The 72,089-nt window shown below is 38.5% G+C and overlaps 4 protein-coding genes, 1 long non-coding RNA gene and 1 pseudogene across 8 annotated transcripts in view; 3 read left to right on the top strand and 3 right to left on the bottom strand.

Annotated features, from left to right (window-relative positions):
- Positions 1-11,408: 11,408 nt before the first annotated feature.
- On the bottom strand, positions 11,409-21,833 carry LOC148906320 (L-amino-acid oxidase-like). The gene is given in 7 exon segments (XM_089038002.1): positions 11,409-11,834; positions 13,209-13,403; positions 14,558-15,328; positions 15,482-15,524; positions 16,625-16,798; positions 18,474-18,565; positions 19,304-21,833. Coding segments are annotated over 7 exon segments (1,656 nt in total). The 5' UTR covers positions 19,411-21,833; the 3' UTR covers positions 11,409-11,560.
- A 140-nt stretch (positions 21,834-21,973) lies between these two features.
- Positions 21,974-34,201, bottom strand: LOC116288143 (uncharacterized). The gene is made up of 2 exons (XR_016121256.1): positions 34,126-34,201; positions 21,974-25,188 (listed from the first exon to the last, which is right to left on the bottom strand). It is a non-coding gene; the product is annotated as an uncharacterized LOC116288143 (long non-coding RNA).
- Positions 28,634-30,100, top strand: LOC148906321 (uncharacterized). The gene has a single exon (XM_089037441.1). The coding sequence runs from the start codon at positions 28,702-28,704 to the stop codon at positions 29,941-29,943; it is 1,242 nt and encodes a 413-aa protein (XP_088893567.1). The 5' UTR covers positions 28,634-28,701; the 3' UTR covers positions 29,944-30,100.
- An 11,677-nt stretch (positions 34,202-45,878) lies between the features above and the next one.
- Positions 45,879-48,426, top strand: LOC148906322 (uncharacterized). The gene is made up of 2 exons (XM_089038003.1): positions 45,879-46,040; positions 46,184-48,426. The coding sequence occupies exons 1-2, from the start codon at positions 45,879-45,881 to the stop codon at positions 48,170-48,172; spliced, it is 2,151 nt and encodes a 716-aa protein (XP_088894129.1). The 3' UTR covers positions 48,173-48,426.
- Positions 48,427-52,426: 4,000 nt separating this feature from the next.
- The window catches only part of LOC148906323 (uncharacterized), a 50,022-nt gene continuing 30,359 nt past the window's right edge, over positions 52,427-72,089 (bottom strand). For all 4 annotated transcript variants that reach the window (XM_089037448.1, XM_089037447.1, XM_089037446.1 and 1 more), the window contains 4 exons: positions 65,257-65,316; positions 64,975-65,083; positions 62,184-64,017; positions 52,427-52,605 (listed from right to left, as the gene is read on the bottom strand). In XM_089037448.1, coding sequence (XP_088893574.1) covers positions 63,773-64,017; positions 64,975-65,083; positions 65,257-65,316 — 414 coding nt within the window. In that variant the 3' untranslated portion in view covers positions 52,427-52,605; positions 62,184-63,772. The remainder of the gene's footprint in view (positions 52,606-62,183; positions 64,018-64,974; positions 65,084-65,256; positions 65,317-72,089) is intronic.
- LOC148906324 (uncharacterized protein KIAA1958 homolog) lies at positions 56,904-58,358 on the top strand (annotated as a pseudogene).

Below are 72,089 nucleotides of genomic sequence, written 5' to 3' on the forward strand. Positions count from 1 at the left end.
CTAAAGCACGAAGGACTTTAGACGACGCTCGAGAAGAGTAAGAGGTCGCAAAGAAGATCTTACTAAGCCCCAGCAAGAGGAATTAGCATAGGTCTTTCTTTTTTATTGTTATTTTGTTAAATGCTGCAAAGAGGTCTCAAGCAAGGGTCTATTTTTTATTGTTATTTTGTTAAATCATCACGATCGAAGAATGGTTAACATGATTATCTTTTTGCTGGTTTCAACGATGAGAAAGAATGATACCTCATCTCTTAATGGGGGCTTAACAAAATAACAAGAAATAATAGACCCTATCCTAAAACCCCTTACAGGGTTTAACAATTTAACAATAAAAAATAAGGTATATATAATGAAGTGCGTGCAATGTGATAGAGCTTTTAGTAGCAAGCAGCGGCTGCAATACCACCTTTCCAAGAAAGTCTGTCAAAAGACCATCAGCACTGTTTGTGGCGACTGCGGTAAGGAATTGTCCACCGTACAGGCCCTACGATATCACCGCGAGCATAGAGTCTGCCTTAAAGGCCATTGCCGCCGATGCGATGAACCCCTCTTCGAAGAAAACTGGCATAAATACCGCTGCCGGCGTTACCACCTCGAAGAAGTCGTCTGTGAAACCCACGGCGATTTAGCAGAGCGATGTTGCCCCCTTGAAACCAGCCGGGCGCTCACGCGACGTAAGAAGGAAATAGACCAAGATTTCGTATGCTTTGACGACTACGAAGGAGTAAAATGGGAGAACCGAGAACACTGGGACGGCATCTGCGATAAATGTGGCTGTCAACGCAGCGGTCAACATATTTGGTGCTGCCTGTACGACGGACCACGTCCTTTAGACCATTACCTGGCGGTACGAAAGGCTTGGAAAAATGAGAAAGATATATGATTCCTCAAATCGCAGCGTTCATAGGAGGAGCCTTGATTACCGTATCCGCTTACCAGATAACAGAAAAAATGAGGTCCGCCGAAGCAGACCAATATCTAATCAATCACATAATGGATTAGCTTCCGGGCGACGTTCGATGTCAAACTTCCATCGGCCGTTAACCTTACCATAGGTACGCAGGTGTGTATATTCTTCACCTTGCAGTACGTACCGTACGCAGTCGGGAGCCCATAAACTGTACTCTTGGCTGCCGTCTAAGAGGACCAACCTTAAACGGTTAATGTCCTCGAAGACGACGTAATTTTTTATTTCGTATGAAATGCCATGTAGCAAGTCGCGCCAGTGAGTTTGTTCAAGAATCATTATATCTATGAAATATCTTTTGGTGCGTTCGTAAGTTCTCATGCGATTTGAAAGCCTTAACACACCAAGGGCAAGGTATGCGAATGCCGTCGACGTAACGGTCGATTTCCCTGCAGATCAGATCGTAATCGTTGCTTACCATCGTTAAGTATCCATTCATTTCATATTGCGTCAATACCGCTTTTTGTTTGTCGGACAATACGCCGTTACCCTTTGGCGTCTTCAGTTCCAGACAGAACCCATTGTATTTCTTATGGGAGTTAAGAATTAGGATGTCGGGTTGACCTGCCTGGTAGCCCTTTTGCCAGCACTTTATCCTTTTACTGGTGGTATCTTGCAATTCCCCGAGTCCAGGCGCTAATATCAGCGTAGGGTAAAACCTGCGTATCTTATCGATGACCTTCTTATGTAAGTCGAACTCATCCTCGATCTTGAAGGTCAACTTATTTGGACCATCCAACGAGTATTTCCCCGTCTTCCTTAACGTAGGTAGGACGTCTTCGAAGACCCAATCTTGGAACGACTCTGCCGTTGGCAGTTTGGAGCTGAATATCAATTGATACAAACCAGACTCCGTCACATACAGGGATTGCGGGTGCGAACCAGAAGGGAGGCGATTCACCTCCAACTCGTTAAGTCTCTTCTTATGCTTGTCCCGCACGTGGGCTTTAATAGCATCTTTGGTGTCTGCATAACCTAATGCCTTTGCTACCTCCTTTGCTTTAAAGTACAGCTTATCGCCTTGCACTATGCATTGCAGTTTAGTTTCGTTGTTTTCGAATACGCGGAGCATATTATACGTAAGGAATATTTTTTATCCTTTCGCTTGGCTCAAGGAACGCGAGCCTAGTAGGCAACGCTTTTTAGCTGATTCATTTCTACACTCAGTTGCGCGTCTGAGACTACGAAGATATATGCGTTGATCTTAGTAGCGTCGCTGGCGTCTTTGGTGCGCTTGATCTCCAACGTAATGCCGTCCTGGGTATTTACCAGCCGCAATCCCTGTCCATGTAGGTCTTCGTCGTTCGTCGTGCGCATGTCGATCCACAGCGCGTACTTATCCTTAAAGAATTTCTTTGGGTCAATTTGGTCGCCAAACTTACGTGCGACTTCCCGGTACATATCCGCGGGCTTTATCCCTTGTGAGTAAACCTTATTAGGCACTCCGTTGATGCTAACACCTACGTTGGTAATGTTAGGATTAAAGAACGCCTCGGAGTCACGCAATCCTGCCGTGTATGTCTTTGCGAACAGCAACATTATCCCTGTAAGGCTGCGCCTGGGAAGGTTAATGCTTTGGTTGATGACCTCTTCGACGTTATTTGTAAAGCTGAACGTCTTGTACATCACGACGTGATCGTAAAGGAAAGCCTTCCCGGAGCTGTATTCCATACCGGCGCTACGTGCTAAGTCTTCGCTGTATACCGTTTCATACTGCAGCTCTAAGTTAGTAACGGAGTATGGGTGGACGGCTGAGGAACTTACGTCCTTTCCCTGTAGGATGTTCGTAGTGTCTGCTAGGGTTACTTCGAACTGCAGCTCGCTTAGCTGCCTTGGGTAGTATGCACCGTGGTTCGTGATAACTTCGAAATCTAATGGAACGACATATTTAGTGCCATAAGCCGTCTTTATTTCGTCTTCTCCTGAGGCGCCAGAGGTTGCGCTTCTTACCTTGCGTATGGCATCACTGGCGATTCCCTGCTCTATCCTTTGCGCGCGGTCAAATGCAGTCAACCATAAGTCTTTGTACGTGGTATACAGATCGTACCTATTTAAGTCCAAGAGGGATTCCCCTGCGAACTTCACCCGCATCTTTGAGACAATGTTGCGGCCAAGGTCGTTGACAACGTGACGCGCGTCCGCAGTGCTTGGTTGTATTGCTAGGTCAAACCTTAGCGCCAGGGTGCCAGGAACTAAGACTAGGTTATCCGTTAGGCGGGGCACGCCTACGTACAGCGTTTCTCCAGGTCTAGCGCTGCTGGGGGTAAAGGTGACTCGGTGAAAGGTGCGTTCTGCTTTCAGTCCGCCAACCTGCTTAGGTAATACGTTGGGGTTTAACTTTGAGCTTATCATATATAATGGAAGTAGAAGGAACGGATTTTGACCCCACCACCGAAGAAGGTCAAGTAGACATTAACGACGAAGAATACGACGCATGGACTAAAGGCGCGGAAACCGACCCCCTAATCTACGATATGGCTCTAGAAAACAAGTATGGTAATAGATGGAAAAGCTTCAAGGCCGCCTTGAATCGCATGTGGCAATCAAAAAACCACGGCAGCCCCGTCCCTGAGTACTTGGAGCTTCAAAACATAGAGCAGCCTGGGGCAGCCGCGCGGGAAACTGTAGAGTGGGCAACGCAAGAGCTAACGCAGCGCTATTCCCACTTCGATGCTGACGACGTAAGGCTCACAGAACGCGGAAACAAAGTCCTCATAAGCGTTCAAGACCTGAGATTTCCTGATAAAGACCGCTGGACAAAACCGCAGCCCCTCTTTGACGAAAATGGCGAAGTTAGGGGTGACGTAGCAAGATTAAAAGGCTTCCAGCGTGCCACTAGAAGCATGTTAGAAAGATTGGAAAACATAAATGAAAGGGTTGCGTTAGAAAAACGCGTCGAGGAACTGCAAGAAACGTTGGAAGAAAGGGAGGCAGAATACATGAGGCAAAACCGACTACTTCTCGATGCTCAAAAGAGAGAAGTTGATGACAAAACCCAAAGAATAATAGAAATTAGAGGACAAAGAGACAATGCCCTACGCGATAGAGACCAAGCCCAAAGGGCTTTCGACCTCGCCTTACAGGAGCTAGACCTGACAAAAGAGGAAGCTAAAAACTTGCATATCATCATAACCGGCTCTTTAGAGGAACGGCGGCAGTTGGTTGCCGAAATTAACACTAAGGAAGAACAAATCCGGCAAAGAGATCAGGCCCTCGAAGACCTGGAGGGGCAAATAGAGCGGCAGCAGGAAATAATCGAGGACCAAACTCGTACCGAGGAAGAAAGGGAAGCAGCTCAAAGGGAATCAGAAGCCCTTCAGGAGAGAGTTGCGGAATTGCGGGCGCAAAAGGAAAACCTGGAAAAGGAGCTGGGGCTTACCACCAAGGAAAAGGTAAAAAGAGCCCTTTTGAAGTATGGTCTTCCGCTGGCATTCGCGATTGCTATTTCGAGCGTAGTAGGAGTTATCCTATCCGCTCTTAAGGCTACAGGCGCGGGCGTAAAGAAATTAGGCAATGGGCTGACGGACTTAGGGAAAAAGATGGCAGCCGGCATTCCTGGGCTGCTTGGTAGTGTTCTTAGTCTGGCGCTTAGGGCCGGCGGAGAACTGCTAAAGTTTGTGGGGAATAACATTTGGATATTAGTCGTAGCTATTGGAGTGGTACTCCTGAAGAAGATGAAGGGTTGATCTTATCCTCGTGTATTACTGGTGGCTTATCGTCGTCAGACCTTCGAGGCGTCCTCGACTGGGGATAAGTAAAGATAGTATTCGCGCCGCCTTGGTAATTCGGAACTAGTGGTATGGCGGTCATGGTGCTAATGGGCTTATGATTCCAAATAGCATCCGGTGGAGAAGGTCCCACAGTATTTATTCCTATGCGACCACGAGTTGCTATGGTCTTACCTCCATCGCTGGGACGAATTTGCAGCTTTGCATATTGGCAATTGGCTATCATATGAAAAGTCGCCGGCCTTTGATCTTCTCCGCTTACTGGAGGGGGCTCAGAGGAAAAATGAACTGGGTTCCTATTGTTAATTTTTTTTCTGTAAGGCAGTAATGGATGGTCATTCTCATCAACGATCCTAAACCCAGCATTGCACGAATACCCCGTATTAAGGCTAATAGTACACACAAGTAATCCCACGCCTCCAACCTTCACCCAAAGATCAGTGTCAAACCATTCATCATTTACGTACTCCTTCTCCTCTAAGTAATAAAGAAACCAATCTTCCTTTACATGTGGGTTCATATATTTCAGCAAACATAGTTTGCTTCTAGAGACTAAGCACCGTAAAAGTGCTAATGGTCTTGTGGTTATAAGCCGTGTCTCTTTGATTTTCTATGCCATTCACGCAAACGCTCCCAGAATCGTCTACGCGTATTTGCAGCTTTACCTTCCCATGGCAATCGGCGACCATGTGGAAAGTCCAAACCGATAGATTTTCGGCGCTGCCGGGGTTGGGCTCTACGGAGAAATGCGCAGGCTCCCTGTTGTTCGTCTTCGCGCGCATAGGCTGCAGTACGCCATTCTCATCCAGGAACCTAAAGCCGACGTTGGCATGGCTGCTCGTGCCAATGCAAATACTACAAAGGATCAATTTCTTTCCTGAGTAATTCAAATTCACGGACATGCCCGTGACATCAACCCAAGATGCCTGGGTGTATTTTTTCTCGCCTGTGTAAGTCGTATAGACACAATCTACTCCAGCTACGTAGGGGTTGTTCATCGCCATATATAATAGCTCAGACCAACACCCGCGGCGGCTAAGCCGGCTTTTAGTAAGTTATGGTCATATTCCTCGGTAACCTTCTTTACTGGTTTCTTTGGTGGCACGTACGCCTTTTTTAATGGTTTTTCTACCTCTTTTTTTGGTTTCTCTACGAAGTGAGTAATGCCCTTGGTCATGTCAGAGTTCACGTCATTCACCCCAAACTTCATATCCTTAGTAGCTCGCTGCAGCTTGTTGTTATAACCCACAACGGAATTGGTGTTAATAACCAAATTACTTGGCATTAACCAACAACCAGGCGACAAAGCGTAATCCAGTCGCACTTTAGACTGCTGCACCGCTAATTGATATCTCTGCACCGATTTAGATATGTCATTTTCTATTATTGCAGACTCAAATAAAGTTAGGAATTCTTGTTGCGTTTCCTGTGAAGCGCCTTGGGATCCAACAATGGGGTTGCGGGTATTTACCTGCGCTCCCAGGATGCAGTACACGAATGCTTCAATGCTACGGTTAATCCTGGCTAGGTTCCTTAAACCTTTTCCTTTCATTAACACAAATGGATCCCAAGTGCCGGGGTAGTTCGTTTGAATTCTAGTAATTAATGAATTATTACCCTTATTACCACCCATATCACTGAACTCTAACTCATTACTTGGGTATTCCTGATGTCCGTAGTCAGCCGGCTTCTCACCATTGGCACCCCAAACGTAAACTATACCCAGCCCATGCGTCTTACCCTCCTTATAACGAAAGTCTTTTTGCTGTGGTTTGAACTCATTAATTAACCTTTCCAGGGCTGCGGCGTCATATCGGTTATTCATTGGATTAAATGCTCCATCTCCTGGTAGGGGTGCGTTAAGCTCCTTCAACAACCTCCTTACCGTAAAGGCAACGTGAAACTGCATAATTGGAATGTGAAACATGTCCGCGGCAACACCACAACCTTTAGTGGCAGCCCAAATAGCAAAGTCTAACTGCTGCGGCCAATACCGCATATTGGGCCCTGCTAACCATTCCCTGGCCTCTTTACCCAACGTATGCTTCAACATCGTATTCTTATAGATATTTCTTAGTATTACGTTAAATGATTGTTTACCCACTGAAATCTTCAGGTGCGTTACCAGCTTTTCGAAGTTGTTTACACCACCTTCAGCATCGTAAAATGGGTAATCTTCCGTGGTTAACAATAAGTTTCTAGGAAAATTAGGTGCTTTATGCTCGGGTTTTGGTGGCCTTTCTTTATGAACGGGGCGTACAATCGTCAATCGCTGCACCTGATCACCTACTTGCTCCAAGTCTGCATTGCTGTACATTCTGGAGCCGTTATAGTAAATCCCATCGGGTCTTCTTTCGAACTTACTAGGGTCTGCATGTGGAAACATCTTCCTAAATGCTCTCCAATTCCAGTAATCCCGGTTGTCATGATGTGGCTGCTCCTCAATATCATTCCCAAAAGCGTCGTACATTAGTATATATAATGGATGTTATACCATCAGCACCTCAGTTGTACCCAGATGTTCCCTATACTACACCTAATGAACTAAACGCCGAAAACTTTCGTCTGAATAAAGCGAACTTAATCCTGGCTTACTTGGAAGGGCAGGCAAAACACTATGAAAAAGTTAGAAAAAAGTACGTTAGAGCCCGGAGTACGCTACATAAGATTGCGATAACTTCAGGATCCATATCTGTTGTGTTAACGGGCTCTGGCGTTGCTACTTCGCTTACTGGGCCGGGAATAATCGTTGGAGTTCCTTTGGCCGGCGTTGGGGCAGCCTGTGGTATTATCTCGGCTGTTGCTACGGGCATCATGAAACAGTTGTCAAGCAAAATATCAAAACACGATACAACAATAGCTCTGTCAAGGGCTAAAGTAAATACGATCACTGACCTTGTCTCAAAGGCTTTGCGTGACAGAAAGATAGACGACGTAGAATTCTCGCTTATCTTAGCCGAAGAGGAAAAGTACGAGAAATTAAAGACTGACATAAGGAATAAAAAAACAGTCGTAAGAGATCTTTCCGAGGAATCTCGCAAAAAGATCTATCAAGAAGCGAAAGAAGAGCTTCAAAGAAAGCTTGCTCAGTAAACATCTGCTTCGAAAAGAGCGTGACGGGATTCTATTTACATATCGAACGTCAGTCTAGAAATTATGCAGATTAAATATAATAATTTTCACATACATAAGCGTCCAGATGTGTCTGGCGTTCGCTCGTGATCGTGGGACTTTGGAGCTGGGGAGACCTAAAGTCCCGAGTTCGAGCCTCGCTGTAGATGCATTTGGACCGGTTGCTGTGAGTGAAAAAAAAGCCTCCCCCACTCACAGCAACCGTGGGGGGAGGGGTAGAAAGTGCGATTCAACCCCGCGATGGGGGGTTTCGTGAGGAAAAGTTGGAAAAGTCAGGGGGTGTCTCGGGACGCTGTCCGGAGTTCACCCTCTGGTGGGTCGTAAGAAAGATATATGTGTATGTACTAGAGGGCCTCTGGCGCGGGATGAAATAAGCCCCGTAAGCCCAAAATGCAAAAAACCCCACTGGAGATAGCTTGGTGTTCTGCATTCCCCAGTGGGGTTTCTGGCAAAATAAACGCCAGTTTTGCATTTTTATTTTCTCGGAATCCATCCTAACAGGGGGTGGTTGGGGTCTATTTTGTAAAATATTTCGTAAATTACGTCAGGATAATAAGGAATATCCTTATCCAGCCGACAAAACATCCACTCGGCTATTGTCATATCAGAAACCTCGGGAATAGACTTACCGGTAATTTCAGACAAAAGATAGGGAATAGCTTTGTAATATTTCCCTAGTTTTAATTTTTTCAACGCTTTCCGTAGACTTTGCGGGGTTGGCTCTTCTAAATGGTCTATGATTTTCTTCCTTACTTCGTTGTTTAAATATACCGGTCGATAACCTTGGATATGACTCATCCAGTCCCTAAAGTATTTTATTCTCTTATAAGGTGTTTTCTTACGACCTCCATTGGCGTAATATTGCTCTCTGGTAGCATTTGGTACGGCATTACGAATATTCTTACCACATTCGTAACACTGTGCTGACGTGTCGTCTTCTATTTGCATTTTCTTACCACAACAAATATACTTATTTGGTTTAGTGGGTTTAAACTTGGGTTTCAAGCACTTTACACAGAAATCATAAGCGAACTCTTTACAATCTTCGCACTCCATATATAGACTAACATATTTAACTACATAAACACGGGATGCGGGTAATCGCGGTACGAATCGAGGAATTCACTTTAAACGGGTAATCCTCCGGTGGTCGTTGCGCTGGAACCCCCATCCCCTATACTACTTACCCGAGTAAATGTACGAAGACTATAATTGTTGATTTATAGTAATTCATATTATGTTCTAATGGATTCGCCTATTTAACCTATCTAGTATAGTTAGTATTTAGTGCCTAGTTTGGGTAAGAAGACCACATGCTATATTAATTCTGTATTGTATGTGATCTTTTTATAAAGCAGTTGTGGACGCATTTTGCTACTGCTACTGCTATCATTTTGGGTGGACTCATAAGTAGCAGAAACAACTCATTCTCGTTTGACAAAAGAGAGCCATTTTTTATGTTTTTTATGTCCTTGAAGAGTTCTTGCCTTAGATTTGAGTATAGTGTACAGTGAAGCCGGAAGTGCCTCCCATCTTCTACACTGTCTGGGCAATGGAAGCACCTTCTTTCTTCTGGTTTTTTGTATTCCCTTGAATGTCTTCCCTTTTCGATTTCAAGGTCGTGAATACTAATTCTCAATTTGGTTAATGATTTTCTGTGTTCAAAATTTTTGACTTTGATCAAATGATTTTCAAACGAGTAATCTGTTTTTACCTGACGATATGTCCTTAATTTATTTTTTGGCCTGAGGGGCCTCTAGTTTTTTCATCGTTGAAGAGTTCCCCTTGCCAGACTTGAATTTCTATATCCGTTAATTTAGTTTTGATTATTTTGAATGGATTCTGGCTTGAACGATGATTGCAGTTTATTTCAAGCCAGATATTCCCTAAGCCGCTTCGGTCTAATAGAGATTTTACTTTATTAGACCAGTTATTGTTGTTTGTTGCTAATGACTCTTTATATACAATTGATGACAGTTTTTGGCGGTTCTCGAGTTTTGTTATGTTTAAGCAAAACTAAACTGATCTTAATTGTGCATCTAGATTGATGGGGAATTGACCTAATTCGGCTAGACAAGCCGAATTGGTAGCCTTTCTTCCAACCCCAAGTAACATTTTGCAAAATTATATGAACTATTATATGAATTATATGAAATTATATGAACTGACTCAATTGGATTGCCAGTCTTCATATTGTCTGTGCCCCAGACTTCACTACCGTAAATAAGGATCGGTTTTACTAAAGAATCAAATAATTTTACTGTTAATGTAGGGTCGTGGTTAAAAAAAACATCCCATCTCTTTTATCAGTTTAAACAAAGCTTTTCAAAGGCTGTTTTTTTGAGTTCTTGTTGTGCAATCGAGAAATTCTTGAAAACACTAAGGTTAAAGTTAGATACTTGTACAGCCGAACGTTTTCAAGGATATGATCCCTATAGCGAAAAGTATAATTGGTTAGACGTCGTCTGCTTTGTTAAAGATCAAAACTTTTGTCTTCTCAATGTTCACTGTTAACCATTACTATTGGAATATAAATTTAGCTTGTTAAGGTGGCTTCATATAGTGTCGAGCTTTAGAGTAATATAACTATAAATTATTTTGTAGCAAAAACAGTTAAAGACATGAGTTTAGGAATCATTTTTGTGAAAATGATCACGTGAATAGTTACCATAGCAGCGACACGTCAGCCACAAAACAGGCCCTTTTTGCCATTTAAAAAAAATAAAAATCTCCAGTTTCCCGTAGTCAATCTTTTTAGATTTCGTTATAGGAAAGTTTGTTTTGTTACCTATTACAGTACAAACACTAAAAGTGTGCAACACTTTGCAATATTTAGTAGTAAACAATATGATTAGCATTATTTAGCAGTATTTAGTGGTATTTATGTTACACACTTATAGTGTTTGTACTCTATATGACAGCGTTTTATTAATATTGTGACTACATAGAAACCGAGATATTGAAAAAATATGGATTTTTCAAGATAAAAAGTTTTCTGTAATCCAAACATTTTCTATATTGCGTCAGTTGCCTTATTTTTCTATGAAGAAAAAACTGTAGAATTTTAAAGATATTTGACCACGTAATTTTCGAGTTTTTATTTTTCAAATGACGCATGCCACCGACTTTTCGTAACGTCTTAACAAATTATGATCTTGTAAATACTTATTTCTTCTTATTATTATTTCTTCTTCTTCTTCTTCTTCTTCTTTATTATTATTTTACTTATTTCTTTTTAATAATAAAAAAAGGAAAGGAAAAAAAGAAAAAAAGAAAAAGAAAAAGAAAAGAAAAGAAAAGAAAAGAAAAGAAAAGAAAAGAAAAGAAAAGAAAAGAAAAGAAAAGAAAAGAAAAGAAAAAAAAGAAAAGAAAAGAAAAGAAAAGAAAAGAAAAGAAAAGAAAAGAAAAGAAAAGAAAAAAAAAAGAAAAGAAAGTAGAAATGAGTAGCTAGTCTAATATCCCCAGGGAAGGGGTATGGGGAGTGTGGGACGAAATTAAAATAATCTTACATTTGTCTTTTTAAAACAGCGGAAATGAAAACAAATGACCTAAACCTAAGCATTATATATTTCAGTCGCTACTCCCTTTTAATCTTTTTATTTCTTAAACGGATTCATTTCAATATGTTATATGTTTGTTTTGATTCAAAATTATCATTTGAATTTACAATATTCCGATTTCAAAAAGAGCATTTGATTCCCTGACTACACTCGCCATTTATTTTTTAGTCTACCTAAAGGAGATCAATAACCCTTTTAGAAAGAATGAGTTTGCTGAGATTCGCCTTTGTCTCCATACTCCTATTTGTCATTCGACCTTTCTCGTCCATCTGGATGCCCCAACCTTCTTGTAAGGCATTTTTACACGAGAGGATCGCTCCCTCGCACCAGGCACGCATTGGATTGTACGCTTCTCCAACCACAAAAACATCTAACCCATTTAATGGTCGTTTGGCCCAGTTACTTATGTCAACCATGGTGAAAGGTGTACCGGCTTTCTAGAAATGCCTGTTATAAATTGAAAGAAATATGTTTGGTTTCAGTTTGTAATAAGCCAGTTCATACTTTAAGAATCGTTTCCAGTGTGCTTGCGATTTTATCCGGAATTTCTCACCTTCTTTTGTTTAAACCTTCTTTTGTTGTTAATTAAACAAAAGAAGGTGAAAAATTCGGGATAAAATAGCATGCGCACTGAAAGCGATTGTAAATTGTTTTAATAGCGGAGCTCCCACTGGCCAGCGTGAGCGGAGCCCTATGCTTTAGAAAAATGGTAGCTCACCTTAAGTACTGCTACATAACAGTATTCTATCATCCAATTGGTTGATCTGGGAAATACGGATTTATATAGTTGGATTACCGGATCTAACAGCAGTATAATAATTAATGTTTCGACATTATTCACATGTGCACATGTGACAAAATTTCTACGAAGTGGGAGAGTAGCAAGGTCGAAAACAAAAACTCGATGTAGTGCATTTTTTTCACTGATTTTTTCACTTCATGGTTCTCTTTTTGAGGGACATTCTTCTTCTGGAATAAAAATGATAATTGAAGTTTTTTCCCCGATTATATTTTCATATTTCAGTTTTATCTAAATTGGGCTCCCTGTGCCCATTGGGAGCTCCGCTTTTGATAAATATATATATTATTTCCTGCCATACTTATCAAAGTATAACCAACGGCCTGAACAACCAACCAAGACAGCAACCCAATCTATCAGTCAACAATCAACCTCGACTTAGCTAACCTACGTATGTAACAATCAACTTCGAAATTTCGGCATCAACACACCCGAATTTACATCTACTCCTACCCAACCAACCATCTAAAGAAAGCACTACCAATAGAACTGTTTAGCTAATGGGCGTCGCATTCCCTTTTCAGACCTTGTGTTTTCACACCTTCTTTATCCCCCTACAATCATGTGTCTTCTTATTGCAACCGTCAAGCAAAGATATAATACTTAAACCAATCATCCAACAACATGTCCAGGCAGTCGCCTATACTCCTATACTAATCAAAATGATACTAATCAAATTGATCGTCCACCAGACAACCACCTGGCACTAAGGAACTAGACACATGGCACACATGCATGAATCTAGCTGCTGCAGCCAACTATACACTAGACAACCAATCAGCCACTTAAACAAATAGATAATTTAATAAGTATGCATGAAAGCCAATAACAAAATCCAACCCTATCGATAAACAAATCAACTACTTGGACAATATATCAATCTACTTATGAAGTATAGTGTCAGACGGACTAAGGACGGGAAAACGGACATACCGACCGACCGACCAGCGATTGATCAATGCGTTTATCGATCAAAAAAAGTCTTCCAATAGTTTTTACGATGCACAACTGGTCCTACTTACCAGGCAGAGTCCCAGTATTGGTAGGCGGTGTTAAGAGGTTTAGGAATCTTTATACCATACTTTGTTTCCAATGCTCGGGGAACTTCAACATCTATATAATTCTTGTCCATAGTAGCGATATCGTTCCATCTCCTGACACAATCCCCATCATTATACATAGTATGAAGCACTGCTTCTCCATTCCATCCCTTACCTCTGAAAAAAAGATTGAGAGTTATTTTTGATTGAGCACTTATCTTGATTGTTTTTAGGATGTGTAGCGGCCCAAACTGGGGTGAAGGGGGAGGGGTAAAGGGGTGGGGAGCCTGTGGAGGAAGGGACGAGGGGGAATTTTTACTAAATTTTGGCTTTAAAAGTGTAATAAGTTGTGCTGAAGGGATGTTGAATTTTTGCTTAAATAAGTATTTACAAAGGTGTTTGATGAAAATTTAGTTTAGTATGGTTATTACATGATGAGTGAAAGAAAAAATGGGGTATTCATGCGATTCAAAAAGTTATGATTAGTTATGAAAGTTACTATTTTTAGAATAAATTAAAATTGTGATACTCGTGACGCGGCGTTACGAAATAGCGTGACCAACTCCATTTTTGGTGTGTTTTCACTCATCCCTAGTTATTGTACAGGCAAGGAAATACTAAGAGAAAAATAGACATTTTAAGCCCTCCAAGCATAGAAAACTTATCCCATTCAAAGAACAATAATAAATAAGTATTGTCTGCGTCGAAGAAAGGATTTCATAAAGCGAATGCTACGTAACAAAAAAATATTTGGATTCAAATTGAACGGTTTTCACCGCTGTTTTCGGACCGAGTTGTGCAGAACCAGCACAAACATCAAAAAATTTCAAAAAATATAAGCTTTTTGTTTTAAGTATATGCAGTATATGCAGTTTTTAGTATAATCAGCTCGACTTAAAAAAGAAAAACAAGAGATTTAGACATGCAAAACAAAATATTTTCTTTGTTATTCATTCGGTTTTGCAAATTTTCTTCAATATTTTTTTAGGTATCAAGTGAAGGCCTTTATAAGTTTTCGAAATCAATCATTCTTTCCTCTATAAGGACAGTAAGAAACCACAGCTGGATAAGCTCATTTTGTATAATTATAATGGCAGGTCTTGATTTCTAGCAGGTTAGTTCTTGAGCCATCTTTAGCTTCATTAAAGTATTTACGATTGCTTTTCTTGGCCTTAAAAATGTCCAAAGCCGATGTTTTCTATGCATTTGCGAGTTCTTCTTTTGAAATCCCGCTGGAATCCCTCGAGATGTAGATATACGCAGTACGTGTGCGCGCTGGAATTAGTGGCCACCGTCCTTAATAAGGATTTCAATCAAGAAAATTTATTCATTTGTGTGCCAAGCTTAAACCAAGGCAATTACTTGAAGAGAAAAACCGCTGTCCAGCTTGAATTGGTGTCCCTGCAACTTCCAGATCTTCCCACCAAGCACGTTTATACACTGCTGCTCCTTTGAATGCTGGTATTGGCTGAATTGACTTCAACTGCGCGGTCTCTTGGATTCTTTTGGCAATCGATCCAGACATGCTTTTAAGCTGTTCAGGTGTTGTTGCTACTATCAGTTTCCTTGTTTTCACACGCGATTTGCTGGACGTCTTGATAACAAACTGTTTCTTTTTTCCTGTTGTTGACAAGGATTTGACTTTAGTATTTGTAAAGATTTTTCCTCCCATCGCTTCTAACTCTTTCTTGAGATAATTTATGATGGTAGACATTCCTTCGTTTGGCCTTACGTATTTGCCAGAAAGAGTATCAAGCAAGTTAAAAAATTCTATTAATGATTCTGGACTAACAAAGCTGGTGAATTCGCCTTTGTGAAAACTAAGATCTGCGAGGTATTTTCGTCCTTCTGCTGTGATAATGTTAGAGAAATACGATTTGGCGGTTGCATATTCATTTGCCGTAGAGAGGTGCTCTTCTCGTAAGACGTAACTGTATAGCTCACTACTCGTCATGTTACCAAATACAGGGTGTGAAAGGAGAGAAGGGTAGGCTTTTTTAATTTCTTCAATATTGTTTGCCTTGATTCCTCTGGACTCATACAAATTTGGCTCGACAAAAACCCAATCTTCGTGCAGGATTCGGAGCTGCTCCATAAGGTCACTGACAAGCAGAAGAAAGTTAAGTCAACCGATTTATCATTTCCGGTTGTTGATTGTTATTTTGGTGATGATGGTTGTGGTGCTAGTGGTGTTGAAGATAACGATGATGAAATAATGTGATAAAGTGGACTGACAACAATGTGACAATAATTACATCATGTTCTCTTGTTTCTTGTCAATTCGCCAAGCGCCGAGCCCTAAAAAGAAATGAAAGAACATTTTTACTTATAGTACCAAATTCTTTAACTATTCCAGATAAAGATAATGTCCCCAATACCACTAAAGAATCCAATCAAAAATATGCAATACATCCTTTTCTTCGCGAGTCTTTGTTTCCCACAAGTGTACAAGTGGACTCATGAAGTTTAAACCCAGTAAAAGGACCTTCATGAAACTCCGAATCAGCTCTTAAACCACATTCGTCCATTACATTTCTTTTTATCTATTTTATCAATATTTTTGTTTTGCTGTTTTCGAAACATATGACGTTTTGATGATGAAAAAGGTCCTTTCAATGGATGCGAAAAATGCGTTCTCTCACGGTGTCATGAATTGAAAATCACATCTAGTGAAAGGAACTTTGAGGCTCTAAATGAGCTTTGAACGAATCTTTAAACTAACTCCAAAACTTAAAACTCCTAACTCTTAAAACTTATTTGTCCATTACTTTTTATTTTTTAAATTTATTTCATTGACATGTCGTCTGTTTTGCGATGACCAAAGCATATAACGTTTGGATTATAAAAAAAGGTTTCTTCAATTCAATGGATGTGAAAAATGTTTGTGTGCATTTGCAAGTAGTAGACATCCTTTCTAAAGAAAAAAATCCTTATTTTCTCTTGAATTAGTGAAAGTTTTTTATAAAAAGTAAAAAATTAACATATATATATGAAAAAGATCTAAGGCTTGAGGAAAAGAAAGAGAAGGAAAAAAAGTACTCTTTATATGGTGAGAATCGAACGTACAAGATGGCGCAGGGAACTGTAAAGGGGGACTATTGTCGTTTTTATTTTGTCGTTGTTATTTTGTGTGTGTGTGTGTGTGTCTTCATAGTATTTTCATTTCAACTTAACGAGAAAACAAAAGGGTAGTTTCATGTCTGATGTTATTTTCCTTCCCCTTCCCCCCTCGTTCCTTCCTTCTATTATTTTTCTTTCTTTGAGTTTTCGTTTTTTCGTTTTTTCCAGTTCTCAATTACCCTTTTTTTCTTTGCATTTATCTTCCTATCTTTGAATTTTATATTATTTTCACTAATTAACCTTTCCTTTCAAAGTACTAGGATTCATTTGATATTTACCAACATGTATGTCTGGCGCTTGCTCAAAGCGAAAATCACGAATCCTTCCTCCAACTCGAGAATCTTTCTCAAAGATACAGACTCTAGTCTCTTTCCCAGTCTTCAGAAGTCTGTAGGCCATGTAGAGACCAGAAAATCCTCCACCAACAATACCGACGTCGCACTTAGAATCACCTACAAAAATAGAATATAAAATTCCTTTGTACACCTTTATTCTTACGCTTCTAATGTTCTATTATTTTAGTATTTTTCTTGTACGATGAAACGATGCATGAAATAATGAAGATGTTTTAATATATATTGGTGAATGATATTAATAATAGAATCACAAATCGCAATGACCATGGCATATTTCTACCCAAAAAATAATGCGACATGTTCACGTGACCCATCTTTCAACTTTCGCCTATTTCTCTGGATCGCGGTAATCAAATTTTTGGTTTATGAAATAACTAAATAAAACTCTCTAAAAAAAGAACACTTACTCTGTGGACGCTTTTTAGCTTCATCGTTCTCTGTCGGGAATGACAAAGCCCTTGGAAAAGAGAATGTATTTTACCCGGTATGAAGCAATCTTTTGTCTTCTATGGTCTTCTATTGTGTACTTATATTGTACTTTGCATTCATTTCGTTATTTAAAGCTATTTCAAAAACTTTGGCGATAGTTTTGTTGCATGCATCTTGAATAATATGTATGGCATGTTTTAAAAATCCAATCAGCAATACGCAACAACGACATAGTAAGATAATTGGTGCTAACCAACTGTCAGTGAACAAAAGAAAGTGTGCAAGTAATTCTGATAGTGGTAATAAATGTCTTTAAAAATCAACCACACCCTAAATCCATTGTTAGATATAGGTTCTTAAATTCTTCGGAAAACCCAGATTCTTAAAGCCGGGGGCGGAATTGATATCAACAGGGGAGAACGGGGCTGAATTATAAACCCGGGATAGGTTTTGAATTACACGGATATATCGTAAGCACTCTCTTTCCAAAAGAACAAAGTAATCTACCTCCCTAAATTCAATATAATTTAGTATTTCGTGTTTTGCATCGAAACAATGGAATTTTAGGCTTAGTTGCTATTTTAAACCAGTTCAAACGCACGGGTTCGGTTTTGCGTCCCTCGGTCTTGAACTGTAATGCAAAACCTCGCCCTAGTGTTTGAACCTTTATTTAATGCAAGTGAACACTCTACAATTATTCACCGTAAATATTCCACACTCTTCCATAAACAGGTCCAGTTGTAAATATTTGATAACTGTGCGAACTCGATCGATTCGCACGTGAGTTTATATCCAATAAGGCCTCTTTGCCAAGCTGGCTATGAGTTCGTGTACGACGACAGTGAATACAATAATGCTTTATCATATAGACATAAACTCAGTGATGAGACAAAGAAACGTAAAAACTCGGTATCATGGTGGACTTCAAAATCCTTTAGATTGCGCAAATAATGGAATTCATGTTGTAATTTTGTAAACTGAGCCATCCTGTTGTCTAGCCGAGGTTTTAAATTGTTTTAGACAGATTTTTAACTGTTTTAGTCATCTCAGTTATGCTTTTGTCAGATTGATTTGCAGTTTAGAAACAAAAACCAGTTTGACCGTGTTTTTTTTTTTTTTTTTTTTTTTTTTTTTTTGTGTGTGTTTGTTTGTTTCATATTTTTTTCCTAATAGACTGCTGTGATACATAGCCGTCTTTGTTAGTGATCCTGATACAATTTCACTTATATCCCCAAGGTGTTCACTAAGGAAGAACATTATCACAAGAGGCTATTTTTCACGAGAAGCAATGGCTCACTAGTTAGACCAAAGAAATCTATATTTATCTGTATTTATAACATACCTGTCGTAGTAACCAAGAAGAAAAGCGCCACTGAAAGGATGTTCATCATCGGTTTTCCCCAATATAGTAAATATGCAAACTTGATCGATGTTCTGTGTGAACAATAAATTAAGTTCTAGCTTAGTCATATAGGAATAGCTTTGTCGCTAGGTGGTTCAATGTTTGCCACAGAACGTTTTTGTACTTGCGCCTTATTTTTAATGATTTTCGATGATAACTTTGTGCATGTTTGAACAGAAAACTTTCATAATCGTTGAGGTGCGACCCCTTCGACGTTCGATATGTAATTTGCTGACTAGCGTTTCAACGACCGCCAATCAAAGATTTGAAATGAAAAACTCAATATTTTGAGGGAAACCTTAGGGCTGAATTAAAGATTGAAGAAGATTAGATGATTAAAATATTTCATTCAGTCTACAATTGCAATCTTCCTCAATATATTGGTTTTTTTAATTGCATCAGTTATTTGATTGACGGTCGTTGAAATGCTAGTTGGCAACTGAACCGGACATCTAACGTCGTGGTCGCAGTTTAACGATAATGGTAGTAAAGTCGAACAAAAACCAGTAACTGAAAGCAAAAGAGAAAACAAGTAGATGAATAATAAAGAATAAAAATGGGATTTAACCGAGTGGTTCTACAGAATGGCTGTTCTTCCATTGCACTCTTATTCAGTACTGGTTTTCTAAAAGGATGCGATTGCCATAATTAATCATACTAATTTTATTAGACTATAGCAACAGAATCCACAAAAGCTTAGTATCGATGATAACGACAACTATCATTATGTGTCGATATTCTTAGAAGGAGTAAAATATATTATTTCTTACCTTTCAATGACTTTACTAGACAGATAACTGTGTGGAACCAATGACCAAAGGTGTGTTCCAGATATTTTATATTCATCAAGCTGATCTGATTGGCTTATGAGCAGCATGTGGTTTGGTTACCAAGCTAATAACGAAATCGGTCTTTGTCGTGTAATCAACGTGGGATTCACAGAAACATTCTGGGAATTCCAACTTCCAAGAGATTTTATATCTCGTTGTGAAGAACTTACACATTTGCGTCAGCTTTTCATTGTTCCATGCCTTCGAACGCAATCTTTTGAAAATAGTCAGTTTTCTAATCAAAACCGCCAATTTTATGAATGTGTTTTTCTTTCTTTCTTTCTTTCTTTCTTTTTTTTTAGTTAATTAGTACCCGTAGCAAATATTTGAATATAATAGTAAAATTTGTTCTACTCCATTGACAAAGCAGAAAACCGGCTTTGTATCTTATAAAACAAAATTACCTGTCGGTCAAATATCGGCAATGAAACTGTAACATAACAAAAGGGATGTAGCGATCATGTTTCAAAATTTCGTCAGTAATATTACAAGGACTGTGCGGGTTGTTTTAGCTGCTGGCCAGCTGGACAACTTGCATTTCTCTCTTCTTCTGACGACATAAAAAAAAAACAAAAAACCTATACTTGGGGAAAAAAATTACCAAACACTCTGAAACTCATAATAGTTGGTTTTATCAACCATAAATTTAATAATATGATCCGAGCTTTTGACCTACTCAATTTAATGCGCGCGCACGTATGCCATGGTTTGATTGCGTTTTACTTTGTCAATTGTAACGTTTTTCATTTCCCTGAGGATGGCAGAGTAGGCCGAAAGCTGGGATCATATTATTAAATTTATGGTTGATAAAACAAACTATTATAAATGCCAACAACAACCAACAAGAACTATTTGATTCTGAAACTCTCTGGAAATTTATAAACTAACTAGGTTTATAAATTCTTTTTGATTCTGTTTCATGCAGTTCCGGCAATTGATCTTGAACAATTTTTGAAAAAAAATTGATTTAATGGATTCGGCCCTCCCTTTGCAGTGTCTTACTCGTTCTCACAGGACAGCAACGAGAATGCGACAATTTGGAATCGGCTTGTTCATTAATTCGCTGACTTTCATAACAGCCACGGATCCGAAAAATACATAAAACATATCGGTTCGCTACGAGAAACAGTCTGATGAGAGAATTAAGTTTGTTCGAATCTCTACCACACTCTCCTCTCATCTATGGGGTACTCTTCTGTACATTGTTTTGTATGTGAGTAGACTGAATTATTGAAGGTTTGTTTTATACAGTGTCATTCAAGGCGTTTCCATGATATTCCATAAGCACGTGCCTTTGAATACTTTATGTTTTCTGAAAATGTGATGGCAAAACGATTTGATTCACCAAAACTCTATTTTATCCATTCCATAAGCACGTGCCTTTGAATACTTTGTGTTTTCTGAAAATGTGATGGCAAAACGATTTGATTCACCAAAACTCTATTTTATCGCGACCAAAACATTTCGATTTTGCGAGTGTGCATGATTGAGGAACGCGGTAAAATGAGCCGGGTTAAACCTACAAGAAAAATCAAAGCAGAGGTTTTAGAAAGAAAAACTGCTTTTAATGAATTTTTATAGATCATCTGACATCACGATGTTCTGCCAAGAAAGTTAATTTAGAATCGAGCCTGACTATTAGCTCAATGAACTGCGGGAACGTCCTTGACTAAGCTCATTCAAGTACCGTCTGGGTGTTCTCATATGCCTATGGTTCCTTTGATCAAGGAGTTCACCTAAGTAAACATAGGATGATAACCAGCTGATAAACATAATAAAAAGCCGGTGCTTTTGTTTATTTATTGAAGTAACTAGTTTCAGAGCCGCCAACATAATTTCTAATCGCCGATTCGTAGACTGTACAGAATACCGGTTTGAGTTTATCAAATGAAAACATTCAGAAATCTTCAGTTAGCTTCAGATATACAACAGATCACACTTATTCGTTTGTCTCACGACTGAGAGTCAGTCGTAAAAGAAATGCGACTTTTCAACTGCAAACTGCTAGTGTGTTTCCCTGCTAGCAGAGTCTCTCCTCTTTCTCTCCCTTCTTTTAGGCGGGGAGGAGGGAGACTCTGCCGGTGTAGAGCGTTTCCTTTGATACACCGCCGTCCACAATCGTAGACGAACAAAACCAGTTTTTAACCGGATACATGTAGTGCGCATGAGCTAATGTAACACATTGTGGCGCCAAACGTTGTTTGACGAGAACGGCTGTCAAAATCCTGACAGCGTTGCTAAGTTACGCCACGCAGGCGCGACAAGTATAATTTCCTTACATCGTCAGAGTCTATTTTTCTCACTTCACCAAAACAAAAGGAAAATACGCTCTGCTAGCAGGGAACTAGTGTTTCTAAGGCAATGGTGTAGAATAGATAGTGTGTTTCTTCAGCATATACCGCTAGTCAGATTATCTGTGCTGTTATTGGTTGGTCGGTTTGTGCTGAGATTGGCTGTTTGGTTGCTGCATCCCAGTTCACAGTGTTTTTTTATAGTCGGTATTACAGGTGTATTACTTAGCTTCAGAAATCATATGTAATACATAGTCTTTGCCAAAAGTCAATGTACATTCTTAGGGAGAGTATTTCAAATAAAGGGTATTCTGACTCTGAGCGATTCCTTTTATTGCGTTATTTTAGTTGTATGTTGATTCAACTGATAATATAATGACCAACACTTTTTCGTAGACATTCAATAGTCTCCATTTCCCTGCGCCATATTGAAAGGTAACCATGCAATTGTATGGAAGCGAGACGAATGGCGAGCTTGCAATGATAAAGTCGACCTTTTTCAACACCTTGAACAATTATTCACATGCCTCTATCTTTGGAAGCTCACCGCTCGTCTCGCTTCAATGCAAAGGCACGGCTACTTTTCAAGATGGCGCAAGGAACTGTGAAGGGGACTATTGGGTCTGGTCAATAGAAGCTACTCTAGCATGCTTTATAATTGTAAGCATTTGTCATATACAAAAGGAATTCCCTAAAACAGTTCATCAATGCAGACTCCACTGAGTTTCTTCATCAAATTCTGCATAGCCAACAGTCATGCTATTGCTACCCTGTCTGTTAACTCCCAATGGAATGACGCCGCATCAATATAACTGTCAGTTATATTATGGCAAGTTCTGAACTAAGAATAAAGAGTCTGTACTGCTTCCAGAACAAAACAAACGTCATTTCCATGCTTCTAGTTACCTTGAATGACTTGACCACAAGGATCCCAATTTAGATTAAAGTAAATGGTGAAAATAAAATCGGAAAAATTAAATAATTCTTTATTTTTTTAAATTTGAAATCAAGATAATGTCTCCCGTAATACGATTGAGTAAAAGAGAAAAAGAAACACAATAAAAAATGCACTAGAAACATTTTTCTCGCAGGCGCCTTTGTTTTCCTTTATCATTCCCCTATGGTATCTAATGTCGCTCTTATGTATACAGTCAATTCAAAAAATGTTGTCGTCAACCTACTCAAGTCTACGCGACTGGACCGAAAGGAACTCTGGGTAGCAATCATTGAAGCCGAGTTGACTCCATAATTTTATCTGACTAGTTATGCCTGGTTTACAGCACAAACCTTCGTAGGCGAGCGGGAAGTGTTGAAGGAGACTTTTTTTAATGCCTTCATACTTTCGGAATTGTGAACTGAATCATAACTACTTTGTTTTTCTTTCCCTAAACCCGAAGGACATGCATTTGATGGATTGTTTCTCGCCATTATTATCTTATTACTAGCGGAAACAATTAATTCATAACGAATATTTAACCGCTTCAGTGATTTTTACCCATATTCCTTTCGGTCCAGTCGCGTAGGCTTGAGCCGGTCGACGACAACGTCTTTTGAATTGACTGTATATACTCTGACAAGAGAGGAAATTCATCGTCATCTTTGAAAAAACAATACACTTTCAACCACGATTTCATCGTCTTTTAAACCTCGAAACTACCAAATACTTGATCAAAAATATCCCTGCGGTGGGGGATTCATTTATTTAAAACTCTCTTGGCTCTTCCTCGATGATTTCTATCACCGAAATTTTCGTGCAGAATATTTTTCGCTTTCAGAATGTTATTTCAAGGTTCTTAGTTGCGTAGGACTCGGGCGAGAACGAAATTCGACCTCACTACTCTCCCGATTTTATTTTCACCATTCACTTTAATCTAAATACTCCAGTTTCGAGCGCTCTGTTGCTCAGGGTTAGCCTCGATTTTGTGCAGAATACTCATGTGTTTCTGTGAAGGTCCGTGGAATTTCAAAGTGTTTGTATTGTTGAAGTTGTGCATTCTTTACTTTACCGTTGGTATTTGTGAATATTTAGACACTGATACGAGGCTAACCATGTGTAATTGAGTCTGTAATCAAGGAACACAGCGGTAATTTGGAACTCGAAACTAGTCTATTGGACTTCCTGTGACTTGACTTGATAAAAGTATTATCTGCAAAAAAATCTACAGATAATATATTTATTATGTCATTGATGCTATCGCATTCCACCATCAAACTTTAACATTAAGCCCTAGAAAAAATGGCAGTACTGATTCTCAGACAGTTAGGGCGAAATAGTGATTACAGCGCAAATACTTTAACCGGAACCACTTACACCAGTTAGAAAAGAGAACTAGTTAAAATGTAGAATAAAAACAATACATTCAAACTTAGTAGTCAAGCTAATCAGAAACCTTGGCTGCACGAAAATAGTAATTTAAATACTAAATACAATTTGCTTAATTTGGTTAGGTATAAATATAACTTTTAGTTATTATAAGACTCTAAATGCAAAGAGCAGAGTTGCAATGATAAGAATGAAGGTGTTGCTATAACTATATCAATTAGTCAAAAAGAAAAATTGAATTAACATAGTGCGTTACAGGATTTCCAAGTAACACGAACTGTTAACGTGACTTTATAGAGGGGTACAGTCTGTGTGTTCCCAACCACGTAATGCGCCCTCCTTCAATGGAAAAGGAGGTTTAACCGGTAGAGAGTTGGGGGATATAGACTACTTGTAAAATTATATGAGATTCAAGGTTAACAGGGGGAAATCAGGCACTTTTTTCTGAGCACTTCATTTGTGTAATTGTGTTCAGCTGGCATCCAAGATAATTTTTAATGGGTTCTATTTCATTATTTTATTCACTTTAAAAGCATAAGCAAAAAAGCGAAAATTACTGGTTATTACATAATACGGTAAGCAGACTGTCAAATTCGCTATAGCAGGTAGTTAAACAACAACAACTTATCACTAAAACAAGGAGTCCGATAATACTGAGAAGGCAATTAAAGATACTGCAGCTGCTTCTTTTCAATCTAACATGCACAATTAAAGAAAGACCACTTCTACTTCTAGAGTAATCATAGTTATCTTAGTTTTAGTCGCCGAGGCTTTTGCCGCGTCGAATTTATTGCTTTTGAGCGGCTACGAAAAACTGAGAACTACCATATAAGACATCAGTTCTTTTGCTTAGCATCAGAAGACAGCATGTGTTAAGTTCGGTATACATACTTCTACTAGTTTCAAGAAAAACGGCGCTCAACCTCATAGGCAAAACGATTTGACGCGGCAAATGCAGTTCGACGTCTAGACTGGATCTTGTTTTGTTGTTTTGATTTCGTGCGTATACTTTGAAAGGTCGAGACCAGCCTCACCCTTAAACTTGTAGACATCACGGGTGCCAGGTGCCTTTTCTACCTCGCTTATAGGAAGAGTAACTTGAATAACATACTTTACTCTATCGAGGTTTGTGGAAGATAGAGCACTATCATAGTTATTGCTTAATATTGCTGTTTTGCTCTCATCAGGACGGATCTTTGTCAAGTAGACCCCTGGAACAAAACAACAGTAACAAAAGGATCAGCCAATCGTTGTCAATCAAGTATAATTCTAAATTTAAAACATATCCGATGACGCGTAACGTAACGGTTAACTGGGCCAGTAACATACGAAATAAATAACAATCGTGACTGTTCTTGTCTTGTATTTAAGGAAACATGGTTGGCCTAAAACACAGGGAGCCCATTTATAAGGCCCTGGGACCAATATCGGGAGGGGCTAATCCCATTAAATTGCCCTTCTTCAATAAACTCAAGAATGAAATAAATCCGGCGTATAACATTACAACTTAGCTATAACAAGTGTCCCTATGATACGAAACAATGTACGTGTCTAAGTGTGATAATCTTTTTTCACTAAACGCCCACTTATTGTTGTGGTTATGGCTGTACTAGTGGGTAGCTGTATTGCTGTGTTGGCTCGTGTGGCTGTTGTTGTAGCTTGGGGTGTGGTGGTTGAGGCTTGTGACTTGTATTTTCCGATTGTGGTTGTACTTAGTTACATCTCCTCCTTTAATTTGCTGGTTTTTAGTGGCCGAACACCAGGTGTGTACTTAGTTGTATTGTACTGTTCCGGGATCTTGCGTGTAGTTGTCTTCTGTTACGACGAAAGAGAAGTACATCTTCTGTACGGATGTGATAAGATTCAACATCTACTTTCTTCTCAACCTAATGCCTTGATCCAATTGGGATCTCTCTGTCGTGGTGTAGCTCTTACAACGTCACGGGTCCATCCTTTAATGGCCTTAGCTCTTTACAAGTCTTATCCAATACTAAAAAGTTTGTTTCGCTTGATTCCTCTTTCAATTCGTTTCTGTTGAACGTTTCAGGAAAGCTAAATAAGGGTCAGTGTGTGCATGTAGTTTTTTTTCTATTATCATCTTTGTTGCGGTTGTCTTGCCGCTGTTCTCTGCTCACCATTGAACTATGCGTATGTCGGTGAGCTGGCGATGCGTTCAATGGTGTTGCGATCTGTAAATTGCGGGAAACTGGTTTGGTGGGATCGTTATTGACCAAACCAGTTTCCCGCCATTTTAGTCTAGCTAACCATTCTCTTTCTGACTTCATCGTTTTCGGTCGTTCTTTGATTAACGGCAACAATGATTGTCGCAAGACCAAAGAAATGCGGCTTATTCACCCATTGGGCACTCTTAGTCCCAACGGGATTAATGAACGCTTTACTTTCAACTAACCTTTTCTTTTGTCTTTTGATTGTTTGTTTTTGTTTCCTTGCCTACCTTGCTCTCATTGGTTTCTTTTGTCTTATTCTATCATATATACACTCTTTTCTACCACTTCTTTCTCTTTTACTCCGACGAAGGACTAGCGTCCGAAACGTCAGTAAGTTTTTTCATCTTTTCACGGTGTATAATTTACCTTTTCATCATTACTGTTTCATTAGAAACACCGACGCAGCTCACACTAGTTTTTAGCTAGTTATATCTTCTCATAATTATGACATAAGAATTATAATATTTATATATAGATAACTAGACTAAGATTTTATAATAATGATAATCTAAAACAAATTAATTAATATATAGCTAACATAAAAAGTATAGTTAAAACAAATATAGGGTTAAAATTAATATAGCATAATAAGATAGTAGAGTGCACGCACCAAAACCGTAACCATTAAATAGTACTAATTAGTACTATTTCATACAGAATCCATTCTTTTTTATTTGATAAAATCAAATATTCTTCGAAGCGTAAGTTTGAAAGAAAAAAAAAATTTGTACGATATTTTCCCCCAACTGTAGCCGAAAGTGCAAGATATATAGCTTGAAATTTCCCTTATCCTTGTGCCACATCGTCAGGAAATAATTTTATGTCATAAAAGCTGTAAAAGAGAAAAAACGTTTTTCATTCAGAGAACCATTGCATTCAGAAAACAGACGTCGATACTAAAAGAGTACTATTTTCACCGTCAATCAAACGCTATAAGCCAATCGCGCGCGGTAATTCTTAGACGACAATCACCATGTTATATTGACGACTCTCTCTCGATCAAACTTATAGGAGAATCGCGAAACATTTTTGTCGTAATCAATGAAAGTATTTCATTAAAAAAAAGGCCACAGGCAAATCAAATGAACTAGAAATGTGGTTCTCAGCGGTAACGGTCGCAGGATCACAAAAACGAGCGAAGTGAACTTGTACCTAACTCGAACTCGGTCTCAAACTCGAACTCGAACTCGAGTCATAGAAAACCTCATGTTAAAGACTTGTTGCTGCTTAAACTGCATTTTATCTTGTTCAACGTAATACCCTTTTGTTTGCACCTCTCTAATACTGCCCTGCGGCGTTCATCATGACTCTTGTCTGCTAGTTTATTGGTGGATCCTGTCACAAAGACTAGGGTGTCATCACAGCTATGACTTTTGCCCCCCTCACGGCCTTGCAAAGCAATGTTCATCTTTCTTTGGAATTCCTCTGGGGCTAGTGCAAGGCCAAGAGGCATACGCAACCATTTAAATCTGCCCCACGCTGTATTGAATGTAGTTCCATCATTTGCATCAAGTACTACTGTAAATACCCGGACATTTGATAACAGGGGCAGTAGATCCACGATGGTTGGCATGGGATAATGGTTACGTTTCAGAGCTTTGTTGATGGTTGAGGGTCAACGGGCGCGTAGGGATGATCCGATCAACGACAACGTTTAGTCAATGGACTGTATACAAACTGTCTTTCACTCGCTAAAAAATATGTTCAAAAACGTTCACGCAAAAGGCATACTGACAAAGAATTTTTTTTATTTTTTATTTATTTATTTTTATTTATTAAATCTGACTCTTGCACTTGTAATGTTAAACTGAATGTAAGTTTATATTTTACGAAAGTTTTTGCCTAGTTTTTGCTCAGCATACACGACTGCGGTGAAACATTCATGAAAAGCAGTCCTGTTTTTCCGACTCCGAAAAATACTTTTATATACCAGAAGATATAGAAATATAGATAAGTTATAGTGCTTGGGAACGAGGTTATTCCGGGCGAAAGCCCTTGGAATTAAATTCGGAAAAATAAATTTCCGACCTCGCTGGGACTCGAGGACTGAGACTCGCCACGACCTTCGGAATTGTACTACCGATGCTCTACCAGCTGAGCTAGAGGTCAGACTGAGATGTAAGGTCACATCTATTTCACCCCGGCCTTTCGCCCGGAATAACCTCGTTCCCAAGCACTATAACTTATCTATATTTCTATATCTTCATGTATTTCATCAGTGCTACGCGGTCCACATATTCTCATCTTTTTCATACCATTTGCTTAAGGAAATCTTCTCTTCTACACAGGAAATAATTACTAATTTTTGTCCTTCGAATTGAATAATAATAATAATAATAATAATAATAATAATAATAATAATAATAATAATAATAATAATAATAATAATAACAACACAGGAAATAATTGCTATCTGTGATCTGGACAAGCCCACTATCTGATTATAATCGCGTCCTTGCTACCAACCAGTTTGCACTTCCGGTGCTCACATATCCTATGTGGACCCAGCTCTGGCCACTTGCTGAGCTACGTATTATCGATAGAGAAACAAGGAAGATCATCAGCGGGAATGGAGGACGACATCCACTTAGCTCAACAGCTGTATTACATCTACCTAGAGAGAAAGGAGGACGAGGACTGCGATCCATTGAACAAGAATATAAGCTGATCAAGATCAAGGCTGCTGTCAAACTTTACGAGAGTCCGGACCCTATGATGAGAGCTGTTCAACAGTTTGAAGAAAGAGCTGCAGACAAGGGATTCTCCTCTCTCATTAGTGATGCAAAGAAATTTGCCCAGGAACTGAGAACAACTCTGAACCTAAATACCCCTGAACCGTCATGTAGCCCATTAGAAGAACCGGAGATACAGATCAAGGGAATGCACATTAAGAAACACCTTAAGAAATCTGAAAATGAAAAACTCGTGGGGAAGGTTGAAGATCAACATTGGCAAGGAAGTCTATTGAAAGCAAGATGGCAGGATGATCAATTAAGTCATGAAGGCTGCTTTGCATGGCTTAACAAGTGGGTAAGCGCTCCTACCCATTGTGTTGCAGGCATTATGGAATTGTACGAACAGCTAACCCCAACGAGAGTCTACTCCGCCTACAAGACGGGAACAACAGACAAGAATAATGTCACATGCAGAATGTGCGGCGAGGGTTCCGAATGTCTGGCACATGTACTGGCTGGATGTCCGTCTCTTGCACAGTCCAAGTACCTGGATAGACACAACGCTGCTTTGAAAGTGTTTTTCTTTGAGATGCTAAGAGATCCCAAACTGGCTGATAGTACACCCCCATGGTTTTCTGATGTCAAACCCAAACCACTCTACAAATCAACTGACGCTGAAGCATACTGGGATGTACCTGTATATGCTGACCACATGTATGTACGATCTAACCGTGTGGACGTGCGTTTCATCGACCACAATAACAAGAAAGTACTCATGGTGGAAATGAGCTGTCCGTGGGTTAACAACCGAGAAAAGAAAGACAAAGAGAAGATGAAGAAGTATGGAGCACTTAGACTTGAGCTCACAAAACAACACCCAGGATACACGATCTTGCAAGTGAACCTCATTTTGGACGCTCTTGGAGGATGGTCTAAAGAGATGGAGCCTGAGATGAAGAATATCTTTGGAGCAAGATACAAAGATGTACTACTCAGAATGCAGAAAGCGGTATTAAGCTGCACAGTGAACATTGCAAGAACATTCAAATTAATCACATCTTAAGGACATTTCAAACATTCCAAGTATTTAAACTGCATCTTAAGAACATTAATAATTGGTTTTAAGTGATTGTATATATTATTAATCCTGTCATGCTGGTAGGTTACGAAATTACGCCCTATCTAGCTTACCTAATTAGCATTCAAACGTGTTTACTGCTGATAATAATAGTAATAATAATAATAATAATAATGATAATAATGGAACTTATATAGCGCACATATCAAAATTCATGGCGCTTCACAATAAGAAATAAAATAAATAACAGACGTATGTTACAATATTAATGAATATGTCATAGTTCATTGATGTTCACTTTGAACCAGAGGAGACAAAGTTCTTGAACAAATGAGTTTTCAGTTCATTTTTAAATAATTGGATCGAAGAACTTTTCCTAATTTGAAGTGGGAGGTCATTCTTATACTTTGAAGGCTTGAAATATCGCTTTTTCTTCAGTTTTCCTCCTGCTTGTAAAACCACGAGGAGAGGAAGGAGATGGTGCAAACACGCCACAAACAGATCGAGCTGGTCACGCTGTTTCGTAACGCCACGTTAAAAATAGTTTAAAAAATCATAACTTTTTAAAACGCGTGGGTACCCCCCGTTTTTTTTTTTTTTTCTTTTTTTTTTTTTTTTCATCCAAAATATAAGAGAAATATTCAGATTTTTAATACTAGAATTTCTAAAATAAAAATGGTTTTGGATGCAAATGTAAGCAAACATGTAGTATCCCTTCAGAACCATATTTAACAATTTGAGGGCAAAATTTGGTGTAAAAAATGGTTTCCTATATGATACAAAAAATTATATATTTCATATAAAGAACACAACTAGTTGTTTATTTGAAACAAGTTGCAGATAAAATCTATCAAAACAACTTCGAAATATGAACTTTTTCCCTCGCGTAAAAAAGTGCCGTCATTGACGTTAAACACCGTTATCGGTGTTTAACGGCAATTATCTCGCTTAGATACGTGGGTACCCCCCCTTTTCGGATTCCAGTGGCCTCTTGGGTGATTTAAATGACTGGCACAATTTGAAAAAAATAAAAATGGTTCGCGATTAGTAGGCACCATCCTTAACATCGACCTTATATTTTAGTTAGCACATGATTAAATTTTGATGATTTTTGTTGTTGTTGTTGTTGTTGTTGTGGAAAATTCTTCGCTTTTTCTTCGCGTTAAAGTACCTTGGTAATTTTTTTTTCTTTCTTTTTTTTTTTTTTTTTTTCTTTTTTCGCAACCATAAATTTATTCAAAGATTAAGAAATTATAGCTTTTTAAAACTAAAGCATAATTAACATAATCTTTAAATAATTAATTATGTACATGCTTTTGCAAAAGCATGCGAGACCTCCGAAGTTGGAGTATATTTTGGCTCTATCAGGATCAATTATGAACAATTTGGCCTTTCTCGTTTTTCTGAGCTCGGAAATCAAGCGATATTTCGGAAAATGAAGTATACCACGGTTTATATTACCTCGAGGTCTTCCTAATACCTAAACATGAGCGAATTCGATTTTTCGACAGTTGTCGGCGTATGTTCGATTTTTGCTGATATCCTCTCTTAAATGGTTATTTGTTTTTCGCTAACCTGGTTAGTGAAGTTCTCGTTCTTCATTATTTAGATTATATTCTTCAAATATAGTTTTTTTTTTTTTAATACCCAAACAATGAAGTGGAATGAAAGTCGGTTAGTAAAAAGATTCAAAACTCAGCGAAAAGTATTTTTACGGCCAAAGTTACCACCTTTATTACCGCTTAGTATTTAACGATATATTCATCTATATATGTTATTTACCAGCCAGGAGGTCCGGATAGGGAGAAACTGTGCCAGAGGTCTTGAATATACGGACTGAGGCCATTAGGCCGAGGTCCGTTTTCAAGACCGAGGGCATACTAAATATATTTAGGCACTGCCTAAAAGAGGAGCTCCAGATACGCAAGTCACAGGGAGCCCAATTTGAATGAATGTGGAAGATAAAATTAAAATCGGAAAAAGATCTTCAATTTTTTTCCAATATCAAGATAATGTCTCCCATAATAAAAAACATGCACTGAAAACGAATCAAAATGCACTACATCGTTTTCTTTGCGCGAGAATACTTTCCAACTTGTATGAATTTTGTACACAACTCACCACCAACTCCCCCCCCCCCCCTCCCCCAGGGGCTAGTTTTTTTCTTGGAAGATTCTTCGACAAAGTTTTCTAAGGCCAACAGTTTTTAAGCTTTGAATTCCTGGTTAATTTTACTTATAAAACGAAAGATAACTACAAATAATCCAATACAATATCAGGTTTAGTGAAATTTACCTCGGATGTCTTTCATTGAAATCGAAATTTTGAAGATTTCCGAACTTTTATGGACAAATCAAGACTATGAAACAGACTTGAAAACTGGTAAAAAAAAAAGGTGAGCAAAATACATAAGCTTACTTTTACTTCTTTTACAACTAATAACGATGTTTGGTTAATTATCCACATCAAAAGTATTATGTTTTTACAAGAACCGTATTTTCATTCATAAAAGTCTTAACTATATTTTTCGAGAAGCTTGAAAACATAAGCTTACTAGATTTTGAAAATTCAATTTTACTAGTTTTCATCTTGTTAACAACATAAATTTTTGAAAAACTAATAAGTTTACATTCAGTTTTATAAAATAAATTAAATAGTACGCACGCTGTGATTGGTTGATAGCCATGTTTGCATGAGGGTATGTAAACACAGTTGTGACGTCACAACTTTCGTGTTTTCCCGGTACAAGTTCAAAATTTGAAAATTTACAGTTTCTTTCGAGGAAAAAAAACGCCCCCAAAAATGTATTTTGAAGACGAAGTTCCAAATTTTGACTTGTGTCAGGGCCACAGGCATAACCCTATGGTCTCATGCAGGTCTTTCTGATCGTAATATCATGACAATCTCTCGTTGGTCACCGCAAAGAGAATTCCCTCAGGAGCTACAACACACGTCCTCCGTCAGGACAGCTGCGGTTGTTCAGCAACGTGCTTTCTCATGATTTAAATGCACCGCCCGATAAAGAATACAAGTATTTCAAGAAAACAGTCAGCAGCTTCAAACGTTTTCCAGCGATAGCTCTTCAGCTCCACAAAATATCTTCTCGAGGCAAGACGAAACAATCAACTTCGCTGCCATGTTTTCTCGCTGTCAAATTGAGCAAAACCACGTTTCTTTCAACCGAGAATCCCATTCACAGTGACACTTGTTATCCACTTTTGATCACTTTCGTAAAGATAATCAATTCTGAAATCTTTTATTAAGATTTCTATTCAATCTTTGGACATTTCTTTGTATTTGTTTTAAAGTTTTAGAAGTGATAAATGTTTAAAATAGCTAGCGATTCTTTCTCGCTTCACATTTGCCTCCTTGGCGTTTATTACACAAAGTTTGATTGGCTAACGATCGAAGTTCGTGATGTATGGGGAATTTGTATTTTGATATAAGAATCAAATTCAAATAAAGATTTATTTTCTTGTAAGTGGTAATGTTTTCCCTTAGCATTTATTTTATAAAAGCAATAGAAAACTTTTTTCTCTGTGTTTACATAGCCTGATAGCAACACTCGGGGGTTGGGAGAATTCTCGACAGTTATGCAAACCCTCGACTATGTCTCGGGTTTGTATAACTGTCTCGAATTCTCCCAACCTCCCCTCGTGTTGCTATCAGGCTATGTAAACACAGAGAAAAAAGTTTTCTATTGCTTAAATACTTGACAAGAACAGCTGAGGAAAAATAGAAAATAACGCAAAATGCAATGCAAATACAAAATAAAATTTTCTTTGTCAGTAAATTGGCATTTGGAAATGTTTTTTAATATTTTCTTAGCTTTTGAAAGTGAAAGACAAGGTACCGCTCTTTATACAAGAACATATCTCACAACAACACAAATTTTAGCTCATTTTTATGATCATTTACTAGGTCGAAAAGCTCAATAAACAGTTGAATATTTCGTGTAATTTTAAAACTCATTCAATATTTAGATAAATTATCTGTAGAAAGATATAAAATTATTGAATGAAATTCAAAATGAAAGTACTCTTACCATAATAACAAAACAGGTACACTTTTTTCGCACGTTTGTCATTCTAGTTCGTTGCTCGTTTTCCGGTAATGTTGTAGCTATGTTATCTACACTAAATAAAACAAAATAGAAAATGTCCTAACCTCTATCTTCACGCTGTGGAGAATTCTTTTTTTCCATGATTTCTTCAATAATTTTTTGTTTCGTTTTTACAATGTTTACAAAAAAATGATAGTTAAAAAGCTCGTCAAAAAAAAGTCGTCATTTTCCAAGTGACGTGTGATTTGAAAGCTCGACCAATCAGAAACGCGATGTAAACCTGGCGGGCGACACTTTTAGCGTTACGCACAGGGTTCCCATGCGATGACCACGAAAACTGAGTTGCATAGTTTACCATATTCTATACCTATGGTGCTCCGCTCGCGCGGGAGCTCCGCTATGAATAACTTATTGATTTTTTTCTCGTTTTTTTTTTTTTTTTTTACTTGTTTTCGTAATCGTTTTGTTTTGTTGTTTAGCAACAAAGGATACCGGACCGCGAGCGCGGGCAGATACTGACAAAATACCGCCCGCTCCGCAAACAGCCAATCAGAACGCACAATTTTTTGGGATCACAGGACCGGAAAAAAGTAAATATTTCTTATTAACTAAAAAGATTGAAAGCCGTATTTTCCTTTACTAACCCACGCGATTGAAGCAGGGAATACTGCCGACTGAGTAGTCATATTAACACTAATAAATATCTGAATTACGATCCTAGAAATATTCTTTTACCGCTCGATTGTATTACTTCTAAAGCGCGTAGTTACAAACTCGGCTGCTATATAAGCCAGCATATGAGCCATTATCATATGACCCGTACGGCCCTGCTCGCGCGCTCTAATAAAACCATTGGAAAAAGTCACGTGATGGGGGCCGGACGGGTTGACGTAAGCGGGCCGGAAAAACCCGTCCGGCCCTGCTCGAATCCGCGCGCTTTCTTTTTTTTAATTATTCCTATTTTCGTGAGGGTCATATGATAAAATGCTTATTGACTGAGTTAGGTCGGGCCGTACGGGAAAATATTTGGCTCTCGGTCATTTGTACGGACCTCGCTGCGCTCGGTCCGTACGACATGACCTCGAGCCAAATATTTTCCCGTACGGCCCTCCCACTCAGTCAATAAGTACATATTAATCTATGAAGACGTCAATGAAATCCATATATGGGTATTCTTGCGCAACAATATACTTTGCGCGAGACGGGGAAGACAAAAAAACAAAGGCATTTGATGACTGTGCTCCCAGAGGCAACCCAGTAAAAAAAAACTCATTGGAGACAAGGTGCTTGACTTTCTGACGCCATGCTTGTAGCGTTTACTGTGCCAGTAACATACGAAGTCAATAACAATTGTTACTGTTCTTTCGATGTGTTTAATCCAACATTGTTGGCCTAACTGTTATACACAGAGAGCCCAGTATTAAGGCCATGGGGCCAATATCGGGAGAGGCTAATCCCGTTACATGCGTAATAACTGTCAATTTTAAGGTCAAAAATTGATCAAGTAGTTTGGTATGAATATTATACGTTTAAATATACCGTGTAAGTTGTTACATCTTTTATTATATTTATGTTTTTAAATACCTTTTCCGATCATAGTGTCGCTTGGGTCGGTAGATGGGCTTATCATTTTATCCTTTTTAATCCCTTCAGCGCCTTTGGCGTTGGTGTAATGGTAAAATGTGTCGTTTTGAGTACTTTCCTAGTAGAACATCAATAGGTCAGATATGTAAATAAAAGTCACTGGATAATACCTCTTTCTTTTCATAAAATTATACATGTATCGTTAAGCATATTGCTTTTGGGCGTAAGGTTTTCCCAATTAAGACCACTTTTTATTCCCTAGAGCATCACTTCTTTGTTTAAAGTGCCGATATATCAAAATATAAGCCATTCTGAGACACCCCCTGCGTTAGAATGACCATGGTACCATGGTTTTTCATTGTCAACCATGGTCAACCACTCATGTTTTGACTGTGACCTAACCATGTTGGCTGACCATGGTCAGCGAATAGTGATGTCCATGGCACACCGTCAATCAAGGTCAAAAGACATTTTGTTTGATTTTATCAAAAAAAAAAACAACATAAATTGATCTGAATATGGGAAAATATAAGTTACAAAAGCTAAAAATCAGGTTTTAAATATTCTAAATTAATTTGCATTTTTGTCACGACCGTGTTACACAGTCAACCATGGTCGAAAGACATTTGGTTTGGTTTTCTTAAGAAAACTTAAATTGATCAAAAAATGAGAAAATATAAGGAATACCAAACCTAAAAATCAATTTCTAAATATTATAAGTAAATTTGGTTTGCATTATTGTTATGACCTTGCATGCTACACAGTCAACCATGGTCAAAGTGCTAATAATAATGATGACCATGGCACATAGTCAATATGTAAGTAACATTCAAACCTAAGAATCAATTTCCAAATACTTCTGAAATATATTGGTTTGCATTATTGTCATGACCATGTTAAACTATCAACCATGGTCAAAGTATATTGATGATGACCATGGCACACAGTCAACCATGGTCAGAATATCTGAGTTATCATAATTCTCTACCCTTTTGCTAGCAAAAATTTCGACTGCCTCCTTATAAACTAACAAGAGACTAACACTCTACTTGTAAGTACGTAAGTGATCTCGGAGGCCTTTTAAAGTTTAACGGCTTTACTTACATCATGTAAAAATTCGTTTATGAAATCCATGTTTTATAATTAGCTTTCACTGTATGCCAATTAGCATACCAGTCCCTAACCACAATATATATAAATATTTTCATTACATTAATTGGCTTATTGTTTCAGATAAAAACGCCGATCAGTTCCTATGTCAGAAACTTTCGTTACCTGGTTGCCCGCATGATGACTTGTTTGAAACTTGACTTCTCTGCTTAATCAAAAGCAAGAATCATGCGAGTGTTTAAGCTTATTAACACAATCCTTTTCTGAGAAACAAAGTGAACATTTTGGGTCCATTTTTTATATCTAACATGTTTTGTATGGTGTTGGCCTATTCCGAATACCTCCTGATTTCCGAGAAAAAGCTTCAAATGTTTACTGGGATCACAATGATTTTCTGTGAAACAAAGGGTGCATCCTGGTCCATTGTTTATTTAACATCCTTTGTATATGGCGTTGGCTATTCCGGATACCCTGGAAAAATAGGCCGAATAGGAGTCAAAAATCATTTATATTAGCTCTTAATATTTCAGAGGACGGATCAGGTAGAAGAGAGAAAAAGCTTAAAATTAAAGACACGGAGGACATGGAGATAGGACACGGGAGAGACATTGGAGAATATAGGGAAAAGGAAAGAGCCATTATTGTTTTTTTATCATAAAATTTTTTCATTTGTTTGCAAAAGTCATTGCAACTGAATAAATCAAAAAGTGAATCATTTTTCCAAGAACTCGTCAGTATCAGCTCATAATATTTCAGAGAAACGGATCAGAAGGGATCGGAGAAACAGCTTAAAAAAGACAGGGAAGCAAAGCTGAATATATGGAGAAAGGAAAGATCGCATAAAAAAGAGAAAAGAACTGTTATTTTATTTCAAAAGTGTTTTGTTTCTTTGCAAAGGAAAAAATGACAGAAAAAAAGTAGGGCGAAGAGAAAGACAAATGACATATACATGAAATAGCGAAAGACAATAATTTAAATGCCTGCTCTTCTTTGTTTATTTCAGTTGCTCATAGTAAAATGTAGTAAGGAATACCTTCGAAAGGTTATTGCGACTGAATAAAAGTGCATCATTAATATACTATAAATTTTTCCAAGAATTGGTAATTATCTGCTCTTTCATCTGAAACAAGTTCCAGGAAATCGGTGAGATTTCGCTTCAGCTTATGTAAGAACGGATTTTTTAACTAAATTCAAACATCCTGAGCCTCACTAATCCTTCTATGAGTATTAATTTTTTCGATTAGGAAAAATTGCTATTCTATTCAGGAGAATGACATTAAAATAATTTGCATAATTTGATCAGAATGTGATTTCCAAGGCTGTGGTATATGACCAGTTTGCAAAGAAAGATTGAATATGTAAGCAAGTGAAAAGGCAAGAACATTAGCTCCGACAGTGTGGAAGAGTGAATGTCAAGATGATTGTTTAATACGCAATGATGACATTTCTTTTCGTACAAACTCAACTGTACTGTTCGTGAATGAAAATGTTGTAACCTCAGCATCTTTAGGATCACAATTTACTGAAGGAGTGAGTCTGTTGTTTGATAGACCAATGATTCTTTTTTCAATTTTCAAGATTCAAGATTCAATTTTCGTAAAGTAGACCAGAGTCTGGCTGATGAGTCGTTGGCATTTTGGCATAATGAAATTTGGTTACAGATGAACTTAATTAATCACTCTATGTATTTCATTTTAAAAGGCCTCAGTTTTTCTCGAAAATGAATTCCTAACTGTTGAAATTGCTAATTTCTAAAATATATGTGGTGTATCTTTCCACTGGTTAGTTAAATTTTCTTTAGTTTTAAGTAAAAGCTTGTGTTAATTTCTTCGAGCAAAATGCCTAGCCTGGAAATAGAAAATATTGAGCTACGAGCAAAATGTTTGCTGATTGTCTAATTCGATCGCGCTGAGAGAAGCGAACTGAAATTGAAACCTGTCACCTTGTTTTGCTTCGCTGTTTTCCTTTAATTTCTTGGAACGATTCCTAGAATATATCTTGAGTAATTTGTCAAGGACAATTAAAATAAATGAACTATTAGCGCCTTTTGTTTGAAAATTCACTTCTCAGCGTTAATCAACAGCACTAATCGTTCGAATGTTTAAGCTTATAATCCTGAATTATAGCGGCTGCGTCACTGTATTTTTTTCCGTCGGAGAAAATGCTGCAAATGTTTACTGTGATGTCAGTATCTTAGAATCAGAGTGAACAATGTGGTGCATCTTTTGTTCATCATGCCTTATATGGTGTTGTTTGTTCCCAATACACCTTTATTTCTAAGAAAAAAGCTTCAAATGTTGCCTGAGATCTCAAGATTTTCTGAGAATTAGAAGGAACATTCTCTATTTCTAAGAAAAAAGCTTCAAATGTTGCCTGAGATCTCAAGATTTTCTGAGAATTAGAAGGAACATTCTCTATTTTTAAGGAAAAAGCTTCAAATTTTGCCTGAGTTCTCAAGATTTTCTGAGAATCAGAGGGGACATTCTGCTGCCATTTTTGTTTATATCATGCCTTATATCGTGTTGTTTATCCTGAATACACCTTGATTTCCTAAAAAAAAGCTCCAAATATTTACTGGATCGCAAGGGCGTTTCTGTGAAGTAAAGGCATCAAGCGCATATATATTTTGTTCTAAAGCGAGTACCTGTTATTATAGATGTCAAATGTATACCGCTGTGCTGTTAGAATGTGATACAACATCAAGTAAACAATATCTGAGATTCGCTCTTCGTTGTATACTGCAATTCTTGATATTATGTTACTGTGTGCTTTTGAATTATTAACTAAATGGTAGCTAAACTGGGGAAAAACGGAATAATTACGAAATAAAATTGAATAAAAATAGTACTATAATTAACTCAATAGCACAAGATTTTCCAGCAATTATGCCCGGCTGCTTGACTTTCGATTTCTTGGCCGGAACTGAACCCACGAATTTTTTTTTAATTCTTGCGCCCTCATTGATCTCTTATTAAAAGTTAAGTTAACTAGTCGTAGGGCCTACAAAAATGATAATTGAAGGCAGAGGACCTCAGAAGGAAAAGGGATAGTAGCCTTGTTGAGTCGCCTTGGGCTTGGTATGCTACTTAAGTTTAATCCGGCGTTTTATTACTTTGAGTTGAAAAACTCACTGTATGTTTTCAAAATACAACGAAATACAGTAAACTTTGAAGGTAAAACTAGTAGTAGGAGTAACTTACTTTTATATTTTATTTCATATTTAGGTATCAGTAGGTAATTTGTTGAAATGCACCTAAACATGGGTATGAATTTTGCTAATGAAAAAAATTAAAGGGTCACTTGGATGATGGCGTCCCAATTTTTCAAAGTCCGAATAATTGAAGTATTTGTGAATAATTTGACTCAATTATGGTTATGTAAACCAGATTAGTGAAAATTTTTGCCTGACAGCCACTTGCAGTTGAGAAATTTTGGGTTAAAAGAGAAAAGAAAAATAGGGTTGGGTAAAAGACGTCATTTACTCACAATTTATATGCTAAATAAAATTGATGATTTTTATCCAACACATTTTACTGTAAAGAAAATATGTTGCTTGCATTGTCTACTATTAAAGCCATACAGATACTTTTAACTAAATTTAACGTCATTTCCAATTTTTATCCATTTTCATCCAAGTGCCCCTTTAAATCATAGGTAAGAACTCTTGACTATCAGTATTTCACAGAAAGAACTATCAGATTGAAGTTCTTGATTACCCTACTGCTAATCTTTCACATAGATTCGATGCTGGTAACGATTTAGATCAGTCTCCTCCGTACAAGTAGACATCACGGTTGGATTCAGGCACTTTCTCAACTTCATCTATTGGGATAGACACCTCAATACCCATTCTATTCTGGCCCGAAATCGTCCACTATTGATAACATGACCAGCATCATCATAGTTATTAGGTAAAATGCTCTCATAACAATTAGTATGATGGTAAAGCGTTATCTGTAAGGGAAATAAATAATGTTTGATAGCTGTTAAAATGTTTTGGTAGACTTCGCGGAATCAACATTTAGTCATAGCAAACAACTTCTTCCATCACAGGGCCGAGGCTGGTAAACTTATTTGAGTGTCAAAATCTCAATTCTAGCCGACCACATGCCAACTACTGATTCGCGGACACTAGAGTGATTGTATTTGGCCCGTGAAACGAAGTTGTATTATCAGTTACTAACAGTAAAACTGATCAAAAGAAAACGATGGAATTTGTGTGTACTACTGTTTATTATACGACTATTACGTAATTTTACCTTATAAGGTCAAGAGAACTCGCAAAATATGGCACCGTATTATGCTAGTCCTGTCCCGGTTTAACCGGTTTAACCGGGACAGGACTAGCATAATACGCTCGTAACTTTTCGCAACTTTTTTCATCATGTTTCGAGGTGAAAGTGACCCAAATTTTGACCTAAATTTTCACTATGACACGAACACTGACCTAGATTTCCTAGAAATCAATTTTGAAATAGATGACAATGTTCTTTTAAAAGTTTTTGAAAACCCGCAGGATACGACAGTCGAAGTACAGAGACCACTAATTTCGCCGATGAAGATGAAGTATCAACATTCATAAGAGAAAACAGGAACAAAAACACTGCAAAAAAGACACATAACGATTTACAAGTCTTCTACAGGTGGGCAAAAACGATTAAAGAAACAAGAAAAATTGAAGAGATACCGCCTAATGAGCTGGACAAACTACTAGCCTGTTTTGTGGTGAAAAGTACGCAAGCAAAATGGCGATGAATTTGAACCAGATACTCTTACCTCCTATTTCCGTAGTATCGACCGCTTCCTTAGAGAACAAGGCAAACAATACTCCATTTTGCTGGATAGAGAATTCAACCGTTCTCGGGAAGCCTTGGCTTGCAAAAGAAAGGAGCTCCGTAGGTGTGGGAAAGGCCAGAAGCCAAACAAGGCACAGGGGCTGAGTACAGACCATATTCAGATATTATGGCAAAAACAACAGCTTGGCAACAATTATCCTCAAGTCCTTCTGCGTACAGTTTGGTTTCACAACACTGTTTACTTGGGTTGGAGAGCACAAGATGAGCACCATCGTGTAAGATACGGCGACTTTGAAGTCAAAACAGATGGAGAAAGAGAGTACGTGGAATGGATTAAGGAACGCGGAAGCAAAACTAGAACAGGCGAAAATGAGTTCGTCCCGGATCGTCCGTTCAATCCTAAGATGTTTGCAACTGGTGGACCTCGTTGTCCAGTGAAATTATTCAAGGAGTACATTTCTCATGTACCACCAGAAATGAAAAAATCTGAATCTCCTTTCTACTTGGCAGCCATTCAAAAACCATCATCAGAGATATGGTACAAGAGACAACCACTTGGAAAGCACTCGCTGGCACAGTTCATGAAAGAGATGTGCAAAGCCGCCGGTATTGAAGGCCGTTTTACCAACCACTCGGCACGAAGAACCAGGATTTCAACGCTACGAAAAGAAAACGTAGAGCCTCTGAATATAATCGCCCTGGCTGGCCAGAGAAACCTAAAGTCTTTGGATAGTTATTCAGAAGCGTCAACAGAGCAACAACACGTTATGTCTTCCAAATTAAGTGAGCACATCGAAGGAAGAAAACTAACGAAAGATTCGGCCTTGAGTCCTAAAGTACCGCTTCAACTTTCCAGTACTCTGACATCCAATCCATTAGAGCCTGCAGAACAGCCAGAATCCAATCAAAGCATGTTTTATGGAGCTGTTTTCAATAACTGTTCTATCAACTTTGGTAGAGATCATCATGCTTTGGCGGTTAAACCATCCCCCAGTTTTAAGAAGAAATTCAAGAAAATTGATCCATTAAACAGCGACGATGAGTTATAAGAACTAGTGAACTCACTAAGCTTTTTTTTTTTTTTGCTGGAATTCGTCTTCATGATTCTAACTTTTCAAAACTTTTGATTGTTAGTAAACTTATTTTGAATCGATGCGAAGTGTAATTTTACGAAGATCATATCTAGTTTGACGAGTTTCATGTCAGTTGTCATGTAATTTGCCTATTGACCAATAAGATTAAAGGCACTTAAGAGTGGATGTCAGTAAAACTCAAACATTTCGTGGCAAGTGTGAAAAATTCGATTTGTCTCATATTTTGAAGGGAGGTAGGCTATGATGTAATACAAGCCCCTACACACTTAGTTTTTGAAAATATTGTTTTATTCCCAAGAAATTAAAATATTTCTTTCGAGGCGTCAATATGCTAATTAGAGAGGTCTAAAAATGAGCAGAATTACAGACCTCCTTTGCTAAAACTATACAAGATTAAACCTTTAAAATATAAAAAAACTTCAAGTATTCTATCTGTTTAGTTAGTAGAGTGATTTTTTCGCGTGTAACTTGAATAAAGAATTTTTAGTAGATTTTTTTACAGGACATACTTTCAGCACTCTCAAAAGTAGCTTCAAAACAAGTGGCAATTTTACTATGGCCGAAACATTGGAATCGTTTTATATCCAAGCTATTTAAAGAAGAGGAGTTTTTCTTCAGCTGTACAAAAAATTAGCTTGGGTAAATCAGTTTTCGGATTTTTACGTTCGGTCAAAGTTGCCGTAATGAGCCGTTTTTTTCGGTCCCGGCTTAGCTTTTGAAACGAACAACAAAGCCAGCCTTCTCACTCACTAACCAATACTTGAAGTTTCACCAATGCTTCTACACTTAACTATATGCTTCTAACCATGCCAACCTTGTCAATGTAGAAGTTTAAATCCTTTTTTAGAGATTTTAAACGAAGATCCGGTGTTGTTTTGTCATATTATAAACGTTATCTGTATCAACAATGGCTTTCAAAACAACGATTGAATTCGTCTGCACTATTTCGCAAATTTCAGCCTTTTAAATGAAGATCGCTTAGATTTCCATATTTTTCAAGTGCTTAAGATCCCACTTGATTTCTGAAGCTGAACAGCGAAAACTATATATCGATATTTTTGGGAAATATAAAGAACCGCATTTATTGAACATCCTTCGACTGATAAACGGCGACACCAAGTGATAATATACATAATTGGTCTAATATTTGATTGACGGGTCGTAATCAGGAATCGCGCTTTTACTCGTGCGGTGTTCCCTAAAACGACATTGCTGGTGATCACGACTTCGAAATATTTAAGTCATTTAAAAATTAAAATATGGAAAGTTATTGTTCGTTTAAAGCCCTTGCTGGCGGAAATTGCAGCATCGATCGAAAACATCCTAAAGACGAAACGCAAATTATTCCTCTACTAGCTTGTTGTAAAGATATTTCCAGCCATAAAGCAAGTTTAAAGTTCACGGGACCACAAACAGAAGTTGAGTTGATTTTGTGCCGAGTATCTATGTTTAGAATTCCTTCCAATGCAACTTCAATGACGATATGTCCAAACCACCGTTCCATCCTCGGTGTAGGATGGAGCCGAGGGGCAAGCAGCAGGTGTAGAATTCCTCAAACGATCTCTGGCCATGGAAAAAGCGGAAAACGTGTGCCAAAAGCTGACCGGGGTCTAAGCAGTGAATCGTCTAGGTTTATCCTAAAAGAGACTGGCATGTTCATTCAAGTTGGTTCAGGTAAAAAAGTGATGTAAAAAAATGTACAATAGGGAAAAGGGGGATACATATATATGTATACATATCGCTAAATTGTCGACGTTTTTTTAATAGTGGTTGCCACGCCCTGATCTTCGTGTGATCCTCCAGTCAATATATACCTGAGCCCCCACCAGTTCTGTAAAAATTGCGACCAACACTAAATCTCCACCCCCCTCCCTCCACACAAACACACACTCATAGGATGAATAATGACCTGTCCCTTAGTATACAACAATCATGCACCTTTTTTATTACGTTATGCATTGATATTAAACAACAATTATGCTAACATTTCTTATTACCAGGAGTCTGTATAAACTGCCGGAAAAAAATGAAAGAAAAAGTGGAAGATGATAGTACTTCAAGTCTTACGCAGGAGTTTGCTGAAGTAACTTTGGTGAGTCAGGATGGCAATGCCCTATATATATATAATATAGATAATAAATAATGAATGAGGAGATGAAAGGAAGGAAGGAAGGAGGGAAGGAAGGAAGGAAGGAATGAATGAAGGAAGGAAGAAGGGAAGGAGGGAGGGAAGGAGGGAAGGAAGGAAGAAAGAGCGATTGAGAGAAACTAAAAAACATTATGGAGGGATGGATTCATGGATGGGTGGATGGATGAAGTGTTAGGATTTAGGAACAGGAAGGACGGCGACGGACGGACGAATGTACGAATCGACAGAAGATCTGACGGGCTGACAAAGACAAAGAATAATAATAGAATGTAATGAAACATAATTGAAAATGAAAAGAAAAGAGAAGAAACGCTTATCGTTAACCTTTGTATGTGTAGGACGAAGAAGAAGAGGTATTTTTCAATATTAAGCACTCAACTCCTGTTGCTGTATCACCTGGTTTCTCGGCTTACGACGACACATCTTTCAGTACCTACCAGCCTTCAGAAACCTCAAAACTCTCGGCATATGGCAACCACAAGTCATCAAGAGATCTCCTCAATACGTACCTTGCATCAAGAGACATTAGTCCTATCAGAAATTCATTGACAAAGCCTTGGGATGAAGCCTCGAGTCGAACAAAACGCAGTTATGAAAGGAAAGCGAAGCAAGTTGTAAGTGCGTGTTTGGAAGAGATTGCGCCAAATGATACTGAAATGCTTTTTGCTTCCGTGTTCCATGTATCTCAAACCGACAGCAACTTTGACTCTGCTCTGATGAATGCTCTAACAGAATGTTACAACAGCGCCTCTCACTGGAGTACTCGACGGCAGATCCTATCAATAATAGCGGATACGGTCACTTTCAAGCAGTTAAAGAGATGGCTACCTGACGTAACAATATATCGGTTCAACATAGCCAGACACCATCGTCTTCTCCACGGCAGAGGTGCACTTGTTCCTAATGATAGGAGAACGAGGATATGCATTTCATCAGATAAACTAGATCATTTTTTATCCTTTATAACGAGCACCCACGTAGTCCAGGACCTGCCCTTTGGAGAAAGGAAACTTACATTGTCTACAAATGTCGATATCAAAGTGCCAAATGTCATTCGGATGCTTATCCCCGAGCAAATAGTGAAGTAATACCAGAGTTACTGCAAGGAATCGGACTTTGAACCAATGAGTCGCAGCACACTGTGTAGGGTGTTAAACGTTTGCGCCGCAACTGTGAGAAAGTCACTTCAAGGCCTAGACAATGTGTCTGCGGAAGGAGCCAAGGCATTTGACGATTTAGAAGAAGTGGTGGAAAAGCTTGGCGATGAGTACAAAGGTCTTTCCTGGGTAAAGGACATTACCGAGAAACTTAAAAGTGCCAAGCGATACTTAAAGAGTGACTAAAAGGTATGCACTCATAGCTGGACATTTTCACGCGATACCCCATGATCATAGTATTATAACTTCTGATAAATGATGTTCTTTTTTAGGTGCACGTGTCACCGAGTTCGCAGGTTCCCGACCACTGCAGGGCCTACGCACTGAGTTTTCCGGATGACGATTGCTTCATTTCTTCATGTAACCACCAACATAACTTGAGATGTGACAGATGTGATGCACTTACTGCGATTTTGCACGAAATACATACCACCCTGGAGAGTTTCGATAGCTGTGAAACGGAAGAGCTCACCTATATTTTCAAACAAGCTTCAAAAAACATTCTGGCATGGAAGGCGCATCTTCTTCGTTCTGTGAATCAAGATCAATCAAGACTTGACATCTTGAAAAACCTGAATGCACAGTCTTCCCTTCTCATTCTTGATTGGGCAATGAAATTTCTGCCACGAAAATATAGAGAGAGTCAGAGCGATTGGTACGGTAAGCGAGGAATATCGTGGCACATAACCGTGGCCATCAGGAGAGACAAAGACGGCGAGATGCAGATGCTAACATTTGTGCATCCTTTTGAAAGCTGCAGCCAAGAAAGCAGCAGTGTTTTGGCAATAGTTGATGATGTATTTCAGCAGCTCAAAACAATAGCGCCTGAAATTATAACCATTTACCTAAGAGCAGACAATGCAGGATGTTATCATGCCGCTTCGACCTTGCTGTTCTTGCAACAAATTGCCTCAAAGTATCAGATCACTTTGTCCCAGCTAGACTTTTCCGAACCGCAAGGAGGAAAAGGATCTTGTGATAGAAAGGCGGCAACAATTAAGAACAAGATGAGAGTATACCTTAATTCAGGTCACGACGTTGAATCTCCAAAGCAAATGATGGAAGCCATAGATTCATCAGGAGGTATTCCTGGCGTGAGGGTGACTGTATGTGGCAATCAACCTGCTTCAAAGTTTCCGGATATCAAATGGAAAGGTATTAGTTTCCTGAGCAACTTTAACTATAGCGACAAGGGTTTGAGAGTCTGGAGAGCGTACGGCATAGGACCTGGAAAATTTTTCGAGTGGAAAGATCTCAACGTACCCCCCAAGCATGCCTCGACAGAATTAAGTACCAACACCGATATGCCCAGTCCTAAAGCTTCGTTTGTTGCAGTTACCGCCAGACGCCGTTTGCAATCCACGTCAAGTGCATTTGATACCCAGGCAGTCCAACCTTCCTCAAATGTTGAAAAAAGTGATGATGACGACACAGACTGTAGTAGCAGCCTTGAAGAACAAGCTTCAGAACTATTCATCTGCCCAGAAGAGGGATGTGTTAAGTCTTTCCAAAAGTTTTCATATCTTCAAAATCACCTTGACTGTGGTGCGCATTCATATGCTCTTGAACACGAAACATTTTTTGATAAAGCAATAATACTCTACGCAACCAAGCTAGAGCAGGGTGCTACCAGTGCCATACCTGAAATTGCATCCGATATTCCATCTCTAGAGCTGGAACAAGAGCTACCTATACTTGATATGGGATGGGCGTTGAAATCTACTGGACAGCAGAGAAAGCGGTTTTCTGAAGCTCAGAAAAAATATCTAATGGGCTTATTCAAGATTGGCGAACAAACTGGACATAAGGTAGATCCTGTTACAGCGTCCAAATCAATGAGAAAAGCAAAAAACGCAGTTGGTGTCCGCATGTTTGGTCCCGAAGAGTTTCTCAATTCTAAGCAAATTGCGAGCTTCTTTTCAAGAGTCAAAGCAAAACAAGTCATTCCTGATGAAATCGATGAAGACGAAAACATTGAAGAGAATGTCAACGAAGCTTCAAGAGAAAAGGCCTTAAATGATCTTGGAAGAGAGGTATTAAGTGTTCTGGCAATTCAACATCCAATCATATATGACACTTTTAACATCTGTGAACTTGCGAAATCCCAATCACGATTATCTAAGTTTTCAATATCCATGCTGCAAGAGATCTGCGCTTCCTGTGACCTGGACACGTCTGGTATTCAAGTGAAGCGGAAAAAGCCATACATCGATCTCATTGTTAGTTTGGTAATGAACAGCTGCAGCTGTATGCAATCTTGACTTTCTTAAGATAGCTGACGACAATATAGCACAGCAGACCTTTTACCGCCTAAAATTTCGTTAAAAGAAATTCTGGTGAATTTAATTTTTAAATTACCGTAAAACAGGAATATTTTTGTTGCAGGTTAGAGGGCTCTTGTGGGCTCATAGACGTGGAAACTCATAAAAGCCCTGTTACACGAGGCAATTTTTCTCGCAAATTGCAATGAAACGCCGTTGCATTACATGTCGGAAAAAATATTGCACATGTAACACCACCCTTTCTGAAACTTGCAATGCAACGTTGCAATCTGCAAAAATATTGAATGAGCTTCTACTTTTTGTCACGTCACACCTATCTCGCAAAATGCAGTGCAATTTGTGTTGCAAATTACCAATACAAGCGCAGCTCTTCCATAGGCCCCGCTGATATATCCGGTTTTATCGCAGACCAAAAAAAGCGCAAGTTGCGAAGAGTTGCGCGCGTCTAACATCTCACCTACGACTTGCAATGTTCTGCTTTCAACAGCATTGCAATACATCTTGCAAGAAAAACTGCATATTTCGTGTAACAGGACTTTTACAGCCGGAATTTTACGGTATATATGTATAACTTCGTAACAGCATATCCAGTATCCTTTGATTGACATTTACTTTGTAAAAATTCTTGTTTAGGGAGCATTCATTTTTTAGGGGAGAGGGGGAGGGGGGGGGGGGGCGGAGGAAAAACACGGGAAGCAAGCGCCCTTACGAAATATAGAATCGTAAGATTTAATAATTCAAGCAAACGCAAATAATCGACTTTATCGAAAATACTCGAAAATAATCATGTAATATGCATTCTTTGGGCTACCAATAACTATTCAGAATCTTCGAAACGAAAGGTTTTTACTCAAAGGTCGGAAAAAGTAAATAGTTCTCAAGTGTATAAAGGCGTAAAAGCGCGATTCCTGATTACGACCCGTCAATCAAATATTAGACCAATTATGTATATTATCACTTGGTGTCGCCGTTTATCAGTCGAAGGATGTTCAATAAATGCGGTTCTTTATATTTCCCAAAAATATCGATATATAGTTTTCGCTGTTCAGCTTCAGAAATCAAGTGGGATCTTAAGCACTTGAAAAATATGGAAATCTAAGCGATCTTCATTTAAAAGGCTGAAATTTGCGAAATAGTGCAGACGAATTCAATCGTTGTTTTGAAAGCCATTGTTGATACAGATAACGTTTATAATATGACAAAACAACACCGGATCTTCGTTTAAAATCTCTAAAAAAGGATTTAAACTTCTACATTGACAAGGTTGGCATGGTTAGAAGCATATAGTTAAGTGTAGAAGCATTGGTGAAACTTCAAGTATTGGTTAGTGAGTGAGAAGGCTGGCTTTGTTGTTCGTTTCAAAAGCTAAGCCGGGACCGAAAAAACGGCTCATTACGGCAACTTTGACCGAACGTAAAAATCCGAAAACTGATTTACCCAAGCTAATTTTTTGTACAGCTGAAGAAAAACTCCTCTTCTTTAAATAGCTTGGATATAAAACGATTCCAATGTTTCGGCCATAGTAAAATTGCCACTTGTTTTGAAGCTACTTTTGAGAGTGCTGAAAGTATGTCCTGTAAAAAAATCTACTAAAAATTCTTTATTCAAGTTACACGCGAAAAAATCACTCTACTAACTAAACAGATAGAATACTTGAAGTTTTTTTATATTTTAAAGGTTTAATCTTGTATAGTTTTAGCAAAGGAGGTCTGTAATTCTGCTCATTTTTAGACCTCTCTAATTAGCATATTGACGCCTCGAAAGAAATATTTTAATTTCTTGGGAATAAAACAATATTTTCAAAAACTAAGTGTGTAGGGGCTTGTATTACATCATAGCCTACCTCCCTTCAAAATATGAGACAAATCGAATTTTTCACACTTGCCACGAAATTTCAAAAATGTCTGATTTTTTCTGACATCCACTCTTAATGGGTTTCCTTGTGTTTACGTTTTTTCTGAGATAGCGTGCGGACCTAGAAAACTCAAAAAATACTGATAAACTCGCTCAAAAAGGGACAAATACATATCAATTTTCAATGTCGTATAATAAATAACTTATTTGGGTTTTTTCCCGTAATACGGGCTGATATTTTACGAGTTGCGAATGTATTTTTCCGAGTCCCGTAGGGACGAGGAAAAATACGAGTAATGAGTAAAATATCAGCCCGTATTACGGGAAAAAACCCAAATAAGATATAAGTATATAGACCCCTTGCAGCTCTTTGGAATGCAGCTCAATCTGGAGGACAAAACAATAGGTTCTAACTCTCAGGAGATTGAAATGCTTTTGTTTTGTCCCCAGATTGAGCTGCTTTGACGTCACATGCAAGGGGTCTATTAAGCTGGCTATTCTTTCATTGGCGATAAGTAAATCACTCCAAAAGGATCGGAAGAAGAGTGGAAAACTCATTAGTATCAGCTCTTGATATTTCAGAGGAGCGGCTCAGATTGGATCGGAGAAACAGCTTAAAACTGAAAGACAGAAAGGAAGGAGAAACAAAGGAGAATATAGGGAGAAGGGGGATCGTTTTTTATATAGTCGAAGTTTTGTTTCCAAAATCTTAGCGAAACCTACAAAATTTTAGCAAAATCTATTTACTACATATACATTATCTTATAAAAGTGTGGAGAGCCTGGGTGACCTAAGTGATCCGAACCAACTCGATTCTCCTATTGGTATTTATTTTTCTAATAGGGAATAATTAAATTTTAGGACAATGACATGTTATCAGTTGCATTGATTTTCGGCTTTTACTTCATTTACTTTCGTTTTCCTAAAAAACGAGGTATCAGTCGAGTCACTGTACTGATAATGTATCTAGAAACAACGACGCATCTCATACTAGTTTCTCTTTTGATAACTGATTTATCTACGAACTGAATGTGATTTTAAAATTGTAATTTAATTGTATTTTGATACAATGACATGTAATCATTTGCAGCGTTGCACTAATTTTTGCGGGCTGTTACTTTTTTTTACTTTCGTTTTCCCACAACACGAGGTATCAGTCGAGTCACTGTACTTATAATTTGTCTTCAAACTGAAAGTGATTTTTAAAAAACGACCTCTATATTCGTATATAATCTATACAACATTGGTAACTGAATAGTAGTAATATTTAGAGCAAATGCAACAATTTTAACTTCGTTTTAACTGCAAGTAAAGGCGATTACCGTGGTAGTCACTATTCGGTAGCACTATTCGGTAATGAGTATAGGAGTCAAAAACTCATATCAACGGAGGAACGAATCAGGGAGAAAGGGGGAAATGGGAAGAAATGGGAGACAGGGAGGACAGAGAGAAACAACGGACAATAGGAAGAAGGGAGAACCAGCATAAAAAAGAAGGGAGAAGATAATTGTAATTTTATTTTAAGACTGTTTGATCTCATTTGCATATTGATATTTGAAATGTTCATATCTCTGAAAAGAGAAGACCACATACAAAAATACTGCAACCATACTACTACACTGGTCACATACAAGTGATTTTGAAAATAATGTTTTTTCCTTGATATACGCTTTAAACAATTAGGCACGGGAGAAAGAAAATTGGTATAAGCACGAAAGAGCGAGGGAGAAAATCTAAAATGCCTCGGTGCTATTCCTCTTTATATTTTAGTTACTCATAGTAAGGAATACCTTCTAAAGGTCATTGCGACTGAATAAAAGCGAATCATTAATTTTTTTTTTTTCCAAGAATTGGTAATCATCTGCTCTTTCATCTGAAACCAGTTCCAAGAATTCACCGACCTATATATCTGAATTTTGCTTCTAAGAAAAGGATGAAAGCGAAAATTTAAACTGAATTTATTAAACCTCCTGACTCACACACTAATCTAACCAACTCAATTCTTCTTTGAGTATTTCTGTATGGTAAAAAATTTTTAAGAGAATGACCTGCAATTATTTGCAACGTTGCACTAATTTTTCGCTAAACATTCGTTTTCGCTCAAACAGCACGCGGTACCGGCTAGTCAAGTCACTGTATAAAATCTATCTACTAACGTCATTTCCAATAAAAAAATCCTCCATATACACATAATTTATACAATTTAAAATATACTTCAATGAATACTAGTAATATTTTGGAAAATAAAATTTAAGAAGAAACTTTCTATTTTCTATTCAATTCATTTCCAAGTGAGGCATTATTATTGTTCAGATAACTCCTTTCATATTACATATTCGCTGAGGAAAATCATAACGTACATTTAGATTCTCATCTTACCTTAGACATTGTTTGGGTTCTTTTTGGTTACTTATTTTTGCTGTTGAATTTCTTCGTGGTTTACGGCACCGAGGGTTCGTTCGTCTCGTTGGAAGCGGGTGAATGGTCCTGAGTCATCCGTCAAGGTGATATAAAAAGGAGATCACGTGACAATCACGTCATAGTTATTTCGAGCAATTCTAAGAAATAAAAAACGCTATGAATACTATATAATGTAAGTATCTGTGGAATATTTTGCGGGACCGACATCCAAACGACGAGGGACGCCATGGATTTGTCAAATTTCTTTCCAGGATAATTTGTGCTGCCTTCGTGATAACATCCATGGTTAGCCAGATTAGTTTTCGTATGACTGTGAAAACTTTGAAAACACTCGTGAAATTAGTCCTTAATTTTACAAGGAACCATACGATTACCCGTTTATCATATATTTATCTCATAGATACTGAAAATTACACACGGAAATCTAGTTTAGTAAATTCTCGTTCGTGTGCTAAATTTAGCTAATGAGAAAGGCGAACGATGTTTTTCACTAGTGAAAAAATACCGTTCGCATTTCTGATTGGACGAACGATGTATTGTTACTAGTGAAAAATTATCGTTCGTCCAATAATAAGCAAGATCGACGAAGTCTCACTGTGTCAACAAACTGGCGCCTCGGGCAGAATGGCTGGAAATATCATTATGCTAATTTATGATTATGTATCTACACCCGACATACTTAAATGTTTCCGTTCATTTTTATAGTCACTCAAACATTAAATGATCTCACTACCAGCGGGAAATGATAAATCGAATATGAAATTCAGTCTTCATCTTATCAGCTGATCATCAATAACTATCTGGCTAGCGGGAATTAAACTTCAAGCAAGATAAATAGTTTCGTCTTCATTAGTATTCAAGGCTGAGCACATTTCAAATTTCCCGCACAAGGTTTAGCTCCGCCTACATATCTCCCCAGAGAAAACCTATCCGATCGTTACTCTGGAAACACCCACGCTCTCGTTTCGCTCGAATACATACATACATACATACTTTTATTTGTTAAGCAGGTTAACTAAACTACGCAGCCACAGGCTGATGTGGACCTGCTGCCTAACTAATTACAATAATCTATAAATAACTAAATAGAAATATCTAAAAATAAAAAACAAAAATATAGAAAATCAATTAAACTTATATTCGTTATAATTATTCAATAGATAATAAATGGAAATTCAATAAATAAATAAATACTAAATACTTAAATTTCTAAAATTTCTAAAAGACTAAAAATATAAAAAATCATCATCTTTTTTCGCTATTAAAGAAGCCCTGAATGAAAAATTATTAATGTCTTTAGAAAATTTACGTATAATTTGTTTAAAATTATCCTTACTAACACTTGATTCCAAATTAACAATTCTGTTCATAAAGTTCCAAATAACTGGGCCTCTATATTGAATTGTCCCTTTTCCAACTTCATGTTTTACTCTTGGGATTTCAACTTGGTTTCCCCTACGGGAGGATTTTGCTTTTGTCTTTACTTTGAAGAGGGACTTCATGGAGTATGGAACTTTATCTTGAAGAACATCATGCATTAAAAGGAGAAGGCGTCTTTTGTAGATGTAAGAGATTGGTAACCAGTTTAGTTTTTGAAGGTTTTCTTGGTGATGAATGATTCGTGCTGCTCTTGCATGAATGGGATCTAAGGTCTCCATAACTGCAGAACTGCAATTACCCCACACCACTATACCATAGGTTACTGCTGGAATAATGGTTTTAAAATAGATCTCTTCTAATACTTTTACAGGAAGCTTCTTCATTCTTCTCAATGCCCCAACCTTCTGTGTGAAAGATTTCTTCACATGGTCTACATGCATTGACCATGTCAGTCTATTATCAATCACTAAGCCCAAACAAGTAGTATGATCCACAATATTGATATATTTATTTCCAAGATAAATTGGTGGAGCTGGGCCCACACATCCATCCTACGTGTCTCGACTCTTCAATAAAACCATATGATTGCTGGTAAAAATACCCGGCTACCATCAAAACATCATCAAACGGACTCATCAAGAGTGAGTTTTATTCACATCAAAACAATAAAGCTTCTCGGCAGTCAAAGTCTTGTCGAGTGAGTTTTACTCTCACAAACAACGACACTCTTAAAGTCTTGTCGAGTGAAATAATGTCATCCGCCGAATATTTCCTTCAGTGCCGTCGACTCTGAGTCGTGACTACCACAGGCTGAACGGAGATGAAATAAGAGAGGCAGGTCTTGAAAGGTTTACAGTAAGATGTGTGACGCTGACAGGAAAAATGCGAAAAATCGCAATGCCAGTGTTAGTGAAGCTACACCTGGGCAAAGCACCATCTTTTTACAACGGAAAGAAGACGAAGGCTCGATCCGTACGAAGAGTTGCCTTTCAGTTCAAGAAGAAATAGCTACAATGAAAAAAACCCCGGCTCTTTTAGGAGCCAACAAGCACTAAGAAAGTCATGACCAATGCTTATTTCAATAAAATGAAATGTTTAAAATAAAGAAATAATGAAAACCTTGATATTAAAGAATAGCAAGAGAATATTAAGTAAGCGAGCACATCTCCCATACATGGGTCTGTAACCATGAAAGTTTCTTGAAAATCTATTTTTAGCTGCGCGCGCGAGCCTGAGCTATTTTTAACATGCGATCCCTTATTGCTGCTCAGAGTTGTAGTGACTTCCATGCGAGCGAAAAATGTTTAGTTCCCGACGAGAAGAATGCCTTCAAAATAAGTAAAAAGTTGAAATGATTAAAGTATCATGTGTTCTTCATGGACGAATTAAACATTAACTTAGCAATTGATGTAAAAGAACATCGAAAAAGATCAAATCTGGATGATTTTCAGTCACGTACGAACAAGCGCTAAAAACAGCGAAGACGCCATGGGGAAGGAAACCGCAATAAAAAATACCATGAAAATAGCGAAAAACCTACAGTGAATACAGCCAAAAAAGCATTTACCGTAGTGTTTTGTATAGTAAATAAAGTTTAAGTTAAATAATTAAGAAGACGATGAATAAGACCAGTATTTTGTTTCACACACGAATCAGAAAAACTATTTGCACCGAAATGTGCCGAAGAAAATTTTCTGTTTTCACAGAGGAAAAAACTACAAGAGGCACTGAAGTGATTTTTCACAATTATTAAATATGTTTAGCTTGCCAAAATACGGTGTGTCAGTTTATGCAAAAGACATTGCCCATTGAGAAAAGGCGAATTAATGAAAAAGTTTGACTATTAAAACTAGAACTTTCTTTCAAATTTTGCATCTTGAATTTTCGCTCCGCCTCAATGTTCAGGTATTTTTTTTCATAACTTTTCAACTTCTAAAGTCCCAAACAGACAATAGAAATACAATCACAATATCGGCGAAGTACAAAAAGTGAATCAAACTTAGTATCTGAGGATTCAAACTAATAAAAAAGAGATTATTTTTACCTGATTGAAGGGCATTTTACTTGCGATTTTTTCTGCCAGATGCTCTTAGTTCGGCGTATTAGTGCCTTTATGTTTAATTCTTCTATTCCGAGCAGCTTGACTGTTTTCAGCTATCTTAAAACCTCTGATTCCAACAGTAAATGCTAAAATTTCTCTCAAGTTTAAAGTTTTTTACACTCTTGACTCAGTGAATTCAACAAGTTTGTTCATCGAAAATCCGGCTCTTTCGTAAACGAGTCCAATCTACCTTCATTTTAGATGTCCATTAGATAACTTGTCATTTTGAAAACACTGAAGTTCAGGTCGGAAGTACGTGTTCTTGGGATACAGCAATATTAACTGTATTTCAGTTTAGGTGGAGAATTGTGGAATAACTTACAGTTTCATCTATAACTGCAATCAACTCCAAAATGATTGAGTCTCAATCGAGCGACCATTGTTTTGATTAAAAAACAAGCTTGAATGATGTTGTCTCAGCTGAGTATATTTTACATATGCTGTTATAATGGATTCCTTCAAATACCTTTCAGAATTTCTCAAGGAATTCCTCTAAACAAATTTTCTCGTCAAATTGAATAAAGTTTGTTTTGTCAACTGCGTGAAGCTTGCTTTGTCACTGCCGATCTCTTGTGTACCCACGGCATCACTACAATCTGACCAATCAAGATTCGCATGCTAAAATAGCTCAGACTAGCGCGCGGAGCTAAAAATAGATTTTCAAGAAACTTTCATGGGTCACAGGGATATGCTCTCTTACTTCATATTCTCTTGAGAATAGATATTGATCATTATCCACGAATAATCATACTCCAGACCAGACTCCTAAAATAATAGTTTCCATAAGTTTGGCGGCCCGCTTTTAAATCCCCTCAGTATTGGCGATTTTAATCACTGATCACTTTTTTTTGTCATTAATATTCATTTTGAGGTGATGTCAATAATTGAGTTAAGATGGAGTTTGATAATGATGTCCATTAAACAATAGCCATTCTGCCCGATTTGCAACTTGAGCGAAAATGGCTGCAGAAAGCTCCAGATTTGTGTCACTCGACAATTCAGTAGAGTCGCTTATTTCAAGAACAGGAAAATACAAATACTGTGAAAACTACGACAAGAGATGTTTCCTTATTAACCAAGTTTCTTCAAGCTAAAGGTGAAACGCGTAGCGAGATAGACGACATTCCTCCTGCCGAGCTGAATGAACTTCTCAGTGAGTTTTTCGTTTGTGTACGAACCAAAGAATGCCAAGAGCACGAACCGTCGTCGCTACGAGGGATGATGTCTAGTTTTGAAAGACATATTTAATCAAAGTCCTATCCAAACAGCATTATCAATGATCTTGTGTTTGAAAAAACGCGAAAAACACTATCCTCCAAGCAGAAACAGCTAAAGAAACTAGGGAAGGGAAACAAACCTAAAGCTTCCGTCGCCATTACAGATGACGAAATTAAGATATTATACGACAAGGGACAACTTGGTTTATCAAGTCCAGAAACGATTTTGAATACCGTTTGGCTCAATAACTCTCTTCATTTTGGCCTAAGAGGAGTAGAAGAGCACCACAATATGCGCTGGGGTGATGTAGAACTGTGCAAAAATGACAGCGGTTCTGAATACTTGGAGTTCAACGAGCGCCAAACTAAAACACGCACTGGCATGAACCCACGCGATGTGAGACTCTTTCCACCTACAATTTTTTCGACTGATAGGAGCGAAAGGGATCCAGTGGCAGTTTACAAAACCTTTGGTATGAAAAGACCTGAAAAGATGAGAAGTCCAGATGCTCCATTTTACATCGCTGTCAACAATATAAAATCAAAGTCCCTTGATAAATTCTGGTTCAAGAGCAATGCAGTCGGCGTCAATAAACTTGGAAGTCTCATGAAAGAAATGACAAGAAAAGCAGGATTGAATAATGATAAGCTTCGCAACCATAGTGCTAGGAAAACAATGATTCAAACTCTGAGCGAAAATAACGTGCCGCCAACTCAAATTGCTTAACTGTCTGGGCATAAAAACCTAAAAAGTATTGAGAATTACAGTCATCTAAGTATACGAGACAGCAGATGGAAATGTCCCATATGCTCACACATATTAACTACGTGTATTAGTATCCTTCCATTCACTCAAATTACAAACACATCAGCTTCAAATCTTCAAGAAGTTTCTCCTGTCATGAACTCTGGACAACGAGCTGCAATGGCATTGTTTTCAAACGCCGTAATTCATGGAGGACAATTTTCAGTTACAATAAACACTGTAAATCAATCACCACCACTTACTCCGCTCTACGAAAACCCTCCAAAGCAGCGGAAAAGAATAAGAATTCAAAGTGACTCTGATGATGAGTAATTTCTATCACTAAGGTAGCCATAGTATGCATTTTTTATTCAAATTGTCAGTTAACTTAAATATTTCAAGATTTTTATATCTCATTCTGTAAACATGCATGCTGTTTTGTGTCTTTAAAAAAAAACCAGATTTATTTCAATTGTCAAACTTTCTGACTTGAATTTGTAAACTATATGTAATATAAAACAAAATTAAATTGAGACAAACGAACTAGCAAGTCAGGAAGCGAGTTAGGAAGCGAGTTAGGAAGCGAGTTAGGAAGCGAGTTAGGAAGCGAGTTAGGAAGCGAGTTAGGAAGCGAGTTAGGAAGCGAGTTAGGAAGCGAGTTAGGAAGCGAGTTAGGAAGCGAGTTAGGAAATCATACATTCTAGCCAAGATTGTCTTAAGGTGACTAGCTACTTTATCAAGAAATCATTACAAAATGTTCTTAGAAAGATATTTTATAGAGAGTTTAACGCTGATTTCAAAAATGAAAAGAAAAATTGGCTGTCCTGAGCTTGTTTTCAAGATAATGAATTTTGAATACGGCCATCTTGACAGGTTGAAAAGAAAATTGCCTGCGGAAATCAACCTTTTCACAAAACAATTCATAACTCACAAATTAAAAACTCAGAACATCTACTTTAAACACTATTTTCTAAGAACTAACTAAAAATATCTGAAAGTTTAAAAATAAGCTCAAATTCCAGCATGTTGTTAGCTAGATGAACCAAAATCGCAATCAAATGAGGACATTAAAACGCTTTTTTTTTCATTCTTTTTCCGACTTGCTTTGAATAGGGTATGAATTTTTTACTCTCTAGTGTCTTTTAAGAATAGGCACAGGTTTTTGTAACCTCTGGCGGCACATCTCTATCCAGAACTGGGTCGACTACAACCCCCCAGGATCCCATTGTCTAATAACCACTATAACCATTACTAAAAAGGTAAATTATACACAGTGAAAAAGATGAAAAAACTTACTGACGTTTCGGACGCTAGTCCTTCGTCGGAGTAAAAAGCCTTTTTACCTTTTTCCTTTTTACTCCGACGAAGGACTAGCGTCCGAAACGTCAGTAAGTTTTTTCATCTTTTTCACGGTGTATAATTTACCTTTTTATCATTACCGTTTCATTAGAAACACCGACGCAGCTCACACTAGTTTTTAGCTAGTTATATCTTACTATTTAGTAATATTTGGTACTAAGAGTAAGTATTTGTTTCATGGTTTAGTGCGACCACTCTAAGAATTGCAAAGTTGAACTTGTTTACGATTTCGGCTCACTTACTTCAAATGAGCATTTGACTCATAGTACGAGTAGTTTATTATTTTACTTCATCCTGCATCTGTCCTTGATTCTTTTGATTTAAGTAAAGCTATGTCCGTGTGTGCGTATGCTCCGTGCTAAACATCATCACACACCAAACACCAGCTTTTCAATTTATTTTCAATTTCAATTTCTTGGGAACTTGATGTTCGAGTAGCCAGAATTACCTTCGTGGATACCAATTGAATGAACGGTAACAATAAAACGTTTATTAAAATTTAAATAACAATATCAACATCGTAATAATAAGGTTTAAAGTAATAAAATATCCTTAATAAAGTACAAGCACTTAAGAATTGCACTTTTTATCAGAACCGAAATAAATTTAACACTAGCAGAACTGTCTAGGTTGCAAGATTTCAGTGATATGAAGCTTTAAGGACTACTAATTCCGCATCGCATCTAATTGTCTTTGAGTCCAATGGCTAAGAAAACGCCAAGAACTACTACATAAGACATCGTCTTCCGACATCGTGTTGAGAAGCAGACAGATCCGTTGTTGAGCCAGCAAACATGTTGTCAGCGAACGAGAAACAGTCGCGTTACACCCATAAAATTAATAATTACCGGCTGATGCAGACGTTTTACTTGCGATTTCTTTTTTTAAATATATATTAAATATTCTGTAAATATTCTGTAAATATTCTGTAAATATTCTGTAAATATTCTGTAAATATTCTGTAATAAAATATCATTCGCTTCCTAATTCGCTTCCTAACTCGCTTCCTAACTCGCTTCCTAACTCGCTTCCTAACTCGCTTCCTAACTCGCTTCCTAACTCGCTTCCTAACTCGCTTCCTAACTCGCTTCCTAACTCGCTTCCTAACTCGCTTCCTAACTCGCTTCCTAACTCGCTTCCTAACTCGCTTCCTAACTGGAAAGATAGGCATCCTCAATTAAATTCAGTTTATTTATTAAAACCCGTTTTTTAGTTCAGTAGCTTACAAGTTTTTGATTATTCCTTTTTGTTCGGCCTGCATGTAAACCAACTATACTAGTTTTATTATTAGAAGTTTTGATCTTTGAAATCTCAGTATCTATGAGATAAATAAATTACAGAATGGAAAATGCTTGTACGTTTTTTATGCACTCGTTAATGCGTATCAGAAAACTTACTGGTTCGCTACGCTCACTCGTTCGTTTTCTGATACTTCTCAACTCGTGCATAAAAACCGTATGCGCGAATTTTCCATTAAGTAATCTAGGATAAAATTCAACGAAAAAAATCCGTCTTGAAACCAATATAATGCCCGTGCGCTGCCATTTATTCTGAACTGTCAAATCAAATGTAGTTATGGTTCAAAATAATTTTATTCAGAATTCAAACGTGTTTCTTCATTACATGTGCTCTCTTCTATCAAGCTTTGGACCGCAATAATACTTCAAGGTTTTCTCCTGTACAAAAGAATATCATCGATCACTGAGTTTAAACAATAATTATTTGGCAAGTTTCCCTTGGATCCCGCTGAATGAAATGTTTTAACAATCTTGAACAAAAGTGCTTCAACAGAAAGAATGGCAAACGTATTTAATATCCCGTCAAAACCCATAAAAACATGCATAAAACTAGATTCCTATCGACAAAATTCTTAATATGAATCAGAATCCAAAGGAAGAAGCCGAATAAAGTGGGGTTTTGACTGATTAAGCCCAGACCAAGGTGGTTTGGCTGAATTATGATTTCCAGCGCTGGCGTTCAAAGTCACATTTGGAGCTGGTGAAGTTGTACACATTTGAGACTACTTGAGTGGTCTTTCCGAGGCCCATTTGCGGAAAACATTTATCCAAACACCTGTACTCTTTCTAGTGTTCTCATTTTCGCTTGAACGTTTTAGTTTCTTGTGGTTTCTTCGTCTGCCAATGCAAAACGGAAACGGGAAGCCATTTTGTTTGCAAAAATTGAAAGAAAAGTTTACATTTTATAAGCGTTGCTAAGCAACTGAACTACCAATAATTTTGCCCATTATGTGATAATCCCCGATATTCACTTGGCCTTCGGCGAATAATTTTTAAATATATTTTTCCAAGAAATGCTAAACCGATCTGCTCTTCCATCTGAAACAAGTTCCAGGAATTCGATGAGGTATGACGTTGCTTCAGCTTATGTAAAAAGTTTTTTTTAACTAAATTCAAATGCCCTGAGTCTCACTAATACTTCTATGAGCATTAACTTTTTTGATAAAGAAAAATTGCTATTCTATTAAGGGGAATAACATAATAATTCGTTTGCTTTAATATCGTTATGTCGTTTTCCTCAAACAGCACGAGGTACCAGTCGAGTCACTGATAATTTATTTACGAACGTGATTTCAATTAGAAAATCCTTAATATATATTGTAATAACAGTATACTCTATAACGATACTACAATAGTCAATGTTCATAGTCATAAATCAGTACATATATTATACATATAATCTATAAAGTATACCTTACTGAAGAGCAGTATATTGTGAGGAGGTTCAACTGAAGCAAAAACATTCAATACTGTATTATTCCTTTCAACTGCAAGTAAAATATGACGTCCAACAAGGTTCAGTACGTATACTGAACATCCGTGTGTTTCATATCCAAGGAAAACGTACATCGCTTAAAGCTAATTGTTAAACTTACTTAAGAGATTGTCATCCTACCTTGGACATTGTTTGAATTTTCTTTGGCTTCTTATACTTGCTGTTGAATTTTGAAGTGACTTATGACACCAAGTGTTCGTTGTTCGTCTCGTTGGAAGCGGGTGAACTGCAGCCGTCAGTCAGGTGTCAATGCGATATAAAGTGGATAACATAGAGATCAAGTGACATTCACGTCATATGGTCACGTCATTTCGACCAAGAAATAGTAATTTTAATTATTCAATTTAACAATTTCCAAAAATATAACATTTGCACATAAATCTAATGTTAGATGGGCCTAAAACAAAATTCCTGAGGAAAAAGAAAAGCATTTTCAAATTGGTCCCTAAGTTAGTGGTTCCTGGGTCCGGGTTGTACGAAGCCTGGATAGCGCTATTCAACGGATAAATCTTATCCAGTGGATAAATTTATTGGATAACAGCATCGACTTATCCACTGGATAAGGATTTATCCGCCGGATAGCGCTATCCAGGCTTCGTACAACCGCGCCCTGTTGTTCAAAGCCACCCTGACGAAAAGTAGAAGCTTATTCTCAAAAGAATAGCACGTGATTTTGAATAGGAACATATTATGCATACCTAGATAGTTCGGTTTATTAATACATAGAAGCATTTGCAAATTAATTGAAAACAACTCAATTGTAAAGCTCCGTCTACACGAGCAATTTTTGTGTGGCAACTTTTAATTGCTCATGTAGACGATCGACAAATATTTGTTTTCAATTTGAGTCAGTAATAATTTCGGACAGCGGAGATGCCTGTGAAATAAAGCCGGGCTAGGGTGCAAAGGAAAATGGTGCAAATAAAGAAAAAAATAGAAATACTGCTGCAGTGATCACTTATTTTATCACTAATAGAAAAGACCAAAAAATACTTAGAAAATGTGGGGTAAAACCCTGGATAACCCAATTACGTAGAAAGGCTCAAGAATTTGCTGATAATCTAGTAAAAGAGTTAAGGGAAACAGACCATGATGGATTTCAAAACTTTTTTCCGGTTTTGATTTCAAGTTTCATTTGCCGTTCTTTTCTTCTCTCTCCTGAAGCCGCCATGTTTAATTAGATGCGCAGATGACGTCAAAATAGTTGCCACATTTATATGTCGTCTCGTCAATTTTCGGTGTGTGGCTATTTTTATTTGCCACATAAAAACTAGGACGCCAGCTTTCCAACAACTATAGCTGTCACATAAAAAACGCGCAATTTTTGTCATCTACACGAGCAAATGAAAATTGCCACATAGAAATTGCCACATAAAAATTGCTTGTGTAGAGGGGGCTTAAAGCGCCTTAGCTTGATTTGCTTATATATTGATAGGAGACATTAATCATAACTCATAAACGAATTGAATAAGTTTGAAAACAGTGAGAAAAAAGGATTTAAGCTAAATGACCTATTATTACTTCAACGTGTTTTGATCTACCAAAATTTCTGGGGTGCATGTTGTGTCATAGTCGCTATTTGGTTGTTTGGTTGACTATAACAAATCATTTCTCATAACTAGCTTGTCTCCTTAGATGGCGGTTGTTGTTTATAGTCTTAAGGGATTTTGAGTTATTTCGTTGCACCCCAAAGATTCATGCTTGACGAGTCAATTAATTTTCAATACGGAGTGGTCATATTCATCAAGGTTGAGATGCCCATCGTACAAGTAGACATCGCGATCAGTATTATCGACCTTGGACACCTCGCTCACTGGAATACTAACTTCAATAGCACTGTCAGCCTTGTCGTGAAATCGAGTGCTTTTGTGAACGGAAAGGCCATCGTCATAGTTATTGCGTATTATTTCTTCTTTGCTGTAGGTGTAAGGATCCATGGCAGTCAAATAGACACCTCATATATGGAAAAGAGAGGGAGAAAAAGTAACAAAAGCATAAGATAAGCATCATAGGTGGATCGAGGATGGATTGATAAGTGGCGGAGAGGTGGATAGGTGGTTAAGCGTGTGGAGTAAGATGGGTAGGCGATCGAATGGGGGTAGGGTGAATATGGGTTTATGGTTGAATGAGGAGTAGGATGGGTAGGTGAATGAATGGGGGAGTTGATTGGATATGGTTTGATGGCCATGGGTGAATGAGGAGTAAGATGGGTATATGCGCGACAGGTCACCAGGCCCAGATGATTTGTCCGAGAGACACCGGGTACTATAGAAGTAGTACTAAGATAGTTAACACAGCACGTGAACTTTAGTTATGAATTTAATTTGTTATCAAGAGGAATATTGGAGGTTGTTAATGAGTTTTTCTGTTGGATTTGATAGGGACACATTTGGTAAGTCTATTATAGTTTGTATTAGATCACACAGATTGATTCTAAGAATCTCTTTGATTGTATTTTTAGTGAACCGCATCGATACATCGACGCATCGATACACGCAACACATCGAAACATCAACACAGCACACATTCGAGATTTCTATCTTATGGAAGCAACAACACAAGGGATAATGAATCTGAGTTTCATGAAGTTCCTAATAAATAGATATCTATGAAAGGCAAGAATATTTTCTACAGGGTAGGGGATTCAATGGGGGTAGGGTGGATATGGTGTTATGGTTGAATGAGGACTAGGATTGGTAGGTAAATGAATGGGAAGTTGATTGGACATGGTTCGGATGGGTGAATATGAGGAGTAAGATGGGTAGGCGATTGAATTTGGGTAAATGAAAGGATGGATGGCTGAATGAGGAGTAATATGTATGTATTGTTTTATGGGGTTGGAATTGGATGGATGGGTGAATGAGTAGATGGATGAGTAGATTTATGGATGGGTTAGTAAATTAATCTTTACCTTCTCCAAAAACTGCATCATTATTTTTGTCAGTAGAAGCCTTAATCATTTTGTCTTTACTGATACCCTGAGCTCCATTGTCATTGGTGTAGTGATAGAGAGTTACATTCTAAAGAAACCAATAAGAAAAATATTACTTACTAGTTGTTTACGCATCAGGTTATGAAATTTTCAGTATCGCTATAAAAGGCTGGAAAAGAAATCCCAGGAATTTGAGAAGGCTCCATTAGGGTTCCTTGTTCTGAATATATAATGGTTTCCTTTATTCACTTCATTATTTACCTCATCTTCGTTATCACTGCTTGGATCAGATTCGTCATCACTTGATTTATCAATCGATTCCTTTAGAGAGAGAAAAAAATTCTTCAGTACAAATCATTCAAATAATCTTTTTAGTTATCTTTATTTACAAAATTGATTTGCAATCCAGATAATTGAAAAACTCAATATTTACAATGATATAAATTTGTATAAAATGAAATAAAAAATAAATAAAATAAAAGTAAATAAAATAAATAACAATATCTACATAAGTTAAATATTCGGATAAATCTATAAAAAAATGTACATTTGCAAAACTGTCTATAATTGATTCATTAGTCCCACTTCCCAATTGAACTTGGTATAAAACTGTTAAATAACGAAGATTAGATGTAATGTCGAATATATAAAAATACAATGATAGTGTGAAGATTCGTTGAACATAACGACTGAAATAAATGTACCGTTACTTACATATCCTCCTCTCCTAAAAAGCCTAATCTCTAATCCTCGATTTTGTGCTCATAGTGTCTCCAAAACTAATAACGTAAATAGAATATTTCGGGATTCCTAAAATACCGCCCAGTACCTTGATTACAAAGGCATATACTCAGAGTTAGCCTGTCCGTACAGAAATATTATTCGGCATTACCGCAAGCACCCACAGATATCAAATATATCATTTCACCTTGTTTTGCATTAAAAAAATGTCCAAGTATTCTTTTCATCGAATTATTCTTTTTGAACCAGCAAAAGTGTTTTTCGTTGTAGCATTTAAGCAGTAAGCTTTCATTGCACACCTAAATCTTCGAGATATAATTATCCATCATTACTGGAAACTCGCATAAAGCTTTGTAATTGGATAAGGCCCCGTCCACACTATGCCGGATAAATTTGAATCCGAATTTTTATTTATTCGGTTAGGCCTACCGTCCACACTAGTCCGGGCAAATGCGGAACAATTCTTCACCGAAAAAGAATTTTTTTCGAATACGGTCTTCAGAGTGGAACAAATTGAAAACGCCGGCTAACCGTATTAGTGTGGACGGAGAACATTTCGTACCCGAATTTTTCGGATATGATGACGCCATAATTGTCATGGGAACATGGCGGGAAGGCTAAAGATTCACCGCGGGCTCAATTTCAGCTTCGATGCACATGCTCAGATGTGCAATGAAGCGTTTTTACCGCCTCTGATCGGACTAGAGCAGCAGTAAGGGGGACTCGCGATCGATGCCAAAGATATACGGGTTTAACTCGCGGATTTACGAAGACGGGTACAGCAGATTTACGGGATTTCCCGCGGTGTGTCCTTACTGCTGCTGTGTTGGGTACCGCAAACGGAGGTTAAAATATTCCTTAGATATACATGGCCACCATCAACGACATTCAAAACAAAACTGTGCGCAGGCTCGGAAATCAGGTGATGGATAACTCAGACGCTGACTTTGTCTTCGCTACATTTATGGAGGGAAAGACAGACAAAACTATGAATCACAAAATGGCTGAAAAGATAATCAACAGAATGCCGGCCGGTGACTACCGTTTGGAGTTGACATTCGTAAAGTACTTAGACGGTGAGTGGATAATAGAAAAGGGTCGTAATCCTATCAGAGCGTCTGGTAAGCAGAACCTGTTCGTTTTGAATAAGCACACACGACCGGGAGCACTTGAGGGAATAGACATGCTCTTCTACGAGGTCGCTTACCCGGTTACCGTGGTCATTTACGGTGCATACGAGATTAAGAAGCCGGATGTTAAGAAGTTGCGACCAATGCGACATCCTGGTAACTGTGTCGGGAAGCTGGTTAGGGAGTTTTTCGAGGATTCCTCTCGGGGTGGTAAGCTTACGCCAAAAAGAAGAGAAGCCATCAGGAAATGGGAGCATTCTACTCGTAAAACTGGAGGCTCCATCGAAAACATCAAAAAGTTAGAAACTGCCTTAGAACGCCGCATACACGTGAAGGACATCACCGACGGTTTCATTTACGAAGGGACGAAAAAGTATGGAGGCCGGGGAGCGCCTATTGTTATCTATCAACACAACGCGCACGCATGGAGAGAACTTAGGTTTCCAAGAAAGAAGGAGACAAAGGTCTACAAGGGGTCACCACTTATAGATTTGATCCACGAGAATTCCATATGGCTAATGGATTCGGAAGGAAATCAATTCATGACGCAAGACGGCACTCTTTACCGGCCCGAGAGCGAACACCAGCGCATCCAAAGCGCCTGCGAAATCCTTGGTGAGGACTTTTCAGATGAGGTCCTTAGCTCCCGCAGTTTGGACTTCCTGGCCGCAAAGAAAAGAAACGGCTGGAAACCCACCCCAAAAGAATTCGGAGACATAGCCAAAGCCTGTGTAGAACACGGCCATGGAGGTCTGTGGAACATGGAGTACGACGAAGATCAATACGTATCCCTGGATATGAAACATTGCTACCCTGCCAGTTTTAAAGGCCTTGGGGATTGTAAGGAGTATTACGATAGATACGGGCATCCCGACTCACAATTCTTTCGTGTCGCGTTAGACTGTAAATACGACGCACCAGCAACAGGATTCGTCAGACTAACCACATGGGAGTTGGCAGAAGACTTACATCCAATAATTTACGCGTGGTACGGGAAACATCTACAGGAGAAAGAATGGATCCCCGTGCCCCTGCTGAAGTTTCTCGAAGAGCGTAAACTCCTCACATACACAGCGCATGAAGCCATACTCTGCCATAGCGCCTTTACACAATGGCTTCCAGAGCACAACCCCACAGCGCGTGTGGTCATAGGTAAATTCACACAGGGCGCAAAAGAAGGCGAAAAACACATGCAGCGACGCTTAATAACAGACGCCGGTGAGCTAAGCTTCCTCATAAAACGTGCACATGACCAAGGAACAATGGTATCCGTAGAGAAATGGGACTACTTCATAGAAGGCCAAGGGGAACGGCAATGGAATGCGCTGTGTTATTACCAAGATCATCGCCCGCAATATTACCATCTTCGGGCCAGCATGTTAGCATATGCGCACATTAATCTATTGTCAATGCTGTTGCGGTTTGACAAAGAGGATATCCCACGCGTAGCCACGGATTCTTTGTATGTAAAGCCAGAAGTGTTAGAAAAGATGCAGGAATTCTATACAGAGGACGAACTTGCAGAGAGCGGTCAATGGCGCGTCAAAGACGAAGAAATAAAGGCCTGGAGAGAACGCGTAGAATACCACGGGGAACACACACATGGTTCAATAACGCCCACTGTGGAGCCTTTACCGTCGGTTGCCAATCCAATATCTTACAAACGCTTCTCTTACCTCTACGGAACCGGTGGCAGTGGTAAAACTACGCGTGTCTTGAAACTATTTCCAAAGATAAAGGTGTTAACACCAACGCATCGTCTGGAGCGAGAATTAACGGAGATGGGTTACGATGCGCAGATGTACCACAGCTTCTTCCGCTGGAATGGTCAAAAGTGGGTGCCGGAAGCAATCCACGATATACCGCCGGTAATACTATGGGATGAGATATGCACCGTGCCATTAGAAATCCTGCAGGAGTTCGTAGACTTCCTACGCGGGAAATGTCAAGTGATATTCGCCGGCGACCCCTGCCAGCCACCGCCTATTTGCGGAGAGATGCCCCACGAATGGTTGAAAGAAATGGTCGACTATGCAGAAGAAATTAACACCGACTACCGCAGTAAGGATCAAGTAAGAAACCTAAAGGCGGAACTTCGGGGCCTCAGTGACGCGGAACAAAACAAGATACTTCGCAAACGTGTACGAGCGAAGAAATACGAGGAATTCCTTCACGCGTGGCATCCAAAGGATTTGGTGTTGAGCAGCAAGCGCGCAGCACAATCACGCATACAGAAAGACCTACTGAATATACACCGCGAGCGATTCCCTACATATCCCGTGCCCGTCTGCTATAAACCCCACGACACCCGAATGCAAAAAAGAGACGTATGGGTGCCAGGCACCGACATCCAACTGCAGAATGCCGTAACTCAAGATAAAGCCTGGGTGCCCATAGAAAAAGTAGAAAGAATTACCTCACACCCCGATTGGCGCTTAGGTTATTGTATGACAGTCCATAGCGCGCAGGGACTTACCATAAAAGAAACCTTATGGGTCATAGACCAGCGGCTGTGTTGGAGCAACCTTATCTACACCGCCGTAAGTCGTGTGGAGTATGCCAAACAGTTAAAAAGGGCCTGGGGGCCACAAATGCGTTACGACCGCACCCCAGAAGACGTAGCCAAAGAGAACATTGCTAAGAAACTCCTTCGCTACAAGCGCCACGACGAAGAAAAGAGCAAAGATCCCCGCTATGCGGGGATAAAGTTTGACCTATGCGTGGACGACGTCTATAAGAAAGGCGCCCGCTGCGCAAAGTGTAACATACCTCTACTATGGAGGTTTGACCCGAATGACGATCAACAGTTCTCCGTGGATCGTATCAACAACAAGCTCGGCCATTGCAGAGGTAACGTAAGGCTGACATGCCTAGAGTGCAATCGGGCGCGCGGAGCAGCGCTACTCTGAGTCTTTGGGGACTATGAGCAGCTCTTCCATGACAAATCCACGACTTGGGCCATTTAGGTAATACAACACGGGTTGCCCTTCCTTGGTGACGGACTTCGAAATCTCATACGTTTCCAAAGACCAGTTAGGATCCGTGGCTCTCTTACTGCCACCTTCGAGTTCCCCCGGCTGATAGAGGTATCTGACCACTATGTCGCGGGGTAGCTTTTTTTCCTTCAGTCCGACCGCCCTTGAACTTCTGACGTAGGACTTGTGTTCCACGTGTTTCTTTTTTATGGCATCCTTGGGTTTTATTCCTGTAGCCCTGGCCGCCTCGTTGTTTAAAGCCGCGACGACCTGGGGGAGCCTCTGGGTCCATTCCCTGTTGCGTTTGGAGGGATCTTCCAGCTCTTTCCAATACTGGTACCCAAAGAGGCGCTCGGCCAAGGTCTTATTGAATCTTTCGACGATGCTCTGACCCCTGTGGTACTCAGCTTCGGCTCTTCTAATCTTAGTGCTGTGGTCTTTCAGGGTCTTAGTAACCACGCCCATGAACTCCGTCCCCGCATCCACTTGCAGCAGCTTAGGCCATTTCAAGACGCGCTTATAAATCCTACCTAGGGCTTCTGCGACTTCCCCAGAATCCTTGCTGGTTATGGGTTCGGCGTCCTTGTATCTGCTTGCGATATCGACTACGGTCAAAGCGTACCTATAGGTCTTTTTTCTCACCTTATCGTGCGGTAAGAAAAGCAAATCCGCCTGATGAACCTCGTTGGGGGCATTTACGGTAAAGCTGGGCCTGGGAATGTACTTGGGCACGGGAAGATAAACCTGCCAGATGGTTTGTTTTTTCAACCAGTTCTTAGCCGTTTCTTCTGATACCCTGGCCGCGGTCGCGAGTTTCTTGATAGCTGATGCTCCTCTCCAATAGCCTTCAGGCCCATAGTAAATCCTTTTAAGTTTGTCCTCTACGCGGCCCATTATATGAATTCCAGGACGAGATTGATCTTGCGTCCGTTAAAATCCACCGTCTTTCCGTCCACTTTAATGGTGATGTTTATGCTTTCTACCAAATGAGACAAGTCATAGCTTAAAGAAATGGGAGTGTATTCTACCAGGTCAAATGGATTACCCTTAGGTGGAAACTTGGACATTAGATTACTGGGTCCTTCATTAAAGTACGAGCTTACTAGGCTGCAGTAAACTTCGTAGTTAGCGGGAACTTTCCATTTCACGTCAAGTTGACCATTGATCGTGGTACTAGTAAGGCCCAGGAGTTCTACCAATGAACTGTCCTTTATATTGGCACTCCCATTATTTTTCTTGAACTTCATTTCATGGGGTAATCCTGTGGTAAGAGTATATCCATGCTTTGCTAGCTCCTTAGCCAGTGTTATAGGGGTGTAATGGGAATCTGGTATTTTTGGCTTTTGGGAATTCACAACGACAAAGCCGCCAATCAAATTATACCAAGAATTGTACAAAGAGCAACTAACCAGCCTAACCCTTTCCGCGCGGATGGGAGGATTCAGATAAGTGGTAAAGTTATTCTTGTCGCTTTCCAAAAAGACGATCATTATATTAGATACGCCAAGGCCACGCCTCCCGCCAGCCCTGCGATGCCAACAAATACCAGCTCATTGTCTTTTTGTTTCTTAGAAGGCTGGTAGTAATCCTTAAACTGAGGCTTTCTCATTCTAAAGTCGGGGTGTGCTTGCGCATAAAGTTTAAAGGCGTAGTCTGTATTTTCGAAGTTCTTATCCGCCTGCATTTTGTCTTGGTAGTTCTTATCCAACCAATCCCTGTAAGCTTGTCTTTTTTCATTCCAAGCTGCCACGTCTCGCTGATATTTCTCCAGCGCTAAGTCGTGCCTCTTCCTCTCAGCGTTAGATTCTGCGTTTCTATCACCGCTAACTAATTTATCCAGATATCTACCACCATAATTAGCCCCTGTAAATGCTAAAGCTGCAATAACTCCACCTGCGACTAAGCTAACCATTTATATATTACGCCGTAGGCAGGTACCTTTCCTTTCGTAGGTAATCCTTTAGCATGATAGCCCCGCCTACGGCAGCGGTCATCTTAGCAAAATTAGCGAAGCTCTTGCTTGGGTCTTCAGTAAAGTCTTCTTTTAGCACTTTCTTACCTACCCAACCAATACCCGCAACGATGGAAGTAATAATAGCTGCTTCTTCAACAGTTTTCAATAACGCGGTCGACATTATATTGCAAAGCGAGAAGGTTATTCCATTACGGGTATTTTGCTTCTAGGCGGCTCCTGCACAGGTGCGTGATATGTTGGTGGTTTTACCTTTTTTGCTGCCCGCCATTGTAA

The sequence above is a fragment of the Actinia tenebrosa genome, unplaced genomic scaffold (assembly GCF_029948245.1).
Source record: "Actinia tenebrosa isolate PJP-AT-01 unplaced genomic scaffold, QUT_ActTen_1.0 PGA_scaffold5__44_contigs__length_20552954, whole genome shotgun sequence".
Lineage (NCBI taxonomy): Eukaryota > Metazoa > Cnidaria > Anthozoa > Actiniaria > Actiniidae > Actinia > Actinia tenebrosa.

Bases quoted from the DNA above. Each gene is read 5' to 3' on its own strand.
- LOC148906322 (XM_089038003.1), top strand. From the start codon at position 45,879: ATGAGTCGCAGCACACTGTGTAGGGTGTTAAACGTTTGCGCCGCAACT. The intron at 46,041-46,183 runs GTAAAGGACATT...GTTCTTTTTTAG, and splicing joins AGTACAAAGGTCTTTCCTGG to GTGCACGTGTCACCGAGTTC.
- LOC148906321 (XM_089037441.1), top strand. From the start codon at position 28,702: ATGTGGACCCAGCTCTGGCCACTTGCTGAGCTACGTATTATCGATAGA.